Consider the following 72,089-nt stretch of genomic DNA (forward strand, 5'->3'; position numbering starts at 1 on the left):
GACACATTCTGATGAGCAGGCAGACTCCCAGGAACTGTTCTCGAGCCCCTGCCCAGATTGGGCAACAATGGTTCCTCTCCCACCGGAGGAGTTTGTCGTGACCGATGCCCAACCTTTGGAAAGTTCCCGGGTCTGGGGGATAAGGCTGGGGACTTCTGACAACCGTCTCAAGAGCTTTCAGTGGGTGAGGAGGACGATGACGATAAGACACAGTTGTCTATCTGTGAGGTAGTAGTAAGGGCAGTAAGTGCGAGGGAGGAGCGCACAGAGGATTCGGAGGAAGGGCCGCTGGACGATGAGGTGACTGACCCCACCTGGTGTGGTAAGCCAACTGAGGACAGGTCTTCAGAGGGGGAGGCAATTGCAGCCGCAGGACAGGTTGGAAGAGGCAGTGGGGTGGCCAGGGGTAGAGGCAGGGCCAGAGCGAATAATCCACCAGCTGTTTCCCAAAGCACCCCCTCGCGCCAAGCCACCGTGCAGAGGCCAAGGTGCTCTAAGGTGTGGCAGTTTTTCACTGAGACCGCGGACGACCGGCGAACAGTGGTGTGCAACCTTTGTCGCGCCAAGATCAGCCGGGAAGCCACCACCACCAGCCTCACCACCACCAGCATGCGCAGGCATATGATGGCCAAGCACCCCACAAGGTGGGACGAAGGCCGTTAACCGCCTCCGGCTTGCGCCACTGCCTCTCCCCCTAGGCCCCAAGCTGCTACTGAGATCCAACCCACCTCTCACGACACAGGCACGAGCGTCTCCTGGCCTGGACCCACACCCTCACCTCCGCTCTCCTCGGCCCCATCCAGCAATGTCTCTCAGCGCAGCATCCAGCTGTCACTAAGAGAATCGTTGGAGCGAAAGCGCAAATACACCGCCACGCACCCGCACGCTCAAGCTTTAAATGTCCACATAGCCAAATTGATCAGCCTGGAAATTCTCCTCTACAGGCTGGTGGAAACTGAGGCTTTCAAAAACATGATGTGGCGGAAGCCCCGTGCTACTCTGTCACCAGTCGCCACTATTTTTCACGGTGTGCTGTCCCAGCCCTGCACGACCACGTCTCACGCAACATTGTACGCACCCTCACCAACTCTGTTACTGGCAAGGTCCACTTAACAACGGAAACGTGGACAAGCACAGGCGGGCAGGGCCACTATAACTCCCTGACGGCACATTGGGTGAATTTAGTGGAGGCTGGGACCGAGTCAGAGCCTGGGACCACTCATGTTCTACCCACCCCCAGAATTGCGGGCCCCAGATCGTTGCTGGTTTTTTGCGGCGGTGTATGCCACCTCCACTAAACCTCCCTCCTCCTCCTCCAACGCAACCTCTACCTCGCAATCAAGACGTGTCAGCAGCAGCACGTCGCCAGCAGTCGGTGTCGCGCGGCAGCACAGCGGTGGGCAAGCGTCAGCAGGCTGTGCTGAAACTACTCAGCTTAGGAGAGAAGAGGGACACGGCCCACGAACTGTTGCACAGTCTGACAGAGCAGACGGATCGCTGGCTTTCGCCACTGAGCCTGCATCCGGGCATGGCCGTGTGTGACAACGGCCGTAACCTGGTGGTGGCTCTGCAGCTCGACAGCCTCACGCACGTGCCATGCCTGGCCCACGTCTTTAACTTGGTGGTTCAGCGGTTTCTGAAAGGCTACCCACACTTGTCAGACCTCCTCGGCAAGGTGCGCCGAGTCAGCACACATTTCCGCAAATCCAACACGGACGCTGCCACCCTGCGCACCCTGCAACATCACTTTAATCTGCCAGTGCACTGACTGCTTTGCGACGTGCCCACACAGTGGTACTCTACGCTACACATGTTGTCCCAGCTGTATGAGCAGCGTAGAGCTATAGTGGAATACCAACTCCAACATGGGTGGCGTAGTGGGAGTCAACCTCCTCAATTCTTTATAGAGGAGTGGGACTGGATGGCAGATATCTGCCAGGTCCTTGTAAACTTTGAGGAGTCTACCCTGATGGTGAGCGGCGATGCTGCAATCATTAGTGTCACCATTCCCCTGCTATGCCTGTTGAGACGTTCCCTGCAAAGCATAAAGGCTGACGCTTTGCGGTCGGAAACGGAGGCGGGGGAAGACAGTATGTCGCTGGATAGTCAGAGCACCCTCATGTCTATATCTCAGCGCGTTGAGCAGGAGGAGGAGGAGGAGGAGGGGGAGAACCCTGAGGAGGAAGAGACAGCTGGGCCCACTGCAGAGGGTACCAATGCTGCTTGCCTCTCATCCATTCAGCGTGTATGGCCTGAAGAGGAGGAGGATACTCAAAGTGATCTTCCTATTGAGGACAGCCATATGTTGCGTACAGGTACCCTGGCACACATGGCTAACTTTATGTTAGCATGCCTTTCTCGTGACCCTCGCATTAGACGCATTCTGGCCACTACGGATTACTGGGTGTACACACTGCTTGACCCACAGTATAAGGGGAACCTTTCCACTCTCATTCCCGAAGAAGAAAGGGGTTTGAGAGTGATGCAATACCACAGGGCCCCGGTGGACAAACTGATGGTAAACTTCCCATCTGACAGCGCTAGTGGCAGAAGGCGCAGTTCCGCGGGCCAAGTAGAAGGGGAGGCGCGGAGATCAGGCAGCATGTTCAGCGCAGGCAGGGGAACACTCTCCAAGGCCTTTGCCAGCTTTATGGCTCCCCAGCAAGACTGTGTCACACCTCCCCAGTCAAGGCTGAGTCGGAGGGAGCACTGTAAGAAGATGGTGAGGGAATACATAGCCGATCGTACCACCGTCCTCCGTGACGCCTCTGCTCCGTACAACTACTGGGTGTCAAAGCTGGACACGTGGCCCGAACTCGCGCTGTATGCCCTGGAGGTGTTGGCTTGCCCTGCGGCTAGCGTCTTGTCAGAGAGGGTGTTGAGTGCGGCTGGGGGAATCATCACGGACAAGCGTACCCGCCTGTCAACTGACAGTGATGACAGGCTTACACTCATAAAGATGAACAAAGCCTGGATTTCCCCAGACTTTTCTTCTCCACCAGCGGACAGCAGCGTTACCTAAAGACCTTTGTCAATCTGTGTATGATATTTGTCCTCCTCCTCCGGCTCCTCCTCCTGAAACCTCACGTAATCACCCCGAACAGGCAATTTTTCTGTGGCCAAACGCTCATAGAACTTTTCTAAATAATATTTATTTATCTGTTTCAATTCTCATTAAAGCATTGAAACTTCCACCTGAGCCAATTTTTATTTTGACTGGGCTGCCTCCAGGCGTATTTTAAAATTAGGCCACAGTACGCTAAGTGATTAATGGGTTTCACCTGCCCTCTGGGTTGGGCATGGGCACTTTTTCTGGGGTACATTTGTACTGCCGGTACACCAATTTTTTGGGCCTTCGCCTTTAATGTAATCCAAGTAATTTTTATGGGCTTCGCCTGAACTTATGCTACACCACTGTGTCTGGGGTTGGCCTACACTTTTGCTACAGAAATGTAACTCTGTTCTGCCTACCTATACGTCTGCCACAGTAATGCTACAGGGGTCTGACTATACTTCAGCAACAGAAATGTAACTTCGGTCTGCCGATACTTCTGCTCCTGAAATGTTACCTTGGTTTGTGTATACTGTTACTACTGTAATTTTACTAATACTGGGCTCTGCCCATACTGCTTCAACGGAAATGTTAGTGGGGCATGTCTATACTGCTATAACAGAAATGTAACTAATAGTGGGCTCTGCCCATACTGCTAACATACTGTAAATGTTACTGGGGTCTGACTATACTGCTACTACTGAAATGTTACAAATACTAAGCTCTCCCTACACTGCTGCAAGGGAAATGTTTTTCTGCTGCTTTGCCCATACTGCTTCTATGTTAATGTTACTGGGGCCTGTCTATACTACTACTACTACTGAAGTGTTACAAATGATGTACTCTCCCTACACTGCTGACAGAGAAATGTTTTTCTGCTGCTTTGCCCATACTGCTTCTATGTTAATGTTATTGGGGCCTGTCTATACTGCTACTACTGAAATATTACAAATACAAAGCTCTCCCTACACTGCTGCCAGGGAAACATTTTTCTGCTGCTTTGCCCATACTGCTTCTACGTAAATGTTACTGGGGCCTGTCTATACTGCTACTACTGACATGTTACAAATGCAGTGCTCTCCCTACACTGCTGCAAGGAAAATGTGAATCTGCTGCTTTGTCCATACTGCTTCTAGGTTAATGTTACTGGGGTCTGACTATACTGCTACTACTGAAATGTTACAAATACTATGCTCTCCCTACACTGCTGCCAGGGAAATGTTTTTCTGCTGCTTTGCCCATACTGCTTCTACGTTAATGTTACTGGGGCCTGTCTATACTGCTACTACGGAAATGTTACAAATACTATGCTCTCCCTACACTGCTGTCAGGAAAATGTTTTTTCTGCTGCTTTGCCCATACTGCTTCTACGTTAATGTTACTGGGGCCTGTCTATACTGCTACTACTGAAATGTTACAAATGCTGTACTCTCCCTACACTGCTGCCAGGAAAATGTTTTTCTGCTGCTTTGCCCATACTGCTTCTACGTTAATGTTACTGGGGCCTGTCTATACTGCTACTACTGAAATGTTACAAATTCTGTGCTCTCCCTACACTACTGCAAGGGAAATGTGAATCTGCTGCTTTGCCCATACTGCTTCTACGTTAATGTTACTAGGGCCTGTCTATACTGCTACTACTGAAGTATTACAAATGCTGTACTCTCACTACACTGCTGCAAGAGAAATGTTTTCGGCTGCTTTGCCCATACTGCTTCTACGTAAATGTTACTGGGGCCTGTCTATACTGCTACTACTGAAATGTTACAAATACTATGCTCTCCCAACACTGCTGCCAGGGAAATGTTTTTCTGCTGCTTTGCCCATACTGCTTCTACGTTAATGTTACTGGGGCCTGCCTATACTGCTACTACTGAAGTGTTACAAATGCTGTACTCTCCCTACACTGCTGCAAGAGAAATGTTTTTCGGCTGCTTTGCCCATACTGCTTCTATGTTAATGTTATTGGGGCCTGTCTATACTGCTACTACTGAAATATTACAAATGCTGTACTCTCCCTACACTGCTGCAAGGAAAATGTTTTTCTGCTGCTTTGTCCATACTGCTTCTAGGTTAATGTTACTGGGGTCTGACTATACTGCTACTACTGAAATGTTACAAATACTATGCTCTCCCTACACTGCTGCCAGGGAAATGTTTTTCTGCTGCTTTGCCCATACTGCTTCTACGTTAATGTTACTGGGGCCTGTCTATACTGCTACTACTGAAATGTTACAAATGCTGTACTCTCCCTACACTGCTGTCAGGAAAATGTTTTTTCTGCTGCTTTGCCCATACTGCTTCTACGTTAATGTTACTGGGGCCTGTCTATACTGCTACTACTGAAATGTTACAAATTCTGTGCTCTCCCTACACTACTGCAAGGGAAATGTGAATCTGCTGCTTTGCCCATACTGCTTCTACGTTAATGTTACTAGGGCCTGTCTATACTGCTACTACTGAAGTATTACAAATGCTGTACTCTCACTACACTGCTGCAAGAGAAATGTTTTTCGGCTGCTTTGCCCATACTGCTTCTACGTAAATGTTACTGGGGCCTGTCTATACTGCTACTACTGAAATGTTACAAATACTATGCTCTCCCAACACTGCTGCCAGGGAAATGTTTTTCTGCTGCTTTGCCCATACTGCTTCTACGTTAATGTTACTGGGGCCTGTCTATACTGCTACTACTGAAATGTTACAAATGCTGTACTCTCCTTACACTGCTGCCAGGAAAATGTTTTTCTGCTGCTTTGCCCATACTGCTTCTACGTTAATGTTACTGGGGCCTGTCTATACTGCTACTACTGAAATGTTACAAATGCTGTACTCTCCCTACACTGCTGCCAGGAGAATGTTTTTCTGCTGCTTAGCCCATACTGCTTCTACGTTAATGTTACTGGGGCCTGTCTATACTGCTACTACTGAAATGTTACAAATTCTGTGCTCTCCCTACACTACTGCAAGGGAAATGTGAATCTGCTGCTTTGCCCATACTGCTTCTACGTTAATGTTACTAGGGCCTGTCTATACTGCTACTACTGAAGTATTACAAATGCTGTACTCTCACTACACTGCTGCAAGAGAAATGTTTTTCGGCTGCTTTGCCCATACTGCTTCTACGTAAATGTTACTGGGGCCTGTCTATACTGCTACTACTGAAATGTTACAAATACTATGCTCTCCCAACACTGCTGCCAGGGAAATGTTTTTCTGCTGCTTTGCCCATACTGCATCTACGTTAATGTTACTGGGGCCTGTCTATACTGCTACTACTGAAATGTTACAAATGCTGTACTCTCCTTACACTGCTGCCAGGAAAATGTTTTTCTGCTGCTTTGCCCATACTGCTTCTACATTAATGTTACTGGGGCCTGTCTATACTGCTACTACTGAAATGTTACAAATGCTGTGCTCTCCCTACACTGCTGCATGGGAAATGTTAATCTGCTGCTTTGCCCATACTGCTTCTACCTTAATGTTACTGGGGCCTGCCTATACTGCTACTACTGAAGTGTTACAAATGCTGTACTCTCCCTACACTGCTGCAAGAGAAATGTTTTTCGGCTGCTTTGCCCATACTGCTTCTATGTTAATGTTATTGGGGCCTGTCTATACTGCTACTACTGAAATATTACAAATGCTGTACTCTCCCTACACTGCTGCAAGGAAAATGTTTTTCTGCTGCTTTGTCCATACTGCTTCTAGGTTAATGTTACTGGGGTCTGACTATACTGCTACTACTGAAATGTTACAAATACTATGCTCTCCCAACACTGCTGCCAGGGAAATGTTTTTCTGCTGCTTTGCCCATACTGCTTCTACGTTAATGTTACTGGGGCCTGTCTATACTGCTACTACTGAAATGTTACAAATGCTGTACTCTCCTTACACTGCTGCCAGGAAAATGTTTTTCTGCTGCTTTGCCCATACTGCTTCTACATTAATGTTACTGGGGCCTGTCTATACTGCTACTACTGAAATGTTACAAATGCTGTGCTCTCCCTACACTGCTGCAAGGGAAATGTTAATCTGCTGCTTTGCCCATACTGCTTCTACCTTAATGTTACTGGGGCCTGCCTATACTGCTACTACTGAAGTGTTACAAATGCTGTACTCTCCCTACACTGCTGCAAGAGAAATGTTTTCCGGCTGCTTTGCCCATACTGCTTCTATGTTAATGTTATTGGGGCCTGTCTATACTGCTACTACTGAAATATTACAAATACAAAGCTCTCCCTACACTGCTGAAAGGGGAAATATTTTTCTGCTGCTTTGCCCATACTGCTTCTACGTAAATGTTACTGGGGCCTGTCTATACTGCTACTACTGAAGTGTTACAAATGCTGTGCTCTCCCTACACTGCTGCAAAGGAAAATGTGAATCTGCTGCTTTGTCCATACTGCTTCTACGTAAATGTTACTGGGGCCTGTCTATACTGCTACTACTGAAATGTTACAAATGCTGTACTCTCCCTACACTGCTGCAAGGAAAATGTTTTTCTGCTGCTTTGCCCATACTGCTTCTACGTTAATGTTACTGGGGCCTGTCTATACTGCTACTACTGAAATGTTACAAATGCTGTGCTCTCTCTACACTGCTGCCAGGGAAAAGTTTTTCTGCTGCTTTGCCCATACTGCTTCTACGTTAATGTTACTGGGGCCTGTCTATACTGCTACTACTGAAGTGTTACAAATGCTGTACTCTCGCTACACTGCTGCAAGGGAAATGTTTTTCTGCTGCTTTGCCCATACTGCTTCTATGTAAAGGTTACTGGGGCCTGTCTATACTGCTACTACTGAAATGTTACAAATACTATGCTCTCCCTACACTGCTGCCAGGGAAATGTTTTTCTGCTGCTTTGCCCATACTGCTTCTACGTTAATGTTACTGGGGTCTGACTATACTGCTACTACTGAAATGTAGCAAATGCTGTACTCTCTCTACACTGCTGCAAGGGAATTGTGAATCTGCTGCTTTGTCCATACTGCTTCTACGTTAATGTTACTGGGGTCTGACTATACTGCTACTACTGTAATGTTACCAATGCTGTACTCTCCCTGCACTGCTGCATGGGAATTGTGAATCTGCTGCTTTGTCCATACTGCTTCTACGTTAATGTTACTGGGGTCTGACTATACTGCTACTACTGAAATGTAACAAATGCTGTACTCTCCCTACACTGCTGCAAGGGAATTGTGAATCTGCTGCTTTTTCCATACTGCTTCTACGTTAATGTTACTGGGGTCTGACTATACTGCTACTACTGTAATGTTACCAATGCTGTACTCTCCCTACACTGCTGCAAGGGAATTGTGAATCTGCTGCTTTGTCCATACTGCTTCTACGTTAATGTTACTGGGGTCTGTCTATACTGTTACTACAACTGATAAGTTACTGCACTCTGTCGCTACTGCTGCAAATGAAATGTTAGTGGGCTCAGCCTACACTGCTGCAACGGAAATGTTAAAGGGGTGTGTCTATACTGTTACTACCACTGAAATGCTACTGGGGTCTGTCAATACTGCTGTAAATGAAATGTTACTAGGGTCTGTCTATACTGTTGCTACTGAAATGTTACTGGGGCCTGTTCCTAATGATACTACTGAAATGTTACTGGGGTCTGTCTGCACTGCTGGAACTGAAATGTTACTGGGGTCTGTCAATACTGCTGTAAATGAAATGGACAACGGAAACCATAGGATTGAAGCCTTTCCATTTTCCAGCTTGAGATGAGGAGTGCAAACTTTCAGTACCTTGAGTATCCTTTTTATTGCCATCAAATGCCCCTCTCTTGTCTTAGAAAATACTAGCTTTTCCACATAGGTGTTGCCAACCTGTCTATACTGTTACTACTGAAATCCCACTAATACTGGGCTATGCCTATCCTGCTGTTATGGAAATATTACAGGGGTCTGTCGATACCGTTACTACTGAAATGTAACTGATACTGTGCTCTGCCTATACTGCAGCTGAAATGTAACTGGGGTCTATCAATACTGTAACTACAGAAGTGTTAATAGGGTCTCCCTAGACTTCTGCAACATAACTCTTAGTGGGGTGTGCGTATACCTTAGCTACAGGAGTATTACAGGGGTCGGTGCATACTATGGGTGCACTAAGTGTTCCCATCGCGGTGTTCCACGTACATGGCCCAAAAAAAAATTACCCAGGGCATGCAGTGTGGGCCGAGGCCCACCTGTATTTAATCTGACGTTAGCTCTGCTGTCCAGGGCACTCCAATGGCATATATTTATGTACCGCCGGTGGGTTCCAGAGAGCCACCCATGCTGTCGGTCAACACGGACTTCACATTAGGGAGTGGTACCTGCCTGTGTATACTTATAAAAAAAAAACAGTCTGACTGGGGCATGCAGTGGGGGCCGAAGCCCACCTGTATTTAATCTGACGTTACCTCAGCTGTGCAGGGCAATGCAATGGGATTTATTTATGTACCGCCGGTGCTTCCTGGGAACCACCCATGCTGTCGGTCCACACGGACTTCACATTAGGGAGTGGTACCTGCCTGTGTTGACTTATAAAAAAACCCAGTCTGACTGGGGCATGCAGTGTGGGCTGAAGCCCACCTGCATTTTATCTGACGTTAGCTCTGCTGGCCAGGGCACTTCAATGGGATATATTTATGTACCGCCGGTGGGTTCCGGGAGCCACCCATGCTGTTGGTCCACAGGGACTACACATTAGGGATTTATACCTGCCTGTGTCTATGTATTAAAAACCCCGGCCTGACTGGAGCATGCAGTGTGGGCCAATGCCCACCTGTCTTTTATCTGACGTTACCTCAGCTGTGCAGGGCAATGCAATGGGTTTTATTTATGTACCGCCGGTGGCTTGCTGGGACCCACCCATGCTGTCGGTCCACAGGGACTTCACATAGGGAATTTGTACCTGCCTGTGTTGACTTATAAAGAACCCCAGTCTGACTGGGGCATTTAGTGTGGGCCGAAGCCCACCTGTATTTTATTTGACGTTAGCTCTGCTGTCCAGGGCACTGCAATGGGATATATTTATGTATCGCCGGTGGGTTCCAGGGAGCCACCCATGCTGTCGGTCCACAGGGACTTCACATAGGGGATTTGCACCTGCCTGTGTCTCTGTATTAAAAACCCCGGTCAGACTGGGGCATGCAGTGTGGGCCGAAACCCACCTGCATTCTATCTGACGATATCTCAGCTGGGCAGGGCAATGCAATGGGATTTATATATGTACCGCCGGTGGCTTCCTGGGACCCACCCATGCTGTTGGTCCACATGGAGTTGTACCTGCCTGTGTCGACATAAAAAAAACCCAGTCAGACTGGGGCATGCAGTGTTGGCCGAAGCCCACCTGCATTTTATCTGACGTTAGCTCTGATGTCCAGGGCACTGCAATGGGATATATTTATGTACCGCCGGTGGGTTCCAGGGAGCCACCCATGCTGTCAGTCCACAGGGACTTCACATTAGGGAGTTGTACCTGCCTGTGTATACTTATAAAAATACCCAGTCTGACTGGGGCATGCAGTGTGTGCTGAAGCCCACCTGTATTTAATCTGATGTTACCTCAGCTGTGTAGGGCAATGCAATGGGATTTATTTATGTACTGCCGGTGGCTTCCTGGGACCCACCCATGCTGTCGGTCCACACAGACTTCACATTAGGGAGTGGTACCTGCCTGTGTCGACTTATAAATAACCCCAGTCAGACTGGGGCATGCAGTGTGGGCCGAAGCCCACCAGCATTTTATCTGACGTTACCTCAGCTGTGCAGGGCAATGCAATGGGATTTAATTATGTACCGCCGGTGGCTTCCTGGGACCCACCCATGCTGTTGGTCCACACAGAGTTGTACCTGCCTGTGTCTACTTATAAAAACCCCAGTCTGACTGGGGCATGCAGTGTGGGCCGAAGCCCACTTGTATTTAATCTGACGTTAGCTCTGCTGTCCAGGGCACTAAAATGGGATGTGTTTATGTACCGCCAGTGGGTTCCAGGGAGCCACCCCTGCTGTGGGTGCACACGGAATTCCCATTGCGGAGTTGTACCTGCCTGTGACTATTTATAAAACAACCCAGTCTGACCGGGCATGCAGTGTGGGCCGAAGCCCACCTGTATTTAATCTGACGTTAGCTCTACTATCCGGGGCACTGCATTGGGACAAACTACAGGAGCAATACAGCGCTAATGAGACGTGCACAGCTACGCTAGCATTGGAGTCCGCTGTAGGCCCGCGATTGCTGAGGGTTTGTGCAGAGGCCTATGTCCTGGGCACGGTGCAAGTCTGCCATGTTTGGCCGCTCAGATCCATTTTTTGTTCATGTCTTGGGTTATCTAGGACCCACCTATGCTGTTGGTGCAAACTTAGTTCCCATTGCAGTGTTTGACCTGTCTAGCACAAAGACACTGACTGACTTGGGTAGGGGGTAGAGCGCAGATGGCTTTCCCCTTGCAGTCGATTGAGCTATGCGACACCTTGACAGAATGTATACTGTGTGGCAAATGGATTCCCCATTGCTATGCCCACGTTTGCAGCTCCTGACGGAGGTGGCACAGGATTGGATTTCTCATTGCTTCTATACAGCATTGTGGGCTATCGCCCTGCCCCTTTTAAAGAGGGTCGCTGCCTGGCCCTGTCAACCCTCTGCAGTGTGTGCCTCTGGTTCCTCCTGATCGCAGACACACTTATAAATAGACATGAGGGTGGTGTGGCTATGCAGCCAGCGTGTGGCATGAGGGCAGCTGAAGGCTGCGCAGGGACACTTTGGTGTGCGCTGTGGACGCTGGGTCGTGTGGGGGGGTTGGGCAGCATGTAACCCAGGAGAAGAGGCAGCGGTGTGTCCCGCAGGCAGTGCTTGTGCTTAGTTGGAGGTAGTGTGGTGCTTAGCTAAGGTGTGCCTTGCTAATGAGGGTTTGTCCGAAGTAAAAATTGTTAGTGGGGGGGGGACTCTTGCCGCTATTGTGGCTTAATAGTGGGACCTGGGAACCTGAAATGCAGCCCAGCATGTTGCCCCTCGCCTGCCCTATCCGATTCTGTGTTGTTTCCATCTCTTTCTTGGGTTTTGCAGATTTTCACCAATTGAAACCTTAGCGGAGCATGGGTGATATACAAAAATGCTCGAGTCACCCATTGACTTCAATGGGGTTCGTTACTCGAAACGAACCCTCGAGCATCGTGGAAAGTTCGACTCGAGCAATGAGCACCCGAGCATTTTGGTGCTCGCCCATCTCTAAATATTAACTGCTTCCCATTCCATCATTAAAGGGAACCTGTCCGGTCTCCTACGCTGCCTGGGCTGTGGGCAGTACAGTATATTGACAGACTGATTTCAGCATTCTTCTCCCATCAGATGCTAATTGGCAAGTGCACAGAAGAGCATGCTAATCAGCATCTGGAGGGGAAAGCAGGAGGGGGGCATCCATATATGAACATACATGAACTTCATTAGATTCTTGCCCAGCCCATCCCTGCAAAGTTTTAAAAGTAAAATTTACAAAACCATTAAATTAAATTGTTAGAAGCGGAAAACCTCTGAAATCCATCTGTCACTATACTGTACTGTTCACAGCCCACACAGTTAGAAGCCCCAGCAGGTTCCCTTTATATTGTGCATTATGGGTCAGCTATCAGCTGTATTTTTGTCACTACAATCTTCCGTGTACTGTCAATACTGCCCGCTGCACTTTTTTCCCAACAAAAATGACAATCTGCTAAGAAGGCTGTGAACAGAGCTTCAAACACAGATATGAACCGAGCCTTAGACAATGCTTGTTGTATATCCTAGTGTGTGCTTGTACATATTTCTTGGCACAATATGCTGTCAGACAGAAATATTAATAGAGTGAACATTTATATTAAGATTTTCTTCCTGCAGTTCAAGCATGTGCCAAACACTCCATGTAATATTATGTCCAGCGTATGCAACCACTTATTCTCTCAGTGAGCCTCCCACTGAACGCTTATTGACTTCCACTTTTTTTGAAAATTTTGCCTTCCCTGTTAACACTCATTGGTTCTTGAAAACACACAAATACATGCGAGTGATCCTTAGATTTCTTTCCCACAAGCGTATATCAGCCGGACATTTTCATGGCCGGCTGACATACGCTGTGATCTGATGCCAGCGCTTAGCTCCACACCCACCCCCTCCCATTGCAAAGAACAAGTGGGGAGGAGGAGTAAGTTGAGACTGTGATGGAGAGGGAGTGATAAGGGGCGATAATGGCATGGTAGTCTTTGGCGCATATGCGCCGGGACCCATGACATCTGAACGGGGCATAAACGTTTGATTTGTGTGCCCGTTCACCAATTTTATATCTCCCAACATAGCGTATATCGGCCAGCCGTGAAAATGGCCTGCCAATATACACTCGTGGGAAAGAAGCCTTAGGCACAGAAGCGAGTGTTCACTCAAAGACTGCTCACTTGTATTTATGTGCATTCAGTAAACTCAGCAGCTAATGATCATGAGCTGAGGAGTGGTCAAAATTTCAAATACACGCTTGCCAAAGAAACTCACACCCCCTAACTAGTCAGCCCATATAAATACTACGAACAATTAATTCAGCAATTGTGAAATTGAACAAGTGAACAACAATTGCTCTGTGTAAAAACGCACGCAGTCATTCGTACCATTTGTACATCTTAGCAACTATTTTGAGGGTCTATTCAGACAATAACAAAAAATTCCATGCAGGAAAAAGTGTAACCCGTGCTTGCTTGCAGAGTAAAATTTGTAATCTTCCTTTTTTTAGTCATATTTAAAACTGCCAAGTATACGCATCTCTAACCAGACGCGCATCCGCTGCATGGAATTTTTTGTTGTTTAAAGCCCAGGACCAGGGGCAGGTGAACCCGCTTGAGCAAGCAGTGGATCGTGAAAGATACATGAAGTGAGCAAGCTGACAGCACAGCACACCATATTCAAGTGTTTATTCAGACAATAGTTGTTCCGTGTAGGGACACCCTTAGTAATTAAAGACAATAGGATAAGGTAGAAAAAAACTGCATTGCTTAGCAGTTTGGAGAACAGAAAAACTATAGATCTCTTGATGATAGTGATAGTAAAACTTACTTCATGGAGGAGCCTTGTGTACACACAGGACTCCTCTAAATCCAGGTTCATCCTCAATAAACTAGAACAGGTCCTGAAAGTTTTGAATTACAGCTTGTTTAATCATTCTGTTTAAACAAGCATAAGCAAACTTCTGTTAATGAAGAGCTAATTGACAAAAGGTATTTCAATTATGGAGATTAGATTGGAAGTGTTTTTTTTCATTAAATAAAGGAACACAAAGCCTGGTTCCTGATGAATCTGTTCTTCTCAGGAAAGGTTGGCTAGTGTGAACCATGCCTTAATACAAACAATTTTGAGAAGACTTCAGTATACGTGCTATACAGATGCATAAGACTGGAATAGGCTGCAAAAGTATTGCTGGTGACCTGGTCATGTATATTAATCCACAAATTATCTACAAATAGAAAAAAAATAGGACTGTTTGTATTCCCTTTAGAAATACAAGCCCTGTTAAAGGGGTTGCCCCATGAAAAATGTTGTTTATAGTTAAATGCAGCACATCATTCTAAACATTTTTATTTTTAGACATAATAAAAAAGTACTAAGGTTATAACAGCATCACCTGCTGTTCCTAATGAAGAGCCTTTTGGTGTCCATTCCTCCTCTGTAAATGCTCCAGGGTGCTCACATCTACTCAGTCTTGCTTTTCAGCATTAATGCCTTCTTCCTGTCTTAACCTTTATTTAGCATCCCTTCTGACATCACTTAAAGTGAGGGCAGTGTTCCCAAAGTAATGGTGTATTGAAAGCAAGCAGAATTTTAAATCTGAGGTGACTCACCTGGCATGAAAAGCCACTTCCCCGCAGGGGTGGCTGTTACACCTATCATCCGGGTTTGCCTTGAGACTCAGGTTTTGAACTGCTACCAAAGTCCCCAGTCCTTTCTGATATCCACGGGGTGGAGAACATCTATGGAATTTCCGCAGGTGGAATACACCCCAGACAAGCAAAGAGATAGGTCGATCAGAGAATAAAATGTTCCCACGCTCCAGGGGTTCAGTATAAATCAATCTCCAAAGAAGGGTGTCAAATAGATGGGACTGTCACTTACATTTTGGAGAAGTTCAATGTCCAAGAAGCTCCCATAAATCCCAGTTATCCTTTAAAATCATCACCTTGAACGTCATTTTATTGAATACATCACAGAAGGGAAAATATAAAAACAAACAATCAGGAGGGCAAACATGTGCACTACCTCAACATGCAGGTAGCAAACTGCAAAATGAGGGAGCCAATTACAGCTGTGAAGGACACTGATTAAACAGCCACTCACGCAACACCCTAAAATAGAGGAGGGTAGCTGCTTGGTGTATACTCCTCCACAGAGTAGATACAAAGTGTCAGACAATTCTGATACATGTAGTGCACCATGCAGACCAGCAACCTATTAATAATAATAGTTCGCCGGGTTGCCCTGCCCCTCAATAAGTAAACCACATTGTTACTGTCACCCTGGGCTTCCCCAGGACTGCATTGCATGTGAATAATATATAATAAATGCAAGCAATTAGTTGGATTTTGGCCAAAATACATGAGCTCACAAGCCAATCGTCAAGGCTCCTTGCGTTTTGTGAGTTCCTACACTAAAATAAATACATCACAGAAGGGGAAATATAAAAACTTACAAACAATTACTGGAGACGGCCATATACTTACTTTTTGAGAAATGGTTTCATGAAAAATATGAATAACTGAGTAAACATTAGTGTATCATGAATAAAAATAAAGTGAAACTATATGTTAGAACTAGAGTTTCTGTCAAATTTTTTATGATTAATATCCACTATAGTCCTTTACTTCTTGTGTCTGATGGGATTGATATCTGAGTGCACTATGAATTATCTATAAGGGGGTTAATGAGTATTAAAGGGGTTGTCTCGCGCCGAAACGTTTTTTTTTTTTTTTTTGCATAGGCAAAAAACTATAGGATGTGTTAAAATAAAAATAAATATATTACTTACCCGAATCCCCGCTCTGCGACTTCTTCCTTCTTCCTACTTCTTCCTTCACCAAGATGGCCACCGGGATCTTCACCCACGATGCACCGCGGGTCTTCTCCCATGGTGCACCATGGGCTATGTGCTGTCCATTGCCGATTCCAGCCTCCTGATTCGCTGGAATCGGCACACGTGACGGGGCGGAGTTATGCGATGACACATAGAAGGGGGCGGAGCCAGAACGCCGCTCGTGCCCGGACCGAACAGAAGGGAGAAGACCCTTCTGCGCAAGCGCGTCTAAAAAAGCAAGAAGACACCGAAATTAGACGGGGACGCTAGCAACGGAGCAGGTAAGTGAATAACTTCTGTATGGCTCATATTTAATGCACGATGTATATTACAAAGTGCATTAATATGGCCATACAGAAGTGCTGAACCCCACTTGCTGCCACGAGACAACCCCTTTAAGTTAGGTTGTATTGGGAGTTTTTCCCATGCTCCTCTTTATTTCCTGACTTCCCTTGCCCTCTGTTCATACGTGCAGGGACCTGTTACGGTCCTGCACGATACTAATATATTGACATATTGGGCTTATTCTGTGATTATGCTTTGTGTGGTACTATATGAAATAAGGGATACACTTATACATGTACCCCTTTCTCTTATATATAGGGGTATGGTGAAATCTGATATGCGAGGTCTTGATACAAGAAGACTGATAAGATAAATTATATATCCTGTAGATTAATGCCTGTATGTTATCATGGCACCTCTCTAAAATATTCTTAGTGATAGTATAATGACCATGAGGATGATGACGCCAGAGACTTTTATTACAATGTTGCCAGGTTATGTCCTACACATATGTGCAGACGCTTGGTGCCCTGTGCACGTGTAGACGGTGCAAGAATGACATTAGATGTGTATGACCTTCATGGTAATGCCACGAGAGACTACTAGGTGGCCTCAAGGCGATCCGTACATCTCTGCGCATGTGCATTAGATTCAATGGGAAAAACATGATGCAGAGAGCTCATTTACTTCTAGACATTTGCAAATGAGGGTGCTGGACACTGACACGGAGTGACATGTTGTGATGTTCGGCAATCCATAGCGGAGGATGAATTTGAGACCCAAACAGGTGTTTTATATCTTGTTTTAATGTTTTTGATGTGTTTTGATTGGTGCACTTTATTATATAATGGTGTTTGTGTGAGATGTGAATTGAGCTTGTCGAAGACTACGGAATAGTAGTCGAAACGTCGCCTGTCTATACGAACGTGAGGGAATAAAGACACATCCGTGTGATGTTTTGAGCTGCTGACACCATAATTCTGCTTTCCTGCACCTCTACTTTCTACATTGTGATTTTCTGGATTTGAATTCTGTCCACTGCAGGGTGAGCACTGCATATCACATATGTGTACACATATATATGTGATTTAAAGAAGGTGTGCTGCTGTAATACTATCTTTCCAGGCCATATACTTATTGACTCAGGAGAGCTAACATGTGCATCACCAATACATGCAGGTAGCAAATGCCAAATGAGGGAGCCAATTACAGCTGAGACGTCTTGGTATTTTGTTTTTTTTTATACAGATATAGCCATTTTCATTTTTTGTTAGAGAATTATCTGAGACAGCTTTGTCCACAAGTTTAAAAAGTGCTTCTTTGATCTGTGGTGTGGGGTTATTATCTAGGGTTTTGTAATAATCAGAATCCCTTAATATCATTACTTCCTCAGCATTGTAAGAAATACTGTCCATATCACTATTCCACCTCCCTTATCAACACTCTTAATAATGATTTTATCATTAATAGGCAACTTTCTGACTATATGACTTTGGGTTCTGTTTAGATTATGTTTAGATGTTACATTATTTTTGGATATGCTTTTAAAATCATCTAAAAGTTTATTGTAAAACGTTTTAACAAAAGGAACTCTGTTCTCAATAGGATAAAAATGATTGGAAGGTTTTAATTCTGTAGGATTGGGTTGTTTTAATAGAACCTTGATCATATTATCGATATCAGTGATATAACCAGAGCTAACGTTACTAGTTGGATTAGGATCGCGGCCAAATTGGCTATCCAATTTTTAAGGGTAAAATGTCTAGTTAGGGTTAATTAAGTGTAAATCTATTGAGGTCTACAAGCAGGTTAAATGAATTGGGCCCCTGGAGGGCTAATAGATAAAACATTGCTCAGGACCTCAATTTCACCTTTATTAAAGCAATCTTTGGAGACATTGAAGATTTCCAATTTCGCCATGTACTCACATCAACTAGACATTTTTTATTGTATATGTTGGTTTGGGTTTTTTTGTTAAGACATTTTCCTCTTCTTCTCTGCCCACTCTTTTTTTGATGTTTGAGTGGTTTGCTATTATTGGCAGGTAAAATTGTGTGATTCTTGATAGGCCCACAACTGGTGGGCAGAAACATAAGGAAATCCGGTCTTCTAGATTTTCGGGCTCAGCAATCCGAAGTTGGAAGCATAAAAACCGAATGGAATACGTTACATCAGACATTGTTAAAGTCTAGAGATGAGCGAACGTACTCGTCCGAGCTTGATGCTCGTTCGAGTATTAGCGTGCTCGAGATGCTCGTTATTCGAAACGAGCACCACGCGATGTTCGAGTTACTTTCACTTTCATCTCTGAGACATTAGCGCGCTTTTCTGGCCAATAGAAAGACAGGGAAGGCATTACAACTTCCCCCTGCGACGTTCAAGCCCTATACCACCCCCCTGCAGTGAGTGGCTGGCGAGATCAGGTGTCACCCGAGTATATAAATCGGCCCCTCCCGCGGCTCGCCACAGATGCGTTCTGACAGAGATCAGGGAAAGTGCTGTCTTGCTGGAGTTGCTATAGGGAGAGTGTTAGGAGTATTTTAGGCTTCAAGAACCCCAACGGTCCTTCTTAGGGCCACATCTAACCGTGTGCAGTAGTGTGGAGGGTGCTTTTTGCAGTGTTGCACATCTTTTTTTTTGTATATCGGCCGTGCAGAGCATTGCTTCCTGCAGTAATTATACATAGTCCAGGGCCAGTAGTGCTGGTGAGGCAGGGACAGAAGACATATTTAGTGTATATAGGCAGTGGGCCTTTCCAAAAACATTTGGGAAAAAAAATCTATTTGGGCTGCCTGTGACCGTCCTCAGTGTACTGGGTCTCTGCTGGGGGTAGTTGTCCTAATTCATACGCAGCTAGCTAAGTGTTACAGCAGGCTTGCGCAAAATTATTTCCTGGCTCTGCTGTGCGTTCCGTAAGCGAAGTCAGCCTCCAACCACAGGCCAATAAACGGCACATTTAATTACAGTGTTCTGTTTCTGCACTACTGGTAATACAGCATGCTGAGGGGTAGGGGTAGGCCTAGAGGACGTGGACGCGGGCGAGGACGCGGAGGCCCAAGTCAGGGTGTGGGCACAGGCCAAGCTCATGATCCAGGTGTATCGCAGCCGACTGCTGCGGGATTAGGAGAGAGGCACGTTTCTGGCATCCCCACATTCATCTCACAATTAATGGGTCCACGCGGTAGACCTTTATTAGAAAATGAGCAGTGTGAGCAGGTCCTGTCGTGGATGGCAGAAAGTGCATCCAGCAATCTATCGACCACCCAGACTTCTACACCGTCCACTACTGCAACTCAGAATCCTCTGGCTGCTGCTCCTCCTTCCTCCCAGCCTCCTCACTCCATTACAGTGACACATTCTGAGGAGCAGGCAGACTCTCAGGAACTGTTCTCGGGCCCCTGCCCAGAATGGGCAGCAATGGTTCCTTTCCCACCGGAGGAGTTTGTCGTGACCGATGCCCAACCTTTGGAAAGTTCCCGGGGTCCGGGGGATGAGGCTGGGGACTTCCGGCAACTGTCTCAAGAGCATTCAGTGGGTGAGGAGGACGATGACGATGAGACACAGTTGTCTATCAGTGAGGTAGTAGTAAGGGCAGTAAGTCCGAGGGAGGAGCGCACAGAGGATTCGGAGGAAGAGCAGCTGGCCGATGAGGTGACTGACCCCACCTGGTTTGCTAAGCCTACTGAGGACAGGTCTTCAGAGGGGGAGGTAAGGGCAGCAGCAGGGAAGGTTGGAAGAGGCAGTGCGGTGGCCAGGGGTAGAGGCAGGGCCAGACCGAATAATCCACCAACTGTTTCCCAAAGTGCCTCCTCGCGCCATGCCACCCTGCAGAGGCCAAGGTGCTCAAAGGTCTGGCAGTTTTTCACTGAAAGTGCAGACGACCGACGAACAGTGGTGTGCAACCTTTGTCGCGCCAAGATCAGCCGTGGAGCCACCACCACCAGCATGCGCAGACATATGATGGCCAAGCACCCCACAAGGTGGGACGAAGGCCGTTCACCGCCTCCGGTTTGCACCGCTGCCTCTCCCCCAGTGCCCCAACCTGCCACTGAGATCCAACCCCCCTCTCAGGACACAGGCACTACCGTCTCATGGCCTGCACCCACACCCTCACCTCCACTGTCTTCGGCCCCATCCACCAATGTCTGTCAGCGCACCGTCCAGCCATCGCTAGCGCAAGTGTTTGAGCGCAAGCGCAAGTACGCCGCCAAGCACCCGCACGCTCAAGCGTTAAATGTGCACATAGCCAAATTTATCAGCCTGGAGATGCTGCCGTATAGGGTTGTGGAAACGGAGGCTTTCAAAGGTATGATGGCGGTGGCGGCCCCATGCTACTCAGTTCCCAGTCACCACTACTTTTCCCGATGTGCCGTCCCAGCCCTGCACGACCACGTCTCCCGCAACATTGTACGCGCCCTCACCAATGCAGTTACTGCCAAGGTCCACTTAACAACGGACACATGGACAAGCACAGGCGGGCAGGGCCACTATATCTCCCTGACGGCACACTGGGTGAATTTAGTGGAGGCTGGGACCGAGTCAGAGCCTGGGACCGCTCACGACCTACCCACCCCCAGAATTGCGGGCCCCAGCTTGGTGGTGGTATCTTCGACGGTGTATGCTTCCTCCACTAAACCACCCTCCTCCTCCTCCTCCGCAAGCTCTGTCTCGCAATCAAGATGTGTCAGCAGCAGCACGTCGGCAGCAGTCGGTGTCGCGCGGCGTGGCAGCACAGCAGTGGGCAAGCGTCAGCAGGCCGTGCTGAAACTACTCAGCTTAGGAGATAAGAGGCACACGGCCCACGAACTGCTGCAGGGTCTGACAGAGCAGACCGACCGCTGGCTTGTGCCGCTGAGCCTCCAACCGGGCATGGTCGTGTGTGACAACGGCCGTAACCTGGTGGCGGCTCTGCAGCTCGGCAGCCTCACGCACGTGCCATGCCTGGCCCACGTCTTTAATTTGGTGGTTCAGCGCTTTCTGAAAAGCTACCCACGCTTGTCAGACCTGTTCGGAAAGGTGCGCCGGTCTGCGCACATTTCCGCAAGTCCCACACGGACGCTGCCACCCTGCGCACCCTGCAACATCGGTTTAATCTGCCAGTGCACCGACTACTGTGCGACGTGCCCACACGGTGGAACGCTACGCTCCACATGTTGGCCAGGCTCTATGAGCAGCGTAGAGCTATAGTGGAATACCAACTCCAACATGGGCGGCGCAGTGGGAGTCAGCCTCCTCAATTCTTTACAGAAGAGTGGGCCTGGTTGGCAGACATCTGCCAGGTCCTTGGAAACTTTGAGGAGTCTACCCAGATGGTGAGCGGGGTTGCTGCAATCATTAGCGTCACCATTCCTCTGCTATGCCTCTTGAGAAGTTCCCTGCAAAGCCTAAAGGCAGGCGCTTTGCGCTCGGAAACGGAGGCGGGGGAAGACAGTATGTCACTGGATAGTCAGAGCACCCTCCTGTCTATATCTCAGCGCGTTGAGGAGGAGGAGCATGAGGAGGATGAGGAGGAGGGGGAAGAGACAGCTTTTCCCACTGCTGAGGGTACCCATGCTGCTTGCCTGTCATCCTTTCAGCGTGTATGGCCTGAGGAGGAGGAAGAGGAGGAGGAGGATCCTGAAAGTGATCTTCCTAGTGAGGACAGCCATGTGTTCTGTACAGGTACCCTGGCACACATGGCTGACTTCATGTTAGGATGCCTTTCTCGTGACCCTCGCATTACACGCATTCTGGCCACTACGGATTACTGGGTGTACACACTGCTCGACCCACGGTATAAGGAGAACCTTTCCACTCTCATACCCGAAGAGGAATGGGGTTCGAGAGTGATGCTATACCACAGGACCCTGGCAGACAAACTGATGGTAAAATTCCCATTCGACAGCGCTAGTGGCCGAAGGCGCAGTTCCGAGGGCCAGGTAGCAGGGGAGGCGCGGAGATCAGGCAGCATGTACAGCGCAGGCAGGGGAACACTCTCTAAGGCCTTTGACATCTTTCTGGCTCCCCAGCAAGACTGTGTCAACGCTCCCCAGTCAAGGCTGAGTCGGCGGGAGCACTGTAAAAGGATGGCGAGGGAGTACGTAGCCGATTGCACGACCGTCCTCCGTGACGCCTCTGCCCCCTACAACTACTGGGTGTCAAAGCTGGACACGTAGCCTGAACTCGCACTGCATGCCCTGGAGGTGCTTGCTTGTCCTGCGGCTAGCGTCTTGTCAGAGAGGGTGTTTAGTGCGGCTGGGGGAATCATCACAGATAAGCGTACCCGCCTGTCAACCGACAGTGCCGACAGGCTTACACTCATCAAGATGAACAAAGCCTGGATTTCCCCAGACTTCTCTTCTCCACCAGCGGACAGCAGCGATACCTAAACAATACGTAGGCTGCACCCGCGGATGGAAGCATTGTTCTCTATCACCATCAAAAACGTGGACCTTTTAGCTTCATCAATCTGTGTATAATATTCATCCTCCTCTTCCTGCTCCTCCTCCGAACGGGCAATTTTTCTAAGGCCCACAAGGCCCAGTCATATAATTTTTCTAAACAATTTTTATACGTTTCAATGCTCATTAAAGCGTTGAAACTTTCACCTCCACCAATTTTTATTTTAACTGGGCTGCCTACAGGCCTAGTTACAAATTAAGCCACATTAACCAAAGCGATTAATGGGTTTCACCTGCCCTCTTGGTTGGGCATGGGCAATTTTTCTGACGTACATTAGAACTGTTGGTACACCAATTTTTTGGGGCCCTCGCCTACAGTGTAATCCAATTAATTTTTGGCCCACCTGCATTAAAGCTGATGTTACATCAGCTGTGCTGGGCACTGCAATGGGATATATTTATGTACCGCCAGTGGCTTCCTGGCACCCACCCATGCTGTCGGTCCACATGGACTTCCCATTAGGGAGATGTACGTGCCTGTGCATACTTATAAAAAACTCGAGCCTGACTGGGCCATGCAGTTTAGGCCGAAGCCCACCTGTATTTAATCAGACGTTAGCTCTGCTGTCCAGGGCACTGCAATGGGATATATTTTTGTACCGCCAGTGGGTTCCAGGGAGCCACCCATGCTATCGGTGCACACAGACTTTACAATAGGGAGTTGTACCTGCAGGTGTCTATGTATTAAAAACCCCGGTCTGACTGGGGCATGCAGTGTGGGCCAAAGCCCACCTGCATTAAACATGACATTACCTCAGCTGTGATGGGCACTGCAATGGGATATATTTATGTACCGCCGGTGGCTCCCTGGCACCCACCCATGCTGCTCTGTCCCTGAACTCATCCAGCCTCTGTCTGAGGCACCTGGCACCCACAGGGACTTTACAATAGGGAGTTGTACCTGACTGTGTCCATGAATTAAAAACCCCGGTCAGGTTGGGGCATGCAGTGTGGGCCAAAGCCCACCTGCATTTAATCTGACGTTAGCTCTGCTGTCCAGGACACTGCAATGGGATACATTTATGTACAGCCGGTGGGTTCCAGGGAGCCACCCATGCTGTGGGTGCACACGGAATTCCCATTGCGGAGTTGTACCTGGCTGTGACTATTTATAAAAAAACGCGGTCTGACTGGGGCATGCAGACACCTTGACAGAATGAATAGTGTGTGGCACATAGGTTCCCCATTGCTATGCCCACGTGTGCAGCTCCTGATGGCGGTGGCACAGGATTATATTTCTCATTGCTTCTGTACAGCATTGTGGGCTATCGCCTCGCCCCTTTTAAAGAGGGTCACTGCCTAGCCGTGCCAACCCTCTGCAGTGTGTGCCTGCGGTTCCTCCTCATGGCAGACGCACTTATAAATAGACATGAGGGTGGTGTGGCATGAGGGCAGCTGAAGGCTGCGCAGGGACAATTTTGTGTGCGCTGTGGACACTGGGTCGTGCGGGCGGGGGGGGGGGGGGGGTTGTTCAGCATGTAACCCAGAAGAAGTGGCAGCGGAGTGTCATGCAGGCAGTGATTGTGCTTTGTTGGAGGTAGTGTGCTGCTTAGCTAAGGTATGCATTGCTGAGGGCTTTTCTGAAGTAAAAATTGTTGGGGGGGGCACTCTTGCCGCTATTGTGGCTTAATGGTGGGACCTGGTAACTTGTGATGCAGCCCAACATGTAGCCCCTCGCCCGCCCTATCCGTTGCTGTGTCGTTCCCATCACTTTCTTGAATTGCCCAGATTTTCACAAATGGAAACCTTAGTGAGCATCGGCGATATACAAAAATGCTCGGGTCGCCCATTGACTTCAATGGGGTTCGTTATTCGAAACGAACCCTCGAGCATCGCGATAATTTCATCCCGAGTAACGAGCACCCGAGCATTTTGGTGCTCGCTCATCTCTATTAAAGTCATTAAAAAAAGACTTGGGTGATAAAATAAGGAAGTTAAGATTAACCTCTTTAAACTAACCTCTTTAGTGGATAATATCACTGCATGGACTTTCTGCTTTCGTAAACGATGCCTCTTTCACTGTTGAGTGGAACCTAATGTTAAATTCATTTTCAAATCTGTTACTTAAAAGACCAACAAAGAAACACCAATCACTGGCTAAAATGTTTTTAAATACGTTTGCGGGTTTGGTAGAATGTGGTTAGATTGATTTGCATTTATATTTTTATATCACACTAATACTTTAGAATTAAATATAATTAAAAATAAATAAATAAAATTTACATATCTAATGTCTTTTCTTGGCAATATAGGAAATCCAAAGAACAACCTTTTAATCCCTCAAAAACTCAACCTTCCAATTACAAATCTCCTGCCTTCTATCCTTGGTCTGGAGATACATAACAGTACTTTAAAAAAAAAAAAAAACCTTCTCACCAATAGATCTAACAAATCAAATACCTCAATGTCTGGTAAATCTATTACCAATGGGCCCACTACACACATGTGAGGAGGAGAAGCTCTCAGGCATACAGGCATATAAGAAGGGGGAAACATGGAGGAAGTAGGGGAAATACAGACCCCCCCAATAGTTGCCCCAATAGTAATACAGAACCCCCCATTAGTTGCCAATAGTTGGTCTGTCTCTATACCCATCCATCCCGCTTTGTATCCATCTATCGATTCCTCTTTGCATCCATCCATCCATCCATCCATCCATTGTTTTGAGCCAAGGAAGCTGATAATGCAGATAACTGAAACCACATCAAAACCACACCAAAACCGCTCCAGTAAAAATAGACCTCCCAATATTTGCCCCAGTAATAATACAGACCCCCAATAGTTGCCCCAGTAGATACACAGTAATAAAACTGCACCAAAACCACACCAGTAGAAATACGGACACCCCAATAGTTGCCCCAATAATAATACAGACCCCCCAATAGTTGCCAAAGTAGTAATAGGGACCCCCCAGTAGTTGCCCCAGTGGTAATAGTGACCCCCTCCAATAGTTGACCAGTGGTAATAGTGACCCCCAATAGTTGCCACAGTAGTAATGGTGAACCCCCCTCCCCCGTCCGTCCATGGTGGCAGCACTAGTAATAGTGCCCTCCAATACTGCACTGCATACCACCCCACTCACCCTTCAGCGCTGGACAGTTGTCGGTGGAAGCTTCTGTTGCTCTTCTTGCTCCTGAGAGTTCACAGCAGCAGGCATTGACTGAAGAAGCAAAAACCCGAAAGTGGAGGCACTGCGCATGCACGAAGAAACAGACAAGGGCTCACGAGTAGAACTACTGAGCCTGCATGACAAAGAAAAGAAAAAGACTGCCGGCAGACGCCATTCACAAGTAACCCGCCAACGCTACTCCACCTGCACGACAAGAAGAGGAGAATTTGTCGTAACCAAGAATTATGGAATCGTAAGCACGTGGGGTACCCATTCAGGTAAGTATATATCTTTTGTATGGCTCATTTACAAAGCACACAGTTTATTACAAAGTGCTTTGTAATGGCCATACAGAAGTGCATACCTGCATTTGTGACGGCCCTTTAAATCTTAAAACACATAGACTTTTATTACTTCAACCAGAAAAACTTCAATCAGTAAAAATATTAGAATTACACAAAGATGAAAGATTATTCCCGCACTTCTTAGTAGTGTTTACACATTCACATAAAACACCCAAAACATTATAATGCAATTATAACATAATGTTCAATTAATTTAACTGTTCACAAGAGGGGTATATTCTGGCCTGAAAGGGTATAGTCTGGCCTTGGTTTTTTTACACCCCTGGGTATAGTTTGGCCTAGGCCATAATATACCCGGCGTATAATCTAGCCTAGGCCCTTTTAACCCCGGGTATATTCCAGACTGGGGAGTTAGTAATCCACAGGTGGAGATGAAATATCCAGGATTTATAGGTGGAAATATATACAGACTCGACAATATTTATACATAAAAAAATAATAATATAATATAAATAGAAATGAGCGAGCATGCTCATCCGGGCTTGATGCTTGTTCGAGCATTAGCCTACTCGATGTACTCGATACTCAAGCCGAGCACCACGCAGTGCTCGAGAAAATTTCACCCTCTCCTCCCTACACGTTTTGCGCCTTTTTTTAGCCAATACACATGCAGGGAAGGCTTTGGTACCTCCTGCTATGACGTGCAACCCTGTGCACGTCTACAACAGTGACTGCCTGGCCGGAGCAGGTAACCTACGAGCATAAAAACTCAGGTCACCTGATGCTCGCCTCAGACAGAGGCTGGATGAGTTCAGGGACAGAGCTGCAGCTAATCAGGGAAAGTGATAGAGTAGGATAGAGGTTGCGTTTAGACTGGGATCCACTGTACAAGAACCCAACAGTCCTTTTTGGGACTACAAGTCCACTTTTGTGCATCTGCAGTTTGGCTGGCTGGGAGCAATAGTGCGCACCAACCATTCACAAGCATCCCGGCAGAATACTGCTACTGGTGTACAGAGACTAGATAGGAATTAACACAACTCCTATCATTTCTTTTTTTTTTCTTTTATGGGGGTCTCAAAGCGAATGCTACATACCCGTGTTTGGGTGCTGTCAATGCATACTATCTAATATCAGTATACACAGTTTAAATTTTTTTTGGGGTGGCTGAAAGCGAACGCTACATACCTGTGTGTGGGTGCGGTCAATGCACGCTATTAGAGATGAGCGAACGTACTCGTTTCGAGTACTTACGCACCCGAGTACCGCCATTTTCGAGTACTTCAGTACTCGGGTGAAAAGATTCGGGGGGCGCCGGGGGGCGGGGAGAGGCGTGGCGGTGCGGGGGGTAGCAGCGGGGAACAGGGGGGAGCCCTCTCTCTCTCCCTCTCCCCCCCACTCCCCACTGCTACCCCCCGTGCCGCCACGGTGCCCCCCGAATTTTTTCGCCCGAGTACGGAAGTACTCGGAAATCGCGGTATTCGGGCGAAAAAGGGGCGTGGCCGAGCACGTTCGCTCATCTCTACACGCTATCTAATAACAATATACACAGTTTAAAATTTTTTAGGGGGGGGGCTGAATGCGAATGCTACATACCCGTGTGTGGGTGCTGTCAATGCATGCTATCTAGCAACAGTATACACTGTTTTAAAAAAATTTTGGTGGCAGAAAGCGAACACTACATACCCGTGTGTGGGTGCTGTTAATGCACGCTATATAACAACAGTATAGACTGTTAAAATTTGTTTTTTTGGGGCTCGAAGCCTATGATACATACCCCTGTGTGGGTCCTGTCAATCCACACTATCTAACAACACTATACTCAGTTTACAGTGTCTATTTTGGCCTATGAGCGTATGCTAAATAACTCGCAGTTTGTGTAGCATTTTGACCAAGTGCATTATCCAACAAGATAAAGATTAGGGGTAAGGGTCGAGGTCGAGGATGTGGATGTGGACGTGGGCGTTCGAATGAGGGTGTAGGCAGAGGCCGAGGTCCTGGGCGGGGGGAAACAGTGCTTGCTGCTGAGTTGACATGTACAACTATTATCGTATAATTTTTCCTTTTGGGACTATTCGCATATGTGAAACCAAAGCGCAACCACACTTGAAGCATTGCCTTTGCAGTAGCATGCTCAAGGTTTGTAGAAACCCATGCACCCATTGTTGTTGAGCATTGCAAACGTCATAACATGCAGGCGTATGTATTGTGGCAGCAGAATGAGTCACAGCAACATGCTTTTTTTTCCCCCTGCTGTTGAACTTTTTTTTTTTCTTTTCTAAATGTTTAAGTGCATATAGGGTGTTCCTGATAGCAAGTGGACGACACTTTATTTGGGTCATAACGTCCAAACATCTCCATATATACTTAGGAGTGTAACGCCACCGGTACTCTATTTTAATTGCTTGCAAATGATGTTAGGTAATCACTTTGCATATTACAATGCCTTTTGCAAACTCGCAATGTTTAATTCTCTTTATCTTTCTTCTCCTGTAGATTCTTGGCTACAGGAGACTCGTTTTCAACGCTCCACTTCCAATTTCACCTTGGACATAACACTGTGGCAACTGTAGTACATCGCATCTGTGCCGCACTGTGGCATGTGTTATGCCATGAAGTAATGCCTACCCCGACAGTGGGACATTGGCTGCATGTGGCCGATAGGTTTAAGGCCAGCGCTGCTTTCCCTAACTGCATAGGTGCACTAGATGGCAAGCACGTGCGTTTGCGTAAGCCCCCAAATTCAGGCAGATGCTTTTTTAATTATAAAAATGATTTTTCGGTGGTTTTGCTGGCTATCGCGGACACCGACTACAAATTTGTATTAGTGGATGTTGGGGCTTACGGCAGTACGGCAGATTCTCGTGCATTTCTGGGCTCCCGCATTGGTCAATGGCTGCAAGAAGGCACCTTATATGTTCCTCCAGCACAGCGCATTCCTGGATGTGATGGTCCGCCAATTCCCTATGTCCTAGTGGCGGATGAGGGTTTTGCCCTGTCCCCGCAAGTGATGCGGCCTTACCCTCGACGACAGTTAACAAATGCTCGCAGGATTTTCAACGCCAGACTATCTAGGGCCAGGAGATACGTTCAGTGTGCGTTTGGAATTATGGTTGCACGTTGGCGTGTCTTGGAAACGATGCTGTGTTTGAACCCTGAGCGTGCAGTTGGGGTGATAAAGGCCTGCCTTGTACTGCATAATTATTGTATAATTGAGCAAGGTCCTAGTGATGAAGAAATCCCCCTGTGCCCCCTACATAATGCATTTGGCGCACAGGCAGCAAGGCGTGGCCGTCCGGCATCGGTGGCCCTTTCCGTATCCGTGATCAGATGACCAATTACTTTCAAACTCCCGAAGGTGCTGTAGAATGGCAGTGTTAAGGACCGTTACACATGACCGGTCACATTAACCTTTCAAGCCTTGGGTTCCAAATTAGTTCATACCTGGATGCATCAGAGAGGCCAAAAACTATATGATTTATAGTAATTAGCTCTCACAGATATGTAGAGATGAGCCACGGCAAGTATATACAACTCACTCTGCTTAAGGCGCGTACACTGAATCTTTATTGACTGAGTATATCTAATACAGGAAAGGAATACGTCATTAGTCACGAGGTTAATCTTATTGGGTTAGAAAAACATCAAGAATTGTGCTTTGTTGAACAATCAGCGCAGTGAGAATATCTATGTGAAATGTCCTTCAAATGATTATTCCTTGTGAGTTTGGATGTTCGCAGCGTCTTATCAGCACGGTCTGCTCTTTTCCCAAAGCTCAGGGCATGGGGGAGTCTCTTCTGATAGCGACTGTACCAGGCAAATGTTCTCGGATGAATAGAAAAAAACAAATCATTAGACATTGCACCGAATGCCATGCTCTGCAAGTTATTTCTGCTTTAATTATTGTTTCACTACACACAAGCTTATTTACATCTTATAATGCTCCATTTTGTATCTAGCGGCCATTTTGAGACAGATTCTTCCATTTTATGGACCTGTACCTTCTCAAATCCCCCTAGAAACTGTCTCAAAATAAACAATACTTTATAACTTCTACAGGACGGGGTAAGGTTTGCTTTCCCTATCTCTAGTTTATGATCTATGCCCTACCTATCATTGTTGGTCAGCTGTCCAAGGGCTAATCCCTTCCCCGACAACTAATCCTAACTAACTAAACACGAAGACCTAATAGACACAGAAGGGATCTACAACACACATGCTATTCTATTCTAATGGCTGGGAGACTAGAGTGGTAACCCCTGTTTCTGCTCAGACAGATGCATAAGGGGACAAATCGCTCTGTTGTATCATAGGCATATAGCCATCGGGGTTTTCCGCATCAGCATATACGGGAGCAACAGGCACCATCTGGTCTGTAAGCTTAGCATCTCATGCAGGGCACAATACAGACAGAAAGTAGCAGGAGTATGATAAGAGTAACCAGAATCCCTATTCCTATCTGCATCAAGAATTGTTTCCACTGTCCGGTCCATGCAAACCACTCATCCCAGGGGTTAGTTATCCCAGAATTACGCTTCAGCTCTTCTGACAATGTGGCCAATTTCTTTATTGCGATAGTCACTTTACCTGAGGGCCCTGTGTTATCTGGAATATATGTACAGCAAGTTTCACCAATCATTTTACAAACACCACCTTTCTCGGCTAGCATCATATCCAGAGCCACTCAGTTCCGGAAAGCCATGGTGGCCGTGGGGCCCAACTGATCAGCAAGCCCCTAAAGTGCATCTCTTGTATAGCTCACGAACCTTTGTTGGTTGTAATATATATCAACATTCTTATTGATGGTTACTATTCTAAACAGGGACTCAAATCTGGCCTTAACTTCATCCCTGGCTTTAAACTCATCTGGCACCCCCCTTTGGCACTCTGATTGCATTTATATATATATACACACATGTGGATCAAACCTGCCACCTGGTTTCAGATTGTGACGCTCGTCTGTAGGACCTGAGAGAGAAGCAGAGACCACAGAATGCGTTATTGACAATTCCTTGGAGAGACCTATGACAAAATTAACAAGAGAATCATTTCCCAAACTTGGCTACTGTGGCATGTATCCTCCGGAGAAAAAGAAAAACTAATGGAAGACACTCAATTCAAGATTTACCCATTTCCTTCATTGCCCATGGATCTACTTTCCCACTACTCCGTGGACGGTAGGGTGTGTGAAAAGCCTGGAATATACCCAAAGCAGACATGATGTATTGCATTATTTCACCTGTGACATTTGTACCTTTGTAATTTACTCAATTACTTCCGGTACCCGTATCTGCGGATTACCTCATTCATGAGCTTCTGTACGGTTACCTGCTTATTTACTTTGGTAACAGGGTAGGTCTCCAACCTGAAAAGAAATCAACAACAAGCACATATTCATACTTCCCAACAAGTGGGAGCTGAATGTAGCCAATTTGCAATCCCTGAAATGGGTAGAGTGATCTAGGCAAGTGTGATGTGGCAAATTTACTTCTGCCCTGTTGCTTTACGGGAAAGATCACGCAAAATTGGACAAATGATGCAGCAGCTACAGAAAACCCAGGAGCCACCCGTCCTTGTTCAAGCGTTGACATCATTGCTGCTTTGAACGGGGTGTTGGATGAGGCGAGCATCGCCACCATGCTGAAGGAGGTGCTGGAAGGCCTGGAGTACCTGCATAAGAACGGCCAGATTCACAGGGATGTTAAGGCTGGAAACATCCCCCTGGGTGAAGACGGCTCAGTGCAGATCGCAGATTTCGGCATCAACGCGTTTCTAGCCACAGGAGGCGACATCATCGGAAATAAAGTCAGAAAGACCCTTGTGGGCACGCCATGTCGGACGGCACCGGAGGCGACGGAGCAGGCCAGAGGACACGACCTCAAGGCGGACATCTAGACCCCCGGTAGGTGTGTCTTTCCGTGCATCAGCTGGGCCATCATGGGGCACAGGGACCGTGGTGGGCAAGTTCTGTTGACTGTTCACCGTCCCATTTCTGCTGCTCCCATATTTAGTCCATTTGTCTTTTTCTTCCTTGCTGGCTTGTAACTGTAAAGTCTTTAGCATATCAAAGTCCAAGTTCATATCAGAGTCCAAGTTCATATCAAAGTAGTCAAAGTCCAAGGTTTATATCAAAGTCCAAAGTTATTGTCAAATTCTTCTTTTCTTCTTTTCTTCCACGGCTTGAGGGCCGCTGTCTTTGCTGTCTGGTCTGTGATGGCATTGCCTCTTGCTTCTCTGCTGTAGGAATTGGTGTGAGCTTTCCACTTTGTCACCGCTGCACCATTCTTAAGTGGCTGTCCTGCTGAGGTAACAAGCTATCTAGCCTTCCATGTTAGGCCGTAGTCATGAGCTATGCCAAATGCATACCGGGAGTCAGTGTAAATGTTTGCCGTCTTACCTTCTACCACTCTACCCGCCTCAGTGAGGGCCTGTAACTCCGCTTCCTGTCCTGGGACATGCGGAGGCATTCTGTTTTTAGGACATCTTGTTGCGTGACCACTGCATATCCAGTGTGGAGTCGTCAATCACCCCTGGTACCATCTATAAAAAACAACTCAAAATATGCATTGTTAACAGGGGCTTCAGTAACCTCTTAAAACTTACATTTTCTTGTTGCATCACTGCTGGACAATCATGCTGATATTCTATTTCAAATAGATCAGAACCTTGTTGCAAACAATTTAAAAATAGCTGATCTGCAATACCTAGATCACCTATGCCTTCTCCTCCCCCCTGTGAACCAGGATACTCAATTAAAAGAAGAGTAGCCAGGTTCAAAAGAGCACATTGTAGCCGGATCTGACAGGCCAGAGATAAGTGCTTGGGTTGCACTTGCGTGAGTATGCTCCGAATGACATGAGGGGTGAGGACCACTAAGGAATGGGGGGGCGGGAGGGTGTAGTCCAATACCAACTCAGAAGGTTTGTCAACCATTACCTGTACTGCTGCCACCGCACAAACACATGAGGGAGCTCCTCGAGCCACTGGATCCACCCTCATTGAGTAGTATCCAAGTGGCCGTGGTTGTCCTCCGTGCTTTTGTGTCAACACTGCCGTCACATGGCTAGAAAGTTCAGTACAGAAAAGAGTAAAGGGTAAAGAGTAGTTGGGAATACCCAAGACTAGCTTCAGAGGTGAGAGAGAAAAGAATAATTGAAAGACAGTCATAGAGTGGTTGCATGAGAGAGGAAACCGAGTGGATTCATGGGTGACAGTATGAAACAAGGCCCAGAAAAGTGCGGAGTTTGGCAACAGATGTAGCTACAGGTATGGCCTGGACAGCAGCCTTTTGTTCCTCTGTCAGATGTCCAGTTCCTTGGCCTAAACAATGACCCAGGAGAACAACCTTTATTCTGCAGAACTGGAGTTTGTCTTTAGAGGCTTTACAGACATTTTATCACACAGCGCCTACATGCGGTAGGTGTCTGGCTGACCCTTCAGCGTTTTTTTTCTGGACTGGAAAAAGAGGGGTGTTTGTTGGAGCAGTTAGTTTACAAAACTCTTCTGAACTGGCACCTGAGGTCTCAACCCGTACCGATCTATCCGGTGGGAATTTGGTGGATGCAGATAAGGCCTGTAAGATATCAGTGCCAATAACAGAAACATGAATATTCTACAAACATCTATCCACATTGAAAATTTACAGTTTGCATATGCAGGGGGGAGGAGGGGAAATTGTATCCCCAATCAATATCTGCATCACACATCTTACATTCATCATAGTCTGAAAGCGGGTCATTAACTCTCATCCATCCATGCGGTCAAATCTGTCTCTCTCATTCAAATGCCTATGATTCACTGGATTCATTACGGATTCTATACTGTTAAAGCAAGCAACGCTATTGTTCTTCACTCTAATCTTTTGGACTTGAGAGTTAGATGAAGAGAAAAGCAAAGGGAAGGGGGGAGGAGGACCTGCTCCGGACTAGCTGCGGCTTCTCTTAGATTAATTCACAAAAGGACCCAGACATCAGCGAGTTCATACCACCGTTACCTCAGATTACATTTCGAAGAGGAAGGAATCTAAAAGACCATCTAGTAAAGAGCCACCTTCATATAGACGAGAGTAGAAAAACTTGGCTGGAATCCAGTAGACCTTGTGGGACATTTCCCTGTCAGGGTTGCTCAGTTTGTCCCCTCATCTTAAAAAGTAGTTCTTTCACCAGCGCCGCAACAAATAAAACGTATCAATGCCGAGAATTCATGAATTGTAGGTCTAAATACATCGTGTACATGGCAACGTGTCCCTGTCCAAAAAATTATATCGGCAAAACTATACAGCAGTTCCGCCGCAGGATTCAGGGGCACATCGGCAACATCGAACGTCACGAATCTACGCCATTAGCAGACCACGTCTGGACTGAACATAATGGGGATCCTTCCTCTTTGAAATTTCAAGGCATTGAAATTTTAAAATCACACGGTCGCAGAGGCAATCTGGACAAACGCCTCTTGCAGAAAGAGTCAGCTTGGATTTTTCGGATGGAGTCACTGAATCCGTCCGGGCTCAATGCAAATTTATGTTTTAATTGCTTTCTATAAAGTCGTGACCAAACCAGCTTCATAGCAATGTTCTCCTCAGTAAAACACCGACTTAGCTGCATTTAACCTTCAAAGGAAGGTCGAAATCTTAGTATCTTAAACGAATAATATTATTTCATCGTATAAAATCCTCCGACTACTAGGCTTTGTGATCCTTATCTATGATATCTGATTGTCTTAGGTCATAATATACGTCACGTATCTACACTGTCCCATAAAAAATCCGATAATCACTGTTATTATACAGTTAAACCATCAGATACTTATTGGCTATTTACTAATTACATATTCATGATAAAAGTTCTACTATCATAATTTACTAGGGGAGAAAAATTACAGAATATTCATGCAGTACATATAGATATGTAACTAACTAATAACTATCTATACTACATCTATGTATCATTGATACTCTGATGCTGTAAATGTATTCTATAAAGAGCACTGCTGATCTGTCTACCGATATAAATTCATTTATATATGAATAATCTCTGTATATCATTGATGCAGCGATTCTGTAAAATTTACTCTACAATAATATCGCTGGTCCGCTTACTGCTACCAACCTCCATACATTCTTGATGCTATGACACTGTCAATCGCATCTTCATATAGAACTGCCGGTCTGTTTACCGTTGCTGCTTAGCAACCAAGTAAGCTTGGCTCCGCTCCGCTGGACACGTCATCGCATCGTATGGAATGCACACACCACGCACAGTGCGTGATGACGTGTATCCACAGTGCCTGGCAACCGATAAACGACAAGGTTACTACTTCCGGGCGTCCATACGACACTGTGGAACGCATGGAGGCCCTAACATGCGGAATGACGTCATCGCGGCGCCCGCGCCCACGCATGCGCATTGAAGATTTGGAAGTATGCTAGTATTCTATGCGGCGGCGCCCTTTTACAAGCGTAATGACGTCATCGCGGCGCCCGCGCATGCGCACTTAGACCCGGAAGTGTTGCGCAAGTATACTCTATGCGGCGGTGCCTATTTTTAAACAATCGGCTTCTATATACAGCGATCGCAGAGCATAATTTTTTGACCAGAGAGGGGCCCTATCGGTAGATCTATCTTCTGTCTCTCCCATTTTGTTAAATAATCCACTATGGGACTAATTGTATGAACAGCCTAAGACCACCCCTCCAGACTATTTGAATCCAGTCAGGATTGGTCCAATTCATGGATCCCTCCTGGAAGGGCGTATCCTTAAGGGCTATATAAGGCTCTCAATCTGAGATCGCCTCATAACCCTCTGGCTCACCATCAGAGCCTGAGGTGCTGCATTTTTTATTTTCAATTTTCTTATTATTTGATCTATCTCTCTTTCAATCCTGAAACTTTCAGACAGGCATTGGATGAATAGGTGCAATTTGCACCCCTAGCTAAAAATATTGATCTAATTAGCCACAACATTACGCTATATAGGTTGCTTTCCACCCAAGGTGCGGCTGTTCTGGCATGCAAAAGAGCTGACCATTTGTGGTGCCATTTGCGCTATGGATCTGCTGTAAATGGCCCTATAATAGGATTTGATATATCCATAAGGTGTCTTTACTGCCTGTAACAGCTACGCTCAATGAGCTGCATCCTTATCCTTTGGTTGGCTTTGAGCATTTAGGTACCACTGCCATATCTAAGCACCTTCTGTCAGTTCAGATAGGTTACTACTATCACCCGCTAAGCAGATGGTCCTTTGCTCACTGACCTTGAAAAATATCTTTCTACAAAGAATAAGTGTTAGCGCCTTATAAAAAAGTGAGGCAGAGGATTACAATTACTCTGCTTCCTTTCTTCTAATGCTCTGTCTGAAATATAGCATATATATGCTCAACAGATCCCATATCCATAGGGTGATCTATTTATTGTCAGAGGTTGAATGAACTATCTAACTATCCTATAAGCGATCTCTACCTATCACGCAACACAGTAGTGTGTACACTGACACAAGTAGCCAGTCCAACATAGGCTCTGCTCCTGATGAACCACATACCTGTGGGGAAACTCGTCGAGCTCGAACTGAGCCTGAACTTGAGCTCAAATTGATGGACTCGTGTGTGCTTCTCAGATTACAAACAGTGATTTGATTGAAGTTCCATGAGTCGATATATATCTCTGTAGATCTTATGAATGAATCTACCTTGATTATATATATTAGCAAACACAATATAGTGAAGAGCTGTGTAGCTCACTTGTGCTTTGCTTCCGATCAGATTTATCGATCTGACACACTATAAGTCAAGATCAAAGAGTGTCCTTATCTATCGACTACCGTGTCTTTGATACTCACCATCAGGACCTCTTGACTCCGAAAAAGACTTCAAAAAATACGGAACTGTTGTGTGTGAAGGGATATTGTGACATCCCTTTGTTTTTTGTTATGTTAGTCCTATAGCCCATGCGTGTTTTTTAAAAGGATCTTAATAAAAAGTATTATTTTAGTCTATAACTGTGAAGGGCTTCTCTTAGATCAAGCATTAACCCTCTATGTACTCCTATATATATATTATCACATATTGACCCTCTCCTTCCGACCTTTTTTCTCAGCAGTATCTGACTTATGAGGAATGGACAACACGTACAGCAATGACACCATGTTAGGATACTAAAACATACAGGACAGACAGCACGGTGGTTAATAATTGTCTGCAGACTCTGCATGAACTTGCTTCATGTCATAGGGGGACACAGACTAGAGGATTCCCTTTCTCCTCCATTTTTTTTTTTGCAAACTGGAAAAGATTTTCCAGCAACAACTACATTTATGGGAAATTTTAAGCACAAACCTACTTAGGATGGGGGTGCTAAACACAGACTGCAGAACAGATAATCGGGAGGAGGCTGTTTGCAGGCGTGATGAGGGGACTTGAATGTTTCTATGCAAAATTCAGAAAAGGCACTCGTCATTGCAGTTCAAAGAATTGGTATGCTGGGTAAAAACATACATAGATGGGAGATGAGAAGCCAGCTCATCTCTGCTGCGGAGCTAAGATGACGTCTGAGCGGCAGCTGAAGGTATTGTTACAACAGATGCTAAAATGGCCGCTGGGCTATGGCTGGCACTGAAATGGCCACCGAAGGCGTGGCCTGACTGGGCGATGGTGACGGGAGGGTCCAGGAATACTACATACTAGACACGTATCAAGATATATCGACTGGTATTGGCCCCAATAACAACACGGCCATCTAGGGGCAGGACAAAGGGAGAAAAACATCATCCATGACACGGCCGGGGCGGTGCCCTCAGATGTGGTGAAGGACTGCCTTCCTTTGTCTTCAACTCAAAGCATATGAATAATCGCCATCTTGAATCTGCAATTTTCTTACTTCAACTTTACGTTACTTACTGAAACATCTTTCTCTGCAAACTTGAGCAATCGTCTATAACTACAATTCCTTCATTATCAGCTAACACACTTTTCAAGCCTTCTCCGACAGCCCCCACCTTTGTAAAACGGCTGTCAGCTCTCTGTGAATATGAACTATTCCCTGCATTTAGACTCATAAATAACACATATGCTGGGTTTTGAATTCCACACCTTGTGCACATCCAATGTGGAACATCATCAGTCTCATCAGAGCCCTCATATGGAGGCGGTCTGACAGGCTTACGGTACTTGTAAGACTTTACATGTTCTTCAATCCATTCAACTTCCTCATAACCTTCAGCTTTCAACTGTACAGAAACCTTATGCCACATTTCAGCGTCTTTCAATAAACCAGCATCATTCAGTGACCCTCTACACTTACATTTCTGACCACAATCCAGGTTGTAACCTGCCACCAGACGGCATACCCACTATCTCACATAACTTCTTAACCTTCTTCACATACTCCTTCCCTCCTCTACATGACACCAAGTGGACAGGATCCAGGAGACCAGTAACACTGGACTTCTTCTTAAAGAACTTCAACATGTTTCTAATATCCGAGCCCTTTTTCCACTGGAGGTCTGACGCCCTATGCTCAGTCACGTGATGTTCACGTCTGATGCCCTATGCTCAATCACCCCCTGGAACCTATACACATGGATATCTTTAAATACACCTAATATCCGAGCCCTTTTTCCAATGGAGGTCAGAATCGCCCCCTGGAACCTATACTCATGGATATCTTTAAATACACAATAAATTTGCAACAACAACTTAGGTACCTATATCTATCGATTCTGTCCCTTGGTGTCACTTAAGATTACCCAAGACCTGAGGTAACAATGTCTATTGATGACAGCTTAACAATTGTACATTGAAATAACGACTGACCGCAGGACAGACTACAATCAAACGTGCCGAAACAGACCACGGTAGACATCATATATATGTATATATGTGACTTACCGCGCTGTATGGGGTTGATCAGTCCCCGGACTTTGGCACGGCTGATATCATCAATCCAGGTCTGTGTCGCAATCCAATGGTTATTATCAGCGTCAATCAATAAATCATCCTGCCGACTACGCCAGTTGTTAAGGACCGTTACACATGACCGGTCACATTAACCTTTCAAGCCTTGGGTTCCAAATTAGTTCATACCTGGATGCATCAGAGAGGCCAAAAACTATATGATTTATAGTAATTAGCTCTCACAGATATGTAGAGATGAGCCACGGCAAGTATATACAGCTCACTCTGCTTAAGGCGCGTACACTGAATCTTTATTGACTGAGTATATCTAATACAGGAAAGGAATACGTCATTAGTCACGAGGTTAATCTTATTGGGTTAGAAAAACATCAAGAATTGTGCTTTGTTGAACAATCAGCGCAGTGAGAATATCTATGTGAAATGTCCTTCAAATGATTATTCCTTGTGAGTTTGGATGTTCGCAGCGTCTTATCAGCACGGTCTGCTCTTTTCCCAAAGCTCAGGGCATGGGGGAGTCTCTTCTGATAGCGACTGTACCAGGCAAATGTTCTCGGATGAATAGAAAAAAACAAATCATTAGACATTACACTGAATGCCATGCTCTGCAAGTTATTTCTGCTTTAATTATTGTTTCACTACACACAAGCTTATTTACATCTTATAATGCTCCATTTTGTATCTAGCGGTCATTTTGAGACAGATTCTTCCATTTTATGGACCTGTACCTTCTCAGCAGCAGGCGGCAGTTCGGCAACGCCAGCCATAGGCAGTTCAGCGCAAAACATCATCATACAATTAATTTGTGAAATTTTGGCTAAAAGCTTGCATTACAGACTTTTCCGCCTGTGAAGTTCGTTATAGCATTACATTACTCCAATGACCTTTCTTTAGCTCAGACGCACACAATGTCTGTTACAAATCACATTACCTGTAACGGCTGCTTTGTTGTCATAATTTTGTGTGTGATGTCCCTTTTCTAAAGCTGTTAATTTTAAAAATTAAGTGGTCTGCCATTATCAAATGCGCTAGCTGTGTGTTAAATTCAAACAATGGCTTCACAGACGTTGCAAATAAACATTTCAGCCCTTTGTCTGATGCGTGGACCGAAAATGTTGATAATGTGTTATTGAAACGCACAACATGGGGTTGCTTAGACTTGAGGGTTCCTAGACACAAGCGCCTTTGTGTGCCAACTTAGGTGCGCTCATTACTTTGTGTGCACCAATCAGAAGACAACTAGTGGAGCTAAAGCCATGAGAGCTGCCGGCAGCTCCATACAAGGCTATCATACAAGGCTAAGATATAGCTATTCATGAATAAATAGCTAAGACCTATGTGTGATTGGCTAAGCGCTCAGCCAATAGCTAAGCAGTAGCTGCTATTGGCTGAGCCCTCAGCCAATCTGCACAGCCCTTTCAGCAGGCGGGGATTTAGAAATCAGTGCCGGGAAGCCAGCAGGAGGATGCGGATGAGTGCAGGAGGAAAGGTTATAACTTTTTTTCACCACTTATGGATGATTATTGGGGAAGGGCTTATATTTCAACCCCTTCCCTGATAATCATTTTGCAGGGCTTGGCAGAAAGCAGTGCTTTCAATAGGATCGGTAGCAGTGCCAAACACATTAAAAGCAATGGAATAGAATGCCGGGGACTTCTACCTGCCCCTCTCTCCTGCCCCTGAGCCAATCAGAGGCAGCCCTGACTCACCCATTCATGAATTCATGAATGGGTGTGAGTGAGGGCTGGCCTCTGATTGGTCAGGCTGTGACCATTCAGAGGCATCTTATTCAGCAGGCGGGGATTTTAAATCCCCGGCTGCTGAATACTACTCACAGCTGTTCAGAGCAGTTCAGGAGAACTGCAGCCTGCCGCGCTGAACTCCGTCTGTCGGCACCAGGTGAGTATATATATATTTTTTATTTTTACACATTTCTGGATGAATTGCAGGAAAGGGCTTATATATTTAACCCCTTTCCGACAATTCATCCCGCGATCGCCGGCAGCCCATTGCATTCAGTGGAGTCGGCTGTATTGACGGCTCCATTGAATTCAATGGGCTAACATCGTTCTTCTCTGCCACAGCTGTTACAGCTGTGGCAGAGGAGAACTTGCTGTGTCGTTCCCATCATTTTCTTGAATTGCCAAGATTTTCACACATGAAAACCTTAGCGAGCATCGGCGAAATACAAAAATGTTCCGGTCGCCCATTGACTTCAATGGGGTTCGTTATTCGAAACGAACACCCGAACATCGCGGGAAGTTCTTTTCGAATAACGCGAACCCGAACATTTTGGTGTTCGCTCATGTTTACTGGCGATATGTCGCTGGGATGCCGATATCCCGGCGTCATGCCGATTTTTTTCTTGCACTGCGATGCAAGACTTTCACTTTAGAATGGCATCGCAGTGGAGAAAATATCGCCAGTGGGTGGGAGCCCTATCTCTGATTTTTCAACAGTTCTGTCTATGGGTGGCCTCAGGTTGTAAAACAGGTTACATTGCATGTGAGCAACATGGACTTTTTATTCCCCAAGGTATGTCATTAAAGTGTGAAAATTTGCATATTGCCTAATTCAATGTATGTAGATTTGTAGGAACTTACAAAGGGAACTGACGTACATGATCTTAATAACATCCGGAAAGGTTACCTAACATTTGCCCACGGACGATGTCTCACTTTTGTATGATCTAATACACCCATAAGAACACTCACAGCTGCACTGCCCTAACCCTACTAACTTTTGATTGTTATTAAAAAGTAAGTACTACTGTGTGGTATGAGTAAACTAATATATATGCTCTGGATTGCCAACTTTTGTGATGTGTAGGCGAACTTTGTTCTTCAGAAATAGCATTACCCTGTAATTACACACATTTGTTTACGTTGTGCTGCGCAACCATGAGCACGTGTAAGTCTTGTACTGCAGCTTTGCCAAAAACATTTCAACTTAAGTATAGCTCTGCGTCAATTATTGCGTAAACATTGTGTAACTTACTATTCATACATATTAATGAAGTGGCAATAAATAGTCTGTATTTTAGCGCTTACAGCAATGTTGTACCATCTATTTGGCGTGGTGTTACAATAAGCATCATCAGGTAGCCATAGTTTTGCAAAACAATTTTTTATTTGCTACCATCAATTGTAGCGCACTTTTTAAAAACTTTGTGAAAAGGTTACTGGGCTGCAAAACAATGCACATATATAAAAACCTACGGCGATCAGGTCCGTATTATTACTGCAAATGTTTTTAAAACACTAACGAACAATGAAAGTGGCAATGATCTACAATAACAAACAGTTTGTAAAATTGCAATTACAAGCACATTACGAAACGCCCAATGGCTCACAGGCGTGTGCCAATCTGCTCCTCCCTCCATTGCTCTTGGGCGGCCAACTGTTCCAACGCTTCAGTGACAAGCTGCTGCTGGGCAAGCATTGCAGCTGTGCATGCTACTATGTGTCCTCTCAGGGCGTCGATACTGGTGTCGGTTGGGTAACTGTGGACTTCTACAACAAAAGAGAAAGGGTCACGTTCTAACAGACATTATTCATTTACAATCCTCAGGCATATGGCATCAATGTCTTCCCAAATCATGGAGCACTAGCAAGGCTGTGTAAGTTAGTTTTTTTTATAAAGTAGCACTCCTGCCAGGAGACAACTAGTAATGTTAATGTTGAAAATAAGAAAAAAACTAGTCATTAGATAAAGCCGCATATGACAGTTGGCCTTTCCGAAGTGTGCAATCAATTGTGGGCCATGTGCTGCTGTTACCCAAATAGCAGGGAGGCACAGTTAGCGCACTACGCGCTTTGAGGCGGTGAATGCAGTTTTTCCATGAAAAGCGTTTGCTTGCAAAATGTGCTGGGTTCGTGAGCATTACACTATCAAATTGGCAAAGCTTCACTATGGCATCTCCATAATTTCCTTTTCTAACTAAATAAAACATGCAACGCCCATGCCACAGTACAGACAATGGCCAAACTTCCACATCTACTTTGCCCATTGCCCATGTTGCCACAAGTTATTGCAACCAGCAAAAATGCTAGGTAGAGTACATAGGATTGCTGGACATTGCAATTAGTTATGCTGCACCTTGCACAAAACGGCCACCATAGTGACAAATGACCCGTTCTATGCATTATGGTATTGCATAAATAAACTGCCAGTTTAGCCTAACACCCTTCACGCTGCTGCGCAAGCTGTTATCACATTGTGAAATGCTCTTGCTTCGGGGGACCCAGAAACACATAAATAGAGAGAGATGACGCCTGGCCAATCTAGGAAATTGGACAGTCAGTAGGAGACAGCCTCACAAATCGCAAAACAACTGCGTAGATACATACTGTTAATCGTGACTGCAACAGCTGTGAAGCTAAGCTTCATAAAGGAGGAATAGAGTCACATAACAGTTTGTCAAATATTTTGTTGCTCTTTCTTATCTCTTCTGCTAACTCTTTGCAACTTATTAGGCAGAACCGTATCTGGAAGCCTAACTGGCTGCACCTAAAAAATGTGCAGCTCACTGGCGGGCTCCAAACTATCCCCAACACACCAGAACTCATGTATGCTCTTACACCCCTTGGCACTCGAAACCTCTTGCCTAGTGAAATCAATACCAAGCCATAGGAACACGTAGTGTACAGAGCGCAAGTAATGTTAGTTGTATGCTTTCAAAGCATTGTGCATAAGAATAATGGCCTTTTTTAACAACTTATAACAGCAGCTCAGTTTGTCGGCTGTGAAAAGTTACATAAACATTACATTTTGTGTTTGGCGATGACAATAGAGAGAGCAGCCGTCATCCCTAGGTGGATTGACTGCACTTTGTCTACAAGTCTATATGCATTTCCACAAGAGTAGGCCTCTGGGACTATAATGCATGAGTAAAGCGCTGAGCAGCAGTTTACAGTTGCGTGGCCAGCTACAGGCGCTCAGTTAAGGCGCACGTACATTTAATTGCCTAGCTAATAAATCACAGATGTTTTAATTCTCTTGAGCCTATATGCAGTAAAGAAACAGAGAAGCAGAAAGTGGCATGCATAGAGTTTTTTTTTTTGCTAACCATATAAAAGTCTAACGCATTGGACTAACTCATTAAGAGTGCTAGGCAGATCATATTGAGGGTGGCGTTTCGGGTTTTTAAATGTGCGCATTGTGAGGAACTAGGGACTACACCGGCTGCTTCTCGCAATCGACGGACAACTCAGAATTCGCCCTTCAAGTACAAATAAGGTTAAACAAGCACTGTTGAGGGTGTTTATGAAACACTCAGGACAGTCTGTTAACTTGCCAATGACAAACCCATTTTCTTTACTGCGTTGGATAACTTAATGCAGAACACCCTTTTGCCCACTGTAAGCGTTGTGCATTCCATTAATGTACACATTTTGTTAACATACTCACCAGGCCCTACTGGTACAGTTGGCGATGGTGCAGCAGCAGCATCGGCCACAATTGAAGAAGCCTTGGGGGAAGCCATGCTACCATCTTCCCCAGGCATTGGTAACACCGCGCCCCTTCCATCGGAGGGCCTGTCTGAAAAACGCAACCATCAAAGTTAACATAAAGATCTAATAGCATGTTCGGCTCTTCATTCAGCTATGAAATTGCCTCTTACCTCCAGAGGCTGTGAATGGTAAGCGCTGCCTCCTTGAAGGGTTTTCAGACTGAGTATCCAGCCTTCGGCCCGTATCCCTTGACTCGTTACGGCCCTGTGCACTTGCTGTTGAAAAGGTAGGGAATGGATGGAATTAAAAATGTATTTTTGTTATTTTGCCTTTGAAGCTAGGTTCATATCGCATTATCAGCATAAGGTTAAACAGCTAAGTAGTAGCTCATGCTTTATTCCAGGGGGTCATCTTTTTTTTTTTAGTTTTACACCTCGGGATGCAGCTGCATAAGTTGTGTAAACATCTTAGAAATTCCGAATATAGCAGGAGTAAGAACGAGAGAAAGCAGACTTTCTGCCCCAGTATCTAGGTGCCAATATAGATTAAATATTGAGCTAAAGCAACACGCTAGTGGTTTACAATCACAGTTTTGTTTTTCCCTTGCACAACAACTTCTAGAGCTTTCGCACACAGAGAAGAACTTGAAGGATAATAACATAATTGTTGATGGGCAAAATTGGAAACGTTGGGATTGTTATCGAGTGCTGCGTTAAAGTTATAATTTTCAATAGAAAATTGATCACATTATGATCAACTTAGTCGTAGCATTACAGTATTTGCTTAACTTTATTTCCGTAAAAATAGTAAGCATATGGCAGCTGTAGCTGAAGACATACATGACGAAAAGTACTGAAGCATATTTAATTATTAAGTGCCGTTGTTGGTCCTGTTAGCATTGCTGGGAGTATGTAGTGTTTTGCTGTGTGGTAATGAATGTTCACTTAAAGCTGTGCAAGAACATTATTCGTTAATACTTTAAAAAAAAGGGCAAAAAAGTGGAAAAAAAAAAGGTAAGCCGTTCGCCAAAGTGTCGCAACATTTCGCAGTATTGTCCGACCAAACTTCAATAATAAACATGCACGCGAACATTTTGCGCCCTTGGCTTCCCGCAGGACATTCATAAAATCAGTTGATTTCAAGCCCTACCTCGCTCGCGCAGTCGGTTGCGCCTCCTGACCGCGCGAAGGCCGCCCGGGTCTTTGGCCTTTAGGTCGCTCCATTTGTTTCTGTAACTGACAGCGGGTGCGGACTGTGCCATAATGGCGCTCCAACACCCGGGCGACCTCTCGTAATATACTCCGCTTGTGCTCATTGGGGTGCAGGTACAGGCCTTTCAGCCCGTCATAGTCCCTGCGATCCATTATATGGACAAAGGTGTGGACCTCGCGCCGGCCTAGAGGGGATGTACGACGAGCCATATTGCTAAGACACAATACAAAATGGCGGTCTAGTTCGGAATGACAGTTTTTCCCGTGCAAATATTTCAGCGTGAAAAATTCCCGCCAACCGATCCATCTTTTAAAACCTGAGTCTACGTCGCTGGAAGCGAGTTATAGCGTGCACAATTGAAACTCCGGAATAAGTGTGCCGCTGTAACTGCTGCTAAAATGAGAATGCAATGCGACAACCATAGCGGAAAACACTTCAGTGATTGTTCAATGATTATGCCTTTTGTCCCCCTTTTTCCTTAATTGCTTGGTATCGTATGCCGAGCGACCGGCACTGCAGAATGTGGAGCAGCGAAATATTAACGAAATGTGTGGTTGAATTACATAAATAAATAGTTAGTTTCGACTCCTCGCTTGGGGCGATTAAGCGCTCATTAGCGAACAGTGATGAGGAATGGTTTATTTGCAAGAAAGTACACGTAATTGCATTTCAGGGCAACTTTGAACTGCAACGGGCGTCCATAAAACGCTACACAGAAACAATTCGAAATTGGGCGAAAGCACCAGCATCCCTAACGAATCGCTACCGTGCATTCGCCTGTCGACGGCGCATCGCATTCTTATTTTCACTGTAAACTATAGCGACGAACAGAACATGGACATGAAATGTTACACGCTATTAATGGGATCCGCCGTCGTCGGGCCACGCCTACAAGGCGTTAGCGAAGTTAACGAATTTTCGCGCCAAATGATTTAGCAGGAAAAGTCAGCTAGCATAATAGGATGCCATTTTGAAGGCACTCCTGATTGATGAAAATGTCACGCCGAGTCGCACACCTTGGCCGCCGTGAGGTCCAAACCATGGTTCGGATCATGGATAGGCGCGATTATGACGGGCTGAAAGGCCTCTATATGCATCAGAACCTGCATAAACGCATTCTCAGGGAGGTCGCCCGGACTTTGGAGCGGTGTTACGGGACCATCAGGACCCGAGCGCAGCTCCAAAAAAAAGTGGAGTGATCTAAAGGCGAAAGATCCTGGGGGCTTGAGAGCGATTCGCCGACGCATCCGGCTGAGGGAGCGAGGTAGGACTGCTCATGTACTGTCAGGGCTTTATGAATGTGCAGCAGCAAGCGGTGTTCGAAGCGTTGGCGCGTGCATTTCTCTTTTCGAACTGTAGGCGAACAGCATTCATAACATTTGCGATCCTTAGGCGAACTGCTATGTTGTAAAAATAAAACGGGAAAAATGCCATTGCTGCGCATCATTTGCGAATATTCATTCACAATTGGGCAATATCATTTTATCCCCCTTATATGCTAAGGCTAACAACTAAGTCTCTTTATGCTTTAATCTGACTGGGCATTTATCAAGCTAACATCTTGCGTTCAGCGGAATGCCGCTGCATCCTTTATCAGTTCCCGCACCATTATTCCACTAATACAGATATTTAAATACGCTATCAATGGTGAAGCTGATCATAGCCCACAGAACTATTATGCGGAACATGTAATTGTCTACAGCACCCAATCAGGTTGGCAATCTGCACGCATTTTTAGACATTGCCAAGGTAGAAAATCAGCAATATACTAGTTATTCACAATGAGGGCGCCCACCCACTGGCGTTTGCGTTTTCCGCGGGGAAAAAACGCAGCGTTTTCGCCACGTTTCCCGCGCGTTTTTCGTGGCTTTTTTCGCTGCGTTTTCGCGGCTTTTCCGTTAATTTCCATTGACATTCATGGGTGCATTAGGAGAAAAATAAGGACACATATGCAACTGACAGTTCCTATGTTAAAAACGCAAACGCAACGCAAAAAAAACGCCAGTGGACAGGAACACATGTTATCTCTATGCCTGTGCAGGAAAAACGCAAAACGCAAAACGCAGGTAAAAAAACGCCAGTGGGTGGGCGCCCTTAAAGCTATTCCAAGTATTGTTGCAGTCGGCGTAACTGACAAGATGGCTCTATTAAAGCACCACTGTACAGATGAACCTCACTAATGAAATAATTGTTGCTATCTATTATTGCAAGTTGCAACAACGCACTGTAACAAATCTTGCCCCTACAGTGTTCTGTGTGGAATTTTTCTTTACCCTAATTTCTCTGGCAAAATCAAATGCACAAACCCCCCAAAAAAACATTAAAGTCATTCGCAATCTCTTATGAACTATGTGTGAGGACTGCCACTCGTGTAGCTAATGAAGCGTTTCTGGATTCCGGCTAATAAGGCCAAATAAATGCATTCTTCATTTCCTCCCTCTCCAACAGCACAGGCCCAGGTCAGTAGTGGCGCAGATGCAGCAAGACTTTCAGCAAACAGCACGGTGCCATCCAGGCAAGGGCAGAGCAGGCAGCGTGTCCAATTGGCTGTGGCAGCAGGTAAGAGGCGGTTGCATTGCACTCTGAAGAGACAACCATGGTATTAAATTCAAACATTAAGCATATTTTTGTTTGCTGCTCAGACAGACCCAACTGCAGCTGCTGCTCACATTCCTTTGTGAATCTGTTCTGTGTAATACTCATGTTTGGCTATTAGCAAGGCATAGTCTTCCCGCAATTACATGTACACTTGCAGACATAGTGGTTTCTAAACAGTTATGGATACCCACTGTTCTACGTGCTACAATTGGGAAATCTGCACTGGAGTTGCATACGCCATAAACATTATTGAAAGTGCAATTGTGTAACTATGACTGCGCGTGGTCAACATATAATGTGTGATTTCCTAGATTGAGAACAATGTCTGTAACTAACTCTCTCTCTATATGTATTTCTCTCACCGCCATTTCTCACAAATTTAACTATGGCACTTCCAATTGCGCTGCTTCGGCCAGGAAAGTGGGCTCAACTGTGTCATTATTTAGGGGAATACTCTTAAAGGCGTCAACGATCTTAAACACTAAATTCCAACTTACCAGAAGATACTGAAACGAAAGTGTAAAAAGCACGCGAGCGCATAAATTCTGCATGGCATGCTTCCTGCACTCTAGGTATTTGAAATACATTGTGGCCAAAGCTCAATTTCAAAAGTAGATTATGACGCTTGGCATACTTAAATGTGTAGTCAATGCCATGTTGAGTGTATTAAACATTTGATTGGAGCCTTAGAATCAGCCCATAGTTAAGCATTGTCCATTTAATTTTTTTGTGCATGACAATCCCACTCATTTTACTACCAGGAGCTGTTGCTTCCAACACAACACAATTCTCAACGTCTACTATAGTGCGCATACTTGTAAGCCTTGGTAATAGCCGTGCGCCTACACATGTTTGTAGGAGTTCTGTTAACTATTTTTGGAGGTACTTGAATATGTTGTTGAAACTGCTGCCTTCATACTATTTCTTTTCCCCCCTTACACTAAAATGTTCTTGGTTTTCAACAGTGCTACTAACGTTAATGGCACACTTCATAGTCACAACAGTGATCCATGCTTTTGCAGGTATTAATGGTATGTGTTTTTGGGCTGAAACTCAGGCATGTCTACTTAAACTTTTTTTTTTTTTTTTAAAGGCTTGGACTGGAACCCACGGGGTGACGTCGCGGAGCAGTTCAGAAGGCAAATTGTAGCCTGCACCGCTCTCCTCCTTGCCCAGGAGAGGCTCGTCAGCGAGACCCTCAACCGCTTGGCCGAGTTAGAGGAGTGGCACCAGACAAATATCGGCATGCGGCTGTGAGGCATACTACAGCCGTTATGTGAAGTCTAAGTTAATAATTTAATGAAAGTTTTAATAATGTTTTAATGTTTAATGTTGTCATTTTTTGTACAAACCCTTTTATGTGTTTTATAGGCTAACCTGGCTCGCTATTTGTATTCTCATCATATTGTACCTTTATACATGTTCTACATTCACAGATGTAACACACAGAGTGAGATTAAGAATAAATTTTTATTTTTTTTTTTAAATATGCCTACATCTTTTACTTATCACATAATGGGGAAAAAATGTAATTCTTCAACAAACATTCATTTCTTCTTTTTACTCACCTCAGCTATTGGCAGCTATAGAAAGCGTAACCCACATGTATGCTGTTGGTGAAAAGCTGTAACTTGTAAAACACTTTAGCGAGTACATCGGCAATGTCGGTTTCCACTGTACTGTGCCACTGATCTTTATTGATTAACATCTCCTTCACAATACTGGCAGAATATTTTTCGCTGGGGGCGGAGCCTGACCGAGGAGAGCGATGGCTGCATGTTGAAACTGCTCCCTCGCTGACACAGAGAAACAGACGCCCCACAGCAGCTATCTTTACCCATCATGGGCAAACTAACTAAAGAAAGGAGTGGAGAACCCCTGGGGACCCCTCGACCGGCCCGAGGACAAGCCGATCTACAAAAATACCTGAAGGAAAGAGCCTCCCGCTCTCCTCGTGCTCCAAGTAAGATGGCGCCGGCAGCTACAGCAGCACCTCGGACCGGGAGAGAATGTGAATCATCCTCGGAGGGGGAGGAGGAAGGGGTTTCAAGAGGATTTATGGAGGGATCTCATCAGCAAAGCCATGAGCCCAGTCCTTGCTGAACTGACAGTAATAAAAGAAGAGATAAGACACATGGGGAGGAGGGTTGAGGACCTGGAGGGATCTACAGCAGCCATTTCCTCCCATGCAATAGAACTCTCACAGGCTCTAAAGGCGCAACATTACCACCTCAACAGGTCCCTCCTAATGCAGGAGGACCTGGAGAACCGCAGCCGCCGGAGTAATGTTCGTATAAAGGGGGTCCCGGAGACGTGGGCGACGGAAGCCCTCCCTAAAGTCATCCTAGAAATTTTCACATCATTAGTGGGCCCTGAAAAAGCCGCTACAATGACCATAGAAAGAGCCCATAGAGCCCTGCGTCCACAACTGGCAGCGGGGAAACCCCCCAGGGACCTGATATGTAAATTGCTGTCCTTTCCAGACGCTGTGGCCATCTTAGAGGCAGCAAGAAATCACAGGAGCTTGCAGTATGCTGGTGCTGCGATACAGCTGTATCAAGACTTATCCCCTACCACACTGGCCAAGAGACGGCTTTTAAGGCCCCTGTTGGACGCTTTAAGGGTTAAAAACGCCAAATATGCATGGCTATTCCCCTTCGGTTTGGGGGTAACCTACAAAGGGAAGAGGATTAATATCAGAACACCAAGTGATTTACAGAGCAGCTGGAAGTTTTTGGAGCTAGAACCCATTGATCTGCCGAACTGGCTCCCCCTACCAGATTTCCCTGATCTGCCACACCTACCATCAGCAGAAAACTGGAACGTAGTGCCATATGCGAAGTCGCCTAGAAACAAAAACAAGAAAAAAGCCAGAGAAGATAATACAGGAGACAATCCATGAGGGATCCCCCCCTCGAGATCCCCACCCTGGAAACGAGTCTGATTTGAGGACTTGGATCATCACAGGACTATCGCCACAAAAGACCATTGCGGGACTTTACCCCCTATATTTCGCCCTCAGTATCGACAACCCGGACTGGCCGGCACAGGCGGAGTCCCCCTCTAACTCCCCCCCACCCCCACATACCCCACCCTTACTAACATGCTAAGGGCACCTTCGCCCTCCCACGATAGTTCTTGCACCATGACCCATATACAAAAAGGGGCCACTGTCTGTCTACACCCGATCAGGCACTTAGAGTGTTATTTACAGTTAATGATATATAGTTTACACCGCCAACCGACGGACGAGGGTAACCGTTAACCCAATTATTGTCCGTACATCTCACTTATAGTGGGATAGATAACTTTGTTTGTTTGTCTACTTGTTGTGTGTGTAAACCCCCACCCCACTTACACCCTAACCTTTTTTCCTACCCCTGCCTTCCCGCAGTTTCCCTACCCTACCCCAGAATCTCCAGTCTCTCTCACTACCGACAAAACTCCAAATAAGCATATACTGCTGACACAAGAATACCACCTTTCAGTGGCCTCCAGGGACATCAGAGCCCTCAACAAACAGATCCACCAACAACTTACATAACCTCTTTATATTTTTGAGCTTGATTTCATTGTCTTACTCTTTAGATGCAGGGAGACGTCTCTCACACCGTTCATGAAGCGGAACCTCTGAGGTGCACGTCCTTCAACGTCCGGGGCCTCAATACACCACGGAAGAGGTATGGAGTTTCCCAACTACTAAGAAGGTACAAAACAAAAATTCTGCTCCTTCAGGAGACACACTTCAAAGGAGACAGATGCCTAGCCCGCCCGGGGAAACAGTTCCCGCATTGCTTCCACAGCTCCCACCCCCGATCGGCTTCCAAGGGTGTATCGACTCTATTTCATAGATCAGTCAATTTCACTCTTCAGTCGGAATACTCCGACGAGGAGGGGAGGGTCCTATTCCTAAAAGGCACCTTAAATGGGGTAAAAATAACTATAGCTAACCTGTATGCCCCGAATACTCACCAAGCGGAATGGCTATTCAAACAGATTAATATCCTTAAAGAGTTTGCAAATGGTATGATAATACTGGGAGGGGACCTGAACGTAACCCTTAACCCTCACCTTGACTCCTCCAGGGGTAGATCCCAGGTCCCGCAGGGTCGCTTGAGTAAAGTTATTAAGGCCATGGGAGAATTGTGCTTGGTGGACGTTTGGCGGACGCTAAACCCCTCGGATAGGGACTACGCCCACTTCTCACAGCAGCATAGGTCCTACCAAAGACTCGATTATATATTCATATCAAACACCCTCCTCCCAAATATAAAACGGGCTAAAATAGATGTCATATCAGTGTCAGATCACGCGCCAGTACATGTAGACGTTGAGATTATACACGAAGGCCCAAAAGAGTGGGTGTGGCGAATGAATGACACTCTCCTAGATAGAGAAGAGGACAGGCAAAAACTCTCAGAGCTCCTGGAAGAGTACTTTCAGCTGAATGATAGCAAGGAAGTGAAGACTCCCATAATCTGGGAGGCCCACAAGGCCTACATGAGGGGTCTACTCATTGCCCTTGGGACTAAAAGAAAAAGGCAACTGAACCAAGAAATAGACACTCTTCTTAATCAAATAGCAAGACTAGAGAGGACAGCCAAACACTCCCTAATCAAAAACAATCTGATGGAACTAACAGAAAAAAAGAGAGAACTGGGGCGACTGATCAGATCGAGATTCAACAAAAAACACCTATTCCTCAAACAGTCGGTCTATATGCAGGGGAACAAAGGTAGCAAATATATGACAACATTACTTAAGAAATCCCAAACCAGAAATCATATTAATGCAATCAAAGTCCAGGGGGGGAAAGTAGTAACTACAACCAGGGAAATAGCTAAAGCATTCCAAGCATTCTACAACAAACTATACAACCTAAGAGACCAACCTAACCCAATAGAACAAGAATCCTTCAAAAACAATATTGACGAGTACTTAAGAGCCCTAAAACTTCCTAAATTAGATGAAGAAGCCACCCAAACCTTGCTCATGCCAGCCTCAGATCAAGAAATGGAGGATCTAATTACCTCTAGCCAGTCGGGCAAGAGTCCGGGGCCGGACGGCTTTTCGGCTACCTATTATAAGACCTTTAGAAAAAACTTAATCCCCAAACTGAAAGATCTCTTTAATTCCTTAATGCAGGGAGAGGAGCTTCCGAAACAATCTTTGGAGGCGCATATCACCCTCATACACAAGGAAAATAAGGATCCGGAAATATGCTCAAATTACAGACCTATCTCTCTCATTAACATGGACGCGAAACTTTGGGCAAAGTTTCTAGTGAAAAGAATGGAGGACTTGGTCCCAGCCCTAGTCCATAAGGAGCAGGCGGGGTTCGTGAAGGGGAGAGAGGGGAAAGACAATTGCCATAAACTGCTACATGCGATGAGACTAGTGCAAATTCGCAAAATTCCTCTGGTCTTGATGGGTACCGACGCCGAAAAGGCATTCGACCGCGTGAATTGGTCGTACCTAGAAAGAGTTTTGGCGAACTTTAACTTCCCAAAGGATTGGATATTGGCAATATTTTCCCTATACAGCAATCCTTATGCGAGACTGAGGATTAACAATTCCGTCTCTCTCCCCTTCGCGATCCGGAACGGAACGAGACAGGGGTGCCCATTATCCCCGACCCTGTTCGTCCTGGCACTCGAACCCCTGTTACAGGAAGTTAGACTGCACCCGGGCATAGAAGGCATTAAAGCCGGCCCGCATCAACTGTCATCAGCGGCGTTCGCTGACGACATCATGTTCCTAGTATCCAACCCAACGAGAGGGATCCCAGAATTGGTCACAATCCTTGAGAAATTCAGTACATTCTCAGACTTTAAAATAAACTATTCAAAGTCTACTATACTCAATGTATCTATACCCGCAAAACAGAGCACCACCCTGAAACTCAAATCACCCTTCTCCTGGGCGGAGAACTCGATAGAATATTTAGGGGTAAAAATTACAAAGAAAGTGGAAAACCTATATACAACTAACTTTCTACCACTTCTCCCACAAATAAAGAACTTACTGAGACGTTATGATCTACCGTACATTTCGTGGCTAGGCAGAAAAAATATAGTTAAATCATATGTACTTCCCATCATTACATACAAACTAAGGATGTTGCCTATCCACATCCCTCAAACTTTCTTCCATTCCCTACGCAAACTATTCTCAAGCTACATCTGGAAGCAAAAAAGACCACGCATAGCTTATAGCTTACTGACTAAAAGGAGAGGGGATGGGGGGATCGACATGCCAAATGTCCCAGACATATACAGAGCTATTCAACTCAGCAATTGGGTGGACTTGACTCATGCGACAAGAGACCCCCTTACCCAAGCCCTGGCAGGTAACACACACGGCGAGACTATGACAGAAGACCTATGGCATCCGACCAGACGTAGGTACACCTCCAAGGAGTTCAACCCATTGCTGAGGCCCCCCTGCGAGACCTGGGATATGTTGCGGACCCGGTTGGCTCCGGACCCTTCTCCAATGGCCCCTCTGAGTACCATCTGTCCCCTCCTGGGCATCACTTCTGACCCCGGCGTTAGAAGCTTGTGGAACAGGTGCACAGGTACCAACCTGGGCGACCTGCAACACCTAAGCAGTAGCGACCCAGGGGAGGCCCTTCGCCTTTTGGCACCAGACCTTCGCCTGTCCTTCCTGCAGGAAGCTCACATAACCAGAACCATAGAGAAATTCTTTAGGGGGTTTAGATCTACAAGACCCACAATAGCATTTGAAAAATTTTGCTTGGAAGGGGCTCCCAAACGCAAACTAATATCCAATCTTCAAAAGAAATTTATCTCTCCCACCACAAGCTACAAACCAGCCTATCTTAGTTCTTGGGAACGTGAGCTAAACATTACAATTACCCCGGAAGACACAAAAATAATACTGAGATTAGCCTTTGGACTCTCACCGTGTGTCCTCTCGCAAGAAGGCCACTATAAAACATTGGCGAGATGGCACAGGACACCACAGTGGCTTTACTCACATAAACTAGCTACTCAAGAAAAATGCTGGAGATGCGATGCAGATGAGGGCTCCCACAGACATATATGGTGGGACTGCCCAGTGCTCTCCGCCTTTTGGAGGGATGTGGAGGCAGCGATTAAAAGCGTTAAACTAGACTTTGTATTACTACCCGAAATAATTTTTCTATGGAAGCCAACAGCCACATTCCACCCCCTTAAGGACAAGTTGATCACCATCCTCATTGACGCAGCCAAAGCACTCATTCCGGCCATGTGGCTCCAAAAGCACTCACCCACGGTATCACAATGGAGGGATAGAGTAGACTTAATTTACAACCTAGAAGAACTCACTAGCTGGAAATGAGGTACCCATGACAAATTCATGAAGGACTGGGAGCTGTGGAAGCGAATGTTGGTACCCCAAAATAGATAAAAAACGTTGGGATAAATGGCGTAGGCCATGGTGCCCTGACCGAAGGGAGCTTCAGGCCTCTATTCCCCTCTGGAAGGTGGCTTAGCCACCCAAGGCTGTAAGAACTTGAAACGCGCCCCGGACGTTGAGGCGGGATCAGATGAGATGACAGAAAGTCCCTTACATCCCCCGGAGGGGATCAGCCCCACACCTGAGGGTAGGATGAGAAGACAGTGAAAGTAAGTAAAACTTTGCACTAAAATACATATGGAGATCCCCCACCCCCACTACCCTACAATCTCCCCCCCCCCCCCACTCGCCTATCCCAACCCACCTTGCACACCCTAGTTCATTTTTTGTTAAAAATTAATGGAGACAATCGGGATATAAGTGGAAGACGCAATAGGAACGGAGACTAATATCCCGACACTGTCCCACATTATACGATGTCCAAAGTTATTTATGATTGCAATAGTCTGTATTTGCATAACTAGATATATTGGATGCAATCTTGATCGAAAAGCATACTGTATATGGATGTCAATTGTTATATCTTGTACACTATTATTGGAAAATCTTACTAATAAAAAGATTAAAAAAAAAAAAAGAATATTTTTCGCTATTGCGCTTGCAACTGCAGCGCTAACACCTTTGGAAACACGAGACGCATATTGCTGCCTTCTGTCACAGTTGTGACAGCTGTTGTTCTAGTTTGCTTCATACCTCTTTCGGACACGTGACAGACTAACTGCAATGTGTAATGTGACCAACAGTTCCAGGGTGCAAAAGCTTTTGTGCGGTTGGGTGAGTGTGCGGCTGCCCTAGAAAATGTACTTATTAGCCTTCCTCCAGTGCATTCTTATGCCTACTGGTATGAACATATAGGGTTTAGCTGTAATAAGCATACTATTCGCTACGTTACAACTCACCTCTCTCCTGCGTTGTCATGCTGCCTCCCCTGCAATGCTGTTCTGCAATTTGAAGAGACGTCCTGCAATGAATTGATTGCCTCCGGAAAGTGCTCGACTGATTCGAAGAGCGCTGAGCGTATTACAGCCAGTGCGTATCTATTCCTTCAAGAACACACATAGCAACATTTGCCACAATCCAGGCTATTTGAAATAACAAGAGTCGTGACATGTAAATCTTTGCAAAATAACATTATTTATTTTGGTAATAAAGAAACTTTTACTTGTTTGGGGGGTGGGGGGTGTAGGGCAGGAAGTGGCTTAAAAAAACAACAAAGGTAAACACCTAGTATTAAAACATAAATTCCCATGCTGTTAACATAAGGCACGCAACAAGAAGCGGTGTCTTCAAAACAACAAACCCAACATTGGAACAGCACCGTTTATGATTATTCTATTCTATTATTATGATTTATTCTATTGACCACGTCTATGTGTCCCTGACGGCCCATCCTCAGGATCATCAGCCGATGAGTTGAATTGGGCAGGGGTACGTGTGTGCAGTGTGGCTTGCGGCTGCTGCTGTTGGGCTGAGGAGAATAGTGGCTCATCGCCAGCAGCTGTTGAAATGAGACGCTGGGCGCGTCTCCTACAAAAGGCTGTGGCGGTTGTTGTTGTCAGCGATGTTGGGAGCTTCGAGCAGCTCTAGATAAATCCGGCTCAGAGATCACAAACGAGTTTGCCTCCAGATATGTTCGTATGCGGGATAGCATTGCGCTGGTGCGGGAGGCATTCTGGGATGCGGTCACCAACCCTATTATTGTCAACAGCACCTCCATTTGCAGCTGCGGTGCTATCCGGCGCAGGCAGGCTGCCACGCACTGCCCCGCATAATCAGCCCAGTCTAGATGTTGCTGCTGCGCAGGTATTGCAGCACATGCATATCGAGCTGCTGGGAGGTTCTGGGCAGTACTGGGGGTGTCCGCGAACGCCGTGTTTGGTGCCGCAGTGGCTCTCTTGGCGGTTCAGGAGGTGGTGGTGGTGAGGGAATGGGTGGCTCCATAACCGCTTCCTCCTCTGCTTCCGCTGCCTCGCTAGGAAGGGAGGCTGTTGGAGAGGATGCCACGGACTCGGTTGCTGTGGTGCTCCCATCCCGCTCTGGGGCATTGTCATGTGTTCTGCAAAAGAGGGAAAATGCAAAAAAAGTTACTAATGTTTTATTAACACTGCAGTGTGGCTAGCAGTCTACATCTTCCAGGGACTCCTTGAATTATGCTACCAGAGTTTCCTATAGCTTCGCAGCCCAGGAGTGCACCAGCATCCACAGTGGGAGCTTGCATCGTTGCCTGGCCATATACTTGGCTACTACCACCCGGCGCATCACGTGCTACTGGCCATGGAAAACAGCTCTGCATGAATGGTAACAGAACGTGGAGCTGCCATATATAATGCAGACTATAAAAATGGTACCAAAATTGATAGCTGCACTACAAGGTAAGTGCGTGGCAATATTGTGTATGCACACAGTATAGCAATGTATTGCAACCAAAAAAATAAACACTTGTCAGAACACTGAGATTCGTGAGCTCAGGCTAACCTACACAACAGTGGCTCTCGACCATGGAAAACAGAAAAATCACTTACACAGAGCAAACCTCCCCACTCACATGCCCATTGACACTGCGCGTACATTCATGAGTGGGACAGTTGATTTGTACAAGGACTTCAACTAGGTAACAAAAATGTTGTTAATCATTGGAATGCATACACGTTTGTGTGCTACTTCCCGAGGAATGTTGTTTTAAAGCAGTGTACTTTGCCAAAGCCAACTGGCTGACCTAAACGCGTTGAGCATGAACAAAGAGAGATCTATGCATTTTGATGCGTTACAAGTATTTCTTTGCCATTGGCCACGGCCAACTCCATACCAACAGTTATTGTCAGGAAACAACTCAGTTTGCTATGCCGGGAGGTATGTCACTTTTGCCGTGGCCATGACATTGTGTGTGTTTTGCGGCAGTTCACACACAAAGCTTTCTGATGCTGCCATAATGATTACAATAAGGAGCTTTCACAAGCGCTATGGCAGCCCCTCCTTAGCATCTGAACGACTGTGTGTGGGACCTCAAAACCCACATAAACATGCGTTAACACATGTTGTTTCTGAGCACTGCAGCGTGATTAGGTCAAGCTTTTGAATATAGCGCATGGGAGGGCAGATTAGTAAAGGGCTGGGGGGCCTCTGCTCCTGCACCACTGGCATCAAATAAGATAGCTTATTAAGATCAACGCAAAAGGGTCCTTTAAGGAGCATCTGGGGTGGTATGCATCAATAGGCCAGCGTAACTTTAACGTGCCACACTGTATCAGCATCGATGCCTACTCAAGTGACCGAAAGAACAAGAGTTGCACTATGAGCTGTAAGTGCATAGTGTCAGCTGGCACTCTTTGCAAATGTTGCTTGCGTTAAGGAGTTATATTGCTTCACCAATCACGACTAGAGATGAGCGAGCACCAAAATGCTCGGGTGCTCGTTACTCGGGACGAACTTTTCGCGATGCTCGAGGGTTCGTTTCGAGTAACGAACCCCATTGAAGTCAATGGGCGACCCGAACATTTTTGTATTTCGCCGATGCTCGCTAAGGTTTCCTTGTGTGAAAATCTGGGCAATTCAAGAAAGTGATGGGAACGACACAGAAACAGATAGGGCAGGCGAGGGGCTACATGTTGGGCTGCATCTCAAGTTCACAGGTCCCACTATTAAGCCACAATAGCGGCAAGAGTGCCCCCCCCCCTTCCAAAAACTTTTACTTCTGAAAAGCCCTCATTAGCATGGCATACCTTAGCTAAGCACCACACTACCTCCAACAAAGCACAATCACTGCCTGCATGACACTCCACTGCCACTTCTCCTGTGTTACATGCTGCCCAACCGCCCCCCTCCCCCCCACAGCACACACCAAAGTGTCCCTGCGCAGCCTTCAGCTGCCCTAATGCCTCACCACCCTCATGTCTATTTAGAAGTGCGTCTGCCATGAGGAGGAACAGCAGGCACACACTGCAGAGGTTGGCACGGCTAGGCAGCGACCCTCTTTAAAAGGGGCGGGGCGATAGCCCACAATGCTGTACAGTAGCAATGAGAAATAGAATCCTGTGCCACCGCCATCAGGAGCTGCACACGTGGGCATAGCAATGGGGAACCTATGTGTCACACACTATTCATTCTGTCAAGGTGTCTCTGCATGCCCCAGTCAGACTGGGGTTCTTTACAAGTGGACACAGATGCATTTATAATTCCCTGTGGACCCACAGCATGGGTGGGTGCCAGGAAGCCACCGGCTGTACATAGAAATATCCCATTGCATTGCCCAACACAGCTGAGGTAGTAATGTCTTGCTTAATGCAGGTGGGCTTCGGCCCACACTGCATGCCCCAGTCAGACTGGGGTTCTTTACAAGTGGACAGATGTAGGTTAAACTCCGTGTGCACCTACAGCATGGGTGGCTCCCTGGAACCCACCGGCGGTACATAGAAATATCCCATTGCATTGCCCAACACAGCGGATGTAACGTCAGCTGTAATGCAGGTGGGCTAAAAATTCATTTGATTACAATGTAGGCGAGGGCCCACAAAAATTGCTGTATCAACAGTACTAATGTACATCCAAAAAATTGGCCATGCCCAACCAAGATGGCAGGTGAAACCCATTAATCGCTTTGGTTAATGTGGCTTAAGTGGTAACTATGCCTGGAGGCAGCCCAGTTTAACGAAAAATTGGTTCAAGTTAAAGTTTCAACGCTTTTAAGAGCATTGAAACATATAAAAATTGTTTAGAAAAATTATGAGCGAGCCTTGTGGCCCTAAGAAAAATTGCCCGTTCAGCGTGATTACGTGAGGTTTCAGGAGGAGGAGCAGGAGGAGGAGGAGGAATATTAGACACAGATTGATGAAGCAGAAATGTCCCCGTTTTGGATGGTGAGAGAGAACGTAGCTTCCATCCGCGGGTGCAGCCTACGTATTGCTTACGTATCGCTGCTGTCCGCTGGTGGAAAAGAGAAGTCTGGGGAAATCCAGGCTTTGTTCATCTTGATGAGTGTAAGCCTGTCGGCACTGTCGTTTGACAGGTGGATACGCTTATCCGTGATGATTCCCCCAGCCACACTAAACACACTCTCTGACAAGACGCTAGCCGCAGGACAAGCAAGCACCTCCAGGGCATACAGCGCGAGTTCAGGCCACGTGTCCAGCTTCGACACCCAGTAGTTGTAGGGGGAAGAGGCGTCACGGAGGACGGTCGTGCGATCGGCTACGTACTCCCTCACCATCCTTTTACAGTGCTCCCGCCGACTCAGCCTTGACTGGGGAGCGGTGACACAGTCTTGCTGGGGAGCCATAAAGCTGGCAAAGGCCTTGGAGAATGTTCCCCTGCCTGCGCTGTACATGCTGCCTGATCTCTGCGCCTCCCCTGCTACCTGGCCTTCGGAACTGCACCTTCTGCCACTAGCGTTGTCGGATGGGAAGTTTACCATCAGTTTGTCCACCAGCGCCCTGTGGTATAGCAACACTCTCAAACCCCTTTCCTCTTGGGGAATGAAAGTGGGAAGGTTCTCCTTATAGCGTGGGTCGAGCAGTGTGTACACCCAGTAATCCGTAGTGGCCAGAATGCGTGTAACGCGAGGGTCACGAGAAAGGCATCCTAACATGAAGTCAGCCATGTGTGCCAGGGTACCTGTACGCAACACATGGCTGTCTTCACTAGGAAGATCACTTTCAGGATCCTCCTCCTCCTCCTCCTCTTCCTCCTCCTCAGGCCATACACGCTGAAAGGATGACAGCCCAGCAGCATGTGTACCCTCACCAGTGGGCCAAGCTGTCTCTTCCCCCTCCTCCTCATCCTCCTCATGCTCCTCCTCCTCCTCCTCAACGCGCTGAGATATAGACAGGCGGGTGCTCTGACTATCCAGCGACATACTGTCTTCCCCCGACTCTGTTTCTGAGCGCAAAGCGTCTGCCTTTATCCTTTGCAGGGAACTTCTCAAGATGCATAGCAGAGGAATGGTGACGCTAATGATTGCAGCATCGCCGCTCACCACCTGGGTAGACTCCTCAAATTTTCCAAGGACCTGGCAGATGTCTGCTTTAGTGGAGGAAGCATACACCGCTGCAGATACCACCACCGAGCTGTGGCCTGCAATTCTGGGGGTGGGTAGGACGTGAGCGGTCCCAGGCTCTGACTCTGTCCCAGCCTCCACTACATTCACCCAATGTGCCGTCAGGGAGATATAGTGGCCCTGCCCGCCTGTGCTTGTCCACGTGTCCGTTGTTAAGTGGACCTTGGCAGTAACCGCGTTGGTGAGGGCGCGTACAATGTTGCGGGAGACGTGGTCGTGCAGGGCTGGGACGGCACATCGGGAAAAGTAGTGGCGACTGGGAACCGAGTAGCGCGGGGCCGCCGCCGCCATCATTCTTTTGAAAGCCTCCGTTTCCACAAGCCTATACGGCAGCATCTCTAGGCTGATCAATTTTGCAATGTGCACGTTTAACGCTTGAGCGTGCGGGTGCGTGGCGTCGTAGTTGCGCTTGCGCTCAAACTGTGGCACTAGCGACGTCTGGACGCTGCGCTGAGAGACATTGCTGGATGGGGCCGAGGACAGCGGAGGTGAGGGTGTGGGTGCAGGCCAGGAGACGGTAGTGCCTGTGTCCTCAGAGGGGGGTTGGATCTCAGTGGCAGGTTGGGGCACAGGGGGAGAGGCAGTGGTGCAAACCGGAGGCGGTGAATGGGCATCGTCCCACCTTGTGGGGTGCTTGGCCATCATATGCCTGCGCATGCTGTTGGTGGTGCCTCCCCAGCTGATCTTGGCGCGACAAAGGTTGCACACCACTGTTCGTCGGTCGTCAGGCGTCTCTGTGAAAAACTGCCACACCGTAGAGCACCTTGACCTGTGCAGGGTGGCATGGCGCGAGGGGGCGCTTTGGGAAACAGTTGGTGGATTATTCGGTCTGGCCCTGCCTCTACCCCTGGCCACCGCACTGGCTCGGCCTGTGCCCACACCCTCACTTGGCCCTCCGCGTCCTCGGCCGCGTCCACATCCTCTAGGCCTACCCCTACCCCTCAGCATGCTGTATTACCAGTGATTTGATTTCCCAGGCAGGAAAGAAATTGGCGCAAGGCTGCACTCAACCGTAGCTGGTTGCGTCTGATCTTTGTACGTTGTCCACGCAGCACACACGTACACGGAGACCTTAGGACTGACATAGGCAGGCCAAATATAATTTTTTTCCTTTTTAGCTTAGGGAAGACCCCACTGCGTGTATTCAATGAAAAACAAGAAGTTTAATATCTGTGGTGTGGCCCTCAAAAAGTGTCACACAAGTATAGTGTAGCAGAGTTATTAACTCTAGCAGAGCAGGTATTTGCCAGTCAGGAAAGACAATGGCGCTAGGCTGCAGTAAAGCGTAGCTGGTTGCGTCTGATTTTTGTACGTTGTACACGCAGCACACACGTACACGGAGACCTTAGGACTGACACAGGCAGGCCAAATATAATTTTTTTCCTTTTTAGCTTAGGGAAGACCCCACTGCGTGTATTCAATGAAAAACAATAAGTTTAATATCTGTGGTGTGGCCCTCAAAAAGTGTCACACAAGTATAGTGTAGCAGAGTTATTAACTCTAGCAGAGCAGGTATTTGCCAGTCAGGAAAGACAATGGCGCTAGGCTGCAGTAAAGCGTAGCTGGTTGCGTCTGATTTTTGTACGTTGTACACGCAGCACACACGTACACGGAAACCTTAGGACTGACACAGGCAGGCAAAATATAATTTCTTTTCCTTTTTTGCAAAGGGAAGCACCCACTGCGTAAATTCAATGAACAAGAAGTTTAATATCTGTGGTGTGGCCCTCAAAAAGTGTCACACAACTATAGTGTAGCAGAGTTATTAACTCTAGCAGAGCAGGTATTTGCCAGTCAGGAAAGACAATGGCGCTAGGCTGCAGTAAAGCGTAGCTGGTTGCGTCTGATTTTTGTACGTTGTACACGCAGCACACACGTACACGGAGACCTTAGGACTGACACAGGCAGGCCAAATATAATTTTTTTCCTTTTTAGCTTAGGGAAGACCCCACTGCGTGTATTCAATGAAAAACAATAAGTTTAATATCTGTGGTGTGGCCCTCAAAAAGTGTCACACAAGTATAGTGTAGCAGAGTTATTAACTCTAGCAGAGCAGGTATTTGCCAGTCAGGAAAGACAATGGCGCTAGGCTGCAGTAAAGCGTAGCTGGTTGCGTCTGATTTTTGTACGTTGTACACGCAGCACACACGTACACGGAAACCTTAGGACTGACACAGGCAGGCAAAATATAATTTCTTTTCCTTTTTTGCAAAGGGAAGCACCCACTGCGTATATTCAATGAACAAGAAGTTTAATATCTGTGGTGTGGCCCTCAAAAAGTGTCACACAACTATAGTGTAGCAGAGTTATTAACTCTAGCAGAGCAGGTATTTGCCAGTCAGGAAAGACAATGGCGCTAGGCTGCAGTAAAGCGTAGCTGGTTGCGTCTGATTTTTGTACGTTGTACACGCAGCACACACGTACACGGAGACCTTAGGACTGACACAGGCAGGCCAAATATAATTTTTTTCCTTTTTAGCTTAGGGAAGACCCCACTGCGTGTATTCAATGAAAAACAATAAGTTTAATATCTGTGGTGTGGCCCTCAAAAAGTGTCACACAAGTATAGTGTAGCAGAGTTATTAACTCTAGCAGAGCAGGTATTTGCCAGTCAGGAAAGACAATGGCGCTAGGCTGCAGTAAAGCGTAGCTGGTTGCGTCTGATTTTTGTACGTTGTACACGCAGCACACACGTACACGGAAACCTTAGGACTGACACAGGCAGGCAAAATATAATTTCTTTTCCTTTTTTGCAAAGGGAAGCACCCACTGCGTATATTCAATGAACAAGAAGTTTAATATCTGTGGTGTGGCCCTCAAAAAGTGTCACACAACTATAGTGTAGCAGAGTTATTAACTCTAGCAGAGCAGGTATTTGCCAGTCAGGAAAGACAATGGCGCTAGGCTGCAGTAAAGCGTAGCTGGTTGCGTCTGATTTTTGTACGTTGTACACGCAGCACACACGTACACGGAGACCTTAGGACTGACACAGGCAGGCCAAATATAATTTTTTTCCTTTTTAGCTTAGGGAAGACCCCACTGCGTGTATTCAATGAAAAACAATAAGTTTAATATCTGTGGTGTGGCCCTCAAAAAGTGTCACACAAGTATAGTGTAGCAGAGTTATTAACTCTAGCAGAGCAGGTATTTGCCAGTCAGGAAAGACAATGGTGCTAGGCTGCAGTAAAGCGTAGCTGGTTGCGTCTGATTTTTGTACGTTGTACACGCAGCACACACGTACACGGAGACCTTAGGACTGACACAGGCAGGAAAAATATAATTTCTTTTCCTTTTTAGCAAAGGGAAGACCCCACTGCGTGTATTCAATGAATAATAAATGTCTTCTGGCCCTGCCTACACAATTCTATCCCTGTAGTATTAATGCCGGGTGCAATGCTCTGCACAGCCGGTTTTGAGAAAAAAAAAAAAATATGCAACACTGCTAACAGCAGCCTGGACAGTACTGCACACGGATAGAAGTGGCCCTAGAAAGGACCGTTGGGGTTCTTGAAGCCTACACTAACTCCTAACACTCTCCCTGCCTAACCCCCACTTCTGTCCCTATTGCAGGGCGCAATGCTCTGCAGATCCAATTTTGGACCAAAAAAAAAAAAAAATACAGTGCTAACACAGTACTGCACACTAGTAGATGTGGCCCTGAGAAGGGCCGTTGGGGTTCTTGAAGCCTACACTGACTCCTAACGCTCTCCCTACAGCAGCACCAGCAGCAGCACTTTCCCTCAGCTAAGTCACAAGGCATGTGTGGCGAGCCGCGGGAGGGGCCGACTTTTATACTCGGGTGACATCAGATCTCCCCAGCCACTCACAGCAGGGGGGTGGTATAGGGCTTGAACGTCACAGGGGGAAGTTGTAATGCCTTCCCTGTCTTTCAATTGGCCAGAAAAGCGCGCTAACATCTCAGAGAGGAAACTGAAAGTAACCGGAACACCGCGTGGTACTCGTTAGGAGTAACGAGCATCCCGAACACCCTAATATTCGCACGAATATCAAGCTCGGACGAGTACGTTCGCTCATCTCTAATCACGACCCTTTCATCTGTGCATAGTGTTACGCACAGTTTGGCATGCTATTGGCTTTCAGCATATGCATTACTTAATGCTAATCGACTGGTATGCTCCTTACATTGCTTTACACATAGCCTTTGCAAAAGAACAACCCACATACCGGCTTCAGGAACACGCGGTGTGTTTTAATAAAATATGATTCGCAAAACTTGGTGTTTTCTTAACAAACAACAGCTCAGTAGTTGAAAAGAAATATTAATGAACTTACGCTCGCAACTCCATAATAGGCCTCAGGAAACTCAGCTGGCGTACCAAGTAGTACGGCCTGCGCCTGGAAGAGCCAGCACCGCTTGCTGGCGCCCTGCTTCTCCCAAGCTCTTTGCGGTACTGGTCGCAGCAGCTCCGCCACTTTCGATGTAAATCCTTTACTGTGGAAAAAGGGAACAAGATAAAGATTTATTGGCTTTGTTTTTTTTTTGGGGGGGGGGGGGGGTCGGCGGGGGGGAAAGGCCACACATGCACTTTGATAGAATTTACAAAAGAATTAGGAAAGAACAGAGCTACATAATTATAAAAATTGCCTTTAGTCAAAGACAGAGAGTAAGCAGTTTTTAGGATGCCCAGGCTCACTCCTGGTAGAGCACTACCTGCTACTTGTGCCCCTTCAATAAGGTGCAGAAGGGGCTAGTTTTAAGAGACAGCCCACTAAGAAGCTGTTGTTGTTGCTAAAGGCTTTAATTAACTGGTACACAGCGCAAAGTGCTGCCTGCAAGAACTGTCGTTTTTAGAGTGTCTATGGGTGACTACCCACTAGCGCTTTTTTTTTACTGCGAAATTCGCTGCGTTTTTTTTTTTTCTGCAGGGGGTCTATGGGTCTTGTAATGTTAAAATCGCAACCACACGAAATCGCGATTTTGCGCGATCACGATTTTAGCTTTACAAGTCCCAGAGCCCATAGACCCCTGCAGAAAAAAAAACGTTGCGAATTTCGCAGTAAAAAAAAAAAAAACACTAGTGGGTAGTCACCCTAAAATAGCGACCTCTGCTGCGGGGGGGAAAACACAGGGCATTACATCCACATATACGCTACAGTTCAACAGCTAAAGAACACCACGGACAATGGCCACCCTGACAACCGTAAAAGGAGCCAATATATGACACTGCAAGAAGGAAAAGGCATAAGCATGCACATGAAAAGGAGCTTTGCATTAACATAGATAACATTCACAAGCTAATGGAACATAAACTCCCACACAGAAGGTATCACTGTCATGCAACACCCAAAAACTGTAGTGCACCCATAAATAAATGTACTTACGCATTTTAGCACGCTCTGTGGCACAGGCTCGGACCCAGTGAGCCCCAAAAACCTCCTCAGCCACCTCCTCCCAGCCATCATCGCGCAGGGCTCTCACATGGAATTCTTCTCGCCGGGTACCCCAAAGATTGGGCAGCTCCCGAACGAGAAGTATCATGCGTAGAGATGAGCGAGCACCAAAATGCTCGGGTGCTCGTTACTCGGGACGAACTTTTCGCGATGCTCGAGGGTTCGTTTCGAATAACGAACCCCATTGAAGTCAATGGACGACCCGAGCATTTTTGTATTTCGCCGATGCTCGCTAAGGTTTTCATTTGTGAAAATCTGGGCAATTCAAGAAAGTCATGGGAACGGCACAGAAACGGATAGGGCAGGCGAGGGGCTACATGTTGGGCTGCATCTCAAGTTCCTAGGTCCCACTATTAAGCCACAATACCGGCAAGAGTGCCCCCCCCCCCCGCCCAACAACTTTTACTTCTGAAAAGCCCTCATTAGCAATGCATACCTTAGCTAAGCACCACACTACCTCCAACAAAGCACAATCACTGCCTGCATGACACTCCACTGCCACTTCTCCTGGGTTACATGCTGCCCTACCCCCTCCCCCCCCCCTTGCACGACGCAGTGTCCAGCGCGCACACCAAAGTGTCCCTGCGCAGCCTTCAGCTACACTCATGCCACACCACCCTCATGAGGAAACCACCAGAGGAAACCACACCACCAGAGGAAAAGCAGGCACACACTGCAGATGGTTGGCATGGCTAGGCAGCGACCCCCCCATAAAAGGGGCGGGGAGATAGTCCACAATGCTGTACAGAAGCAATGAGAAATCCAATCCTGTGCCACCTCCATCTGGATCTGCACACGTGGGCATAGCAATGGGGAACCTATGTGCCACACACTATTCATTCTGTCAAGGTGTCTGCATGCCCCAGTCAGACCGCGTTTTTTTTTAAATAGTCACAGCCAGGTACAACTCCGCAATGGGAATTCCGTGTGCACCCACAGCATGGGTGGCTCCCTGGAACCCACCGGCGGTACATAAATATATCCCATTGCATTGCCCATCACAGCTGAGGTAATGTCGTGCTTAATGCAGGTGGGCTTCGGCCCACACTGCATGCCCCAGTCTGACTGGGGTTCTTTACAAGTGGCCAGATGTAGTTACAACTCCGTGTGCACCTACAGCATGGGTGGCTCCGTGGAACCCACCGGCGGTACATAAATATATCCCATTGCATTGCCCATCACAGCTGAGGTAGTAATGTCGTGCTTAATGCAGGTGGGCTTCGGCCCACACTGCATGCCCCAGTCAGACTGGGGTTCTTTAGAAGTGGACAGATGTAGTTACAACTCCGTGTGCACCTACAGCATGGGTGGCTCCCTGGAACCCACCGGCAGTACATAAATATATCCCATTGCATTGCCCATCACAGCTGAGGTTATGTCGTGCTTAATGCAGGTGGGCTTCGGCCCACACTGCATGCCCCAGTCAGACTGGAGTTCTTTAGAAGTGGACAGATGTAGGTTCAACTCCGTGTGGACCCACAGCATGGGTGGGTGCCAGGAAGCCACGGGCAGTACATAAATATATCCCATTGCATTGCCCATCACAGCTGAGGTAATGTCATGCTTAATGCAGGTGGGCTTCGGTCCACACTGCATGCCCCAGTCAGACTGGGGTTCTTTAGAAGTGGACAGATGTAGTTACAACTCCGTGTGGACCCACAGCATGGGTGGCTCCCTGGAACCCACCGGCGGTATATAAATGTATCCCATTGCATTGCCCATCACAGCTGAGGTAATGTCATGTTTAATGCAGGTGGGCAAAATATTAATTGAATTACACTGTAGGCGAGGGCACCAAAAAATTGGTGTACCAACAGTACTAATGTACCTCTGAAAAATTGCCCATGCCCAACCAAGAGGGCAGGTGAAACCCATTAATCGCTTTGGTTAATGTGGCTTAATTGGTAACTAGGTCTGGAGGCAGCCCAGTGAAAATAAAAATTGGTTCAGGTGAAAGTTTCAACGCTATAATGAGCATTGAAACGTATAAAAATTGTTTAGAAAAATTATATGACTGAGCCTTGTGGCCCTAAGAAAAATTGCCCGTTCGGCGTGATTATGTCACATTTCAGGAGGAGGAGCAGGAGGAGGAGGAGGAATATTATACACAGATTGATGAAGCAAAAATGTCCCCGTTTTTGAAGGTAATAGAGAACGATGCTTCCATCCGCGGGTGCAGCCTACGTATTGCTTAGGTATCGCTGCTGTCCGCTGGTGGAGAAGAGAAGTCTGGGGAAATCCAGGCTTTGTTCATCTTGATGAGTGTAAGCCTGTCGGCACTGTCGGTTGACAGGCGTGTACGCTTATCTATGATGATTCCCCCAGCCGCACTAAACACCCTCTCTGACAAGACGCTAGCCGCAGGACAAGCAAGCACCTCCAGGGCATACAGCGCGAGTTCAGGCCACGTGTCCAGCTTCGACACCCAGTAGTTGTAGGGGGCAGAGGCGTCACCGAGGACGGTCGTGCGATCGGCTACGTACTCCCTCACCATCCTTTTACAGTGCTCCCGCCGACTCAGCCTTGACTGGGGAGCGGTGACAGTCTTGCTGGGGAACCATAAAGCTGTCCAGGGCCTTAAAGAGTGTTCCCCTGCCTGTGCTGTACATGCTGCCTGATTTCCGCGCCTCCCCTGCTACCTGGCCCTCGGAACTGCGCCTTCTGCCACTAGCGCTGTCGGATGGGAATTTTACCATCAGTTTGTCCGCCAGGGTCCTGTGGTATAGCAACACTCTCGAACACCTTTCCTCTTCGGGTATCAGAGTGGAAAGGTTCTCCTTATAGCGTGGGTCGAGCAGTGTGTACACCCAGTAATCCGTAGTGGCCAGAATGCGTGCAACGCGAGGGTCACGAGAAAGGCATCCTAACATGAAGTCAGCCATGTGTGCCAGGGTACCTGTACGCAACACATGGCTGTCCTCACTAGGAAGATCACTTTCAGGATCCTCCTCCTCCTCCTCCTCAGGCCATACACGCTGAAAGGATGACAGGCAAGCAGCATGTGTACCGTCAGCAGTGGGCCAAGCTGTCTCTTCCCCCTCCTCCTCATCCTCCTCATGCTCCTCCTCCTCCTCCTCAACGCGCTGAGATATAGACAGGAGGGTGCTCTGACTATCCAGCGACATACTGTCTTCCCCCGGCTCTGTTTCTGAGCGCAAAGCGTCTGCCTTTATGCTTTGCAGGGAACTTCTCAAGAGGCATAGCAGAGGAATGGTGACGCTAATGATTGCAGCATCGCCGCTCACCACCTGGGTAGACTCCTCAAACTTTCCAAGGACCTGGCAGATGTCTGCCAACCAGGCCCACTCTTCTGAAAAGAATTGAGGAGGCTGACTCCAACTGCGCCGCCCATGTTGGAGTTGGTATTCCACTATAACTCTACGCTGCTCATAGAGCCTGGCCAACATGTGGAGCGTAGAGTTCCACCGTGTGGGCACGTCGCACAGCAGTCGGTGCACTGGCAGATTAAACCGATGTTGCAGGATGTGCAGGGTGGCAGCGTCCGTGTGGGACTTGCGGAAATGTGCAACTTTCCGAGCATGTCTGACAAGCGTGGGTACCTTTTCAGAAACCACCAAATTAAAGACGTGGGCCAGGCATGGCACATGCGTGAGGCTGCCGAGCTGCAGAGCCGCCACCAGGTTACGGCCGTCGTCACACACGACCATGCCCGGTTGGAGGCTCAGCGGCGCAAGCCAGCGGTCGGTCTGCTCTGTCAGACCCTGCAGCAGTTCGTGGGCCGTGTGCCTCTTCTCTCCTAAGCTAAGTAGTTTCAGCACGGCCTGCTGACGCTTGCCCACCGCTGTGCTACCACGCCGCGCGATAGCGACTGCTGGGGACGTCCTGCTGCTGCTGACACATCTTGATTGCGAGACAGAGGTTGCGGAGGAGGAGGGTGGTTTAGTGGTTGAAGCATACACCGCCGCAGATACCAGCACCGAGCTCGGGCCCACAATTCTGGGGGTGGGTAGGACGTGAGCGGTCCCAGGCTCTGACTCTGTCCCAGCCTCCACTAAATTCACCCAATGTGCCGTCAGGGAGATATAGTGGTCCTGCCCGCCTGTGCTTGTCCACATGTCCGTTGTTAAGTGGACCTTGGCAGTAACCGCGTTGGTGAGGGCGCGTACAATGTTGCGGGAGACGTGGTCGTGCAGGGCTGGGACGGCACATCAGGAAAAGTAGTGGCGACTGGGAACTGAGTAGCGCGGGGCAGCCGCCGCCATCATACTTTTGAAGGACTCCGTTTCCACAACCCTATACGGCAGCATCTCCAGGCTGATAAATTTGGCTATGTGCACGTTTAACGCTTGAGCGTGCGGGTGCGTGGCGGCGTACTTGCGCTTGCGCTCCAACACTTGCGCTAGCGACGTCTGGACGCTGCGCTGACAGACATTGGTGGATGGGGCCGAGGACTGCGGAGGTGAGGGTGTGGGTGCAGGCCAGGAGACGGTAGTGCCTGTGTCCTGAGAGGGGGGTTGGATCTCAGTGGCAGGTTGGGGCACAGGGGGAGAGGCAGCGGTGCAAACCGGAGGCGGTGAACGGCCTTCGTCCCACCTTGTGGGGTGCTTGGCCATCATATGTCTGCGCATGCTGGTGGTGGTGAGGCTGTTGGTGGTGGCTCCCCGGCTGATCTTGGCGCGACAAAGGTTGCACACCACTGTTCGTCGGTCGTCTGCACTCTCAGTGAAAAACTGCCACAGCTTTGAGCCCCCCCACGCCTCTGCAGGACGGCATGGCGCGAGGGGGCGCTTTGGGAAACAGTTG

The sequence above is a fragment of the Eleutherodactylus coqui genome, chromosome 3, assembly GCF_035609145.1.
Source record: "Eleutherodactylus coqui strain aEleCoq1 chromosome 3, aEleCoq1.hap1, whole genome shotgun sequence".
Taxonomy (NCBI): domain Eukaryota; kingdom Metazoa; phylum Chordata; class Amphibia; order Anura; family Eleutherodactylidae; genus Eleutherodactylus; species Eleutherodactylus coqui.